Source organism: Mus pahari, chromosome 5, assembly GCF_900095145.1.
Source record: "Mus pahari chromosome 5, PAHARI_EIJ_v1.1, whole genome shotgun sequence".
Lineage (NCBI taxonomy): Eukaryota > Metazoa > Chordata > Mammalia > Rodentia > Muridae > Mus > Mus pahari.
Window position 1 is genome coordinate 156,057,274 of NC_034594.1, and position 71,316 is coordinate 156,128,589.

Consider the following 71,316-nt stretch of genomic DNA (forward strand, 5'->3'; position numbering starts at 1 on the left):
AGTGAGACCCAAAGACTACTACCTTGACTATAGCCAGGCATGATGTCAAACAGACTCACCCTTTCTGTCTTAATGTTATTCAGCCAACAAACATAATGGCTGTCTACTTTCAAACCATTGTACTGGGTTAGGGCTATTACTATCCTACTTTTTTAAAAGACTGATTTATTTTTATTGTTTGTGGATAAGTGAGTTTCTGCATGTATGTAGGCGTACATGTATGCCTGTTGCCCTCAGAAGCCAAAACAGGGGATTGGGGGGGGGGGCGGCGGGTGTTCAGATCCCCTTACAGGTGGGCTGCAAGCTACTGAGGTGGTGCTGGGAACTGAACCTGGGTCTTCTGTAAGAACAGCAGAAATAACTGCTGAGCCATCTCTCCAGCCCCACAACTTTTAGTTCAAGGAGTAAGAAATCAAGGTGACTCACAACAGTGGCAATCACCTGTGAAGGGAGCAACACCCCCGAAAATTCAGAGATCAAAGAAAGGGCCAGTGGTTTCCTAGATGATGGGCAGGGGCTTATGAGTCGCTCCAGATATTTACGAAGAGTATTAAATGAACGGAAAAAAGGAAAGAAAAAGGAAAGGTCAGGTGGAGGTTCATTGTATAAAAGGGAGAGCAGAAGCAAAAGGGAGAGCAGAAGCAAAAGGGAGAGCAGAAGCAGAGGCAGACAGGTCCTGGAGACTTCAGAGTAGACATGACCTGAGCTATGAGCAGAGACGGCAACAAGGTAAGGAGAGAGGAGCCACTGACCAAGGCCTTGGGCCTGGAGACTGACCAAAAGAGGGTCTTAGCTAAATAGCTGCATTATATAAGGAAGGGCAGCTGGGGGAAGGGCAGCCCACACCCTGGGCTGGAGAAGTTTAGGATGGGGGCAGGGTATACCAACCATATCCTGTAACACATAGGGACTGAGGGATGCTGGGAGAACCAGGTGGCCTGGTCTGCTTTGCTTTGATATGTTAAATAGGCACCTCCTCTGGCCATTTGCTCCAGGGTTTGAGATTTCCTGGTAGGAGCCCCCTAAGGGAGCCTTCAGGGGAATAGAGTACTCAGATTTGTGTATACAGCCCTCTGGGGCACAAGTGTGAAGCAGGGTGTGTCTGTGGCAGACCCTAAAGTGGCCAGACTGAAGTGGTGACATGCAGATGAACAAAAAAAAAAAAAAAAAAAAAAAAAAAAGTTCACAGACCCAGGTGCTACGTACAAGCGGTCAGAAGCCTGGCCGAGTGTTCAAGTGAGGTCCAGGAGAAGGGAGCAGACTCTCTCCTCTGTATTCCTGCCCTGATGCCTCGGAGGAAAGGGACAGCAAANAAAAAAAAAAAAAAAAAAAAAAAAAAAAGTTCACAGTCCCAGGAGCTAAGTACAAGAGGTCAGGAGCCTGGCCGAGTGTTCAAGTGAGGTCCAGGAGAAGGGAGCAGACTCTCTCCTCTGTATTCCTGCCCTGATGCCTCGGAGGAAAGGGACAGCAAAGCCACCCACAGAGGAGCGGAGGAAGCCAGGCAAGTCTGAGGCTGGACTGGCATTGACATCATATCCCCTGGCTACTGCAGTGCATGTGACAGTAGGAGAATGTGTGGATAGGAGTTCCCGAAGAGCACACTATGGTAGCATACAGAGCACCGCTGGAAGGTGGGGTCATGCTCTGAGTCTGAGGAGGAAACAGCCTCAGTTGGAGTAAAGGCCTGCTTGGTAATTGTATTCCTTCCTCCACTTATCTCTGTGACAGGAAGATGCTTAGGGGAGGGTGGATTTTAATCAGCTGACAGTTTTGTGACAGGCTCTGTTTGTCAGGGGCATGTTTCACAGGTGAGCCATACTTTGAGAGTATTCAGACACAAGTTCCTCTTCTGTGGTTTCACCCAAGGAAGCCTGGGTCCAGGCTGGGAGTCAAGAAAATCGGGCGTCTACCTGTCGCTACCTGGATGATCCTGGCTTCTTTACTTTTTAACTGTCATTTTCTCCCCTTAACATTTGATGGCATTTCCCCACCCTCTCACTAAACACCATCCCTCCCTTTCAAAGGCTAAGCCCCAGGTCGGATGACCTATCCACTCACTCTCTTGCTTCCCTGTAGTATTTGGTGCTGATAATCGCCTCCTCACTTCTCTTTCACACATCTCTCATCAAGGCACTGCTCATCCCATCCTTCAGTGTGCTGAAGTCCTCCATCTAAAAGAAGACAGAACAAAGGTCCTGCAGGGACTCCTCAGACCTCTCTCTCACCAGAGTTTCTTGAATAAGACCCCTGGCTGCTCTTCCTCTTCATGTACTTACTGCCCTGCCACTCTCTAGCTGCTCTCTGCAGACTCCCTCCCCTGGTACATGCGCTTCTTTGCAGCCTTTAACCAAGGACATCAGTGCATCCCTCTTTCTATTTGGATGTCTGTGCTTGTGTGTGTGTGGACACATCCACGGAGACCAAAGGCTGGTGACAGGTATCTCCTCAAGTCGTTCCTCCATTTTATTATCTAAGAGTTATTAAGCATAAATTAAGGATAGACAATATTGGGCTGCATGTGTTTTCATATACATACACTGAAGCGCTCTAGCAGGCACAAGCATGGAAAACATGGCGCTGGCCGGCCTTGCCCTTTCCCCTAAAGCCAGCCACCAAGGTCTATTCCCATATTTGGATACTTTCTAATGCCAGATTCATTCCTGAGGCTGATCACCAAGGTCCAGCTATTAAATTATTGAAGTCCAGCCATCAAAAGCCCCCCTTTGGCTATCCTAATTCATATACTCAGTCAAGTGTATCACCACATCCTAGCCCATTCCAACGCTGACCTCCCCCCTTTTCCCTCTTAAAAATCATACCGGCGCCGGGCGTGATGGCGTATGCCTTTAATCCCAGTACTTGGGAGGCAGAGGCAGGCAGATTTCTGAGTTCGAGGCCAGCCTGGTCTACAAAGTGAGTTCCAGGACAACCAAGGCTACACAGAGAAACCCTGTCTTGAAAAAAAAAAAAAAATCATACGGGCAAGGTAATTTTCTGCCTGCGTTAGAAATCAGCCACTTGCCTTTTCTTCCCCACTTAGTAATGGCTTTCTGTGAAAATGGGTGCTTGGGTACCATTTGTGCTTAATCTGGGGTCCGGGAGGAAGCACACCACTATGTATGTTTTTTTGTGACAAGGTCTCTCAGTAAACAGTAGCTCACTGTTAGGCCAGGCTAGTTACTGGGGTTTCAAATCCAGGCCCTCATGCTGTATTTACTGCATATCTTCTTTATGGTCTCCTTCCCAATTCTCCATACACCACTTCTTACAGTCTCCACTTCCACAAATGCCTGGAAGAAATGACCAATGTGTTCTTTTCCAGAACTGTTAGTAAAGGTGTGTTCCTGGGTAAGTGATTTCAGTCTTATCAAAGAAACCCTTAATGCATGCTTCATACATGCAGGTATGGAACAGGTATGGAAAAGGCAGTCAAGAGATGCAACCTCTACCAGGAGCCAACCAGACAGTATACCAACCAATTACTGTCAACACTGCGTAGAGTGGGGTAGTATATAGTTGTAATGGCTATTCCTGGTTGTCAACTTGACTATATCTAGAATGAACTACAATCCAGAATTAGAGGGCTCACCTGTGATCCAGATCTTGAGGCTGGAAGACACAAGTTTCTGACTTGGATCTTGGACTGGAGATCTTGAGGCATAGTAGCTATGAAAAGCTTAGGCCCAGGCAAGATAGTACATGCTTTTAATCCCAGGAGACTAAGGCCAGGAGATCTCTGAGTTCAAGGTCAGCCTGGGATAAAACAAGTCCCAGATCCAAGCGTGGTGGTACACACCTTTAATTTGGGCCACACCTTCTGCTGGAGACCTACATAAGGACATTGGAAGAAGGAAGACTTGCTCTTCTTCACAGCTTGCACTTACTAGCCAGCACATCTGTTGGAACCTCCTTCTACAGAAGACCAGCTGAAACAACTAGCCTTGTGGGACTGAGCCACTGCTAGATCCTTGGACTTCCCATTCCCAGCTGACCAATGTTGGGGAGTTGGGCTACAGACTCTAAGTCATCATAAATTTCCTCAATATAGATAGTCATTCTCTGTGACTCTAGAGAACCCTGACTAATACAATAATTAAGCAAATAAATATGATGAGGTGCTTTTTCATTGTGACATCCAACAGACATATTTTATACCTTATTATCTCTTAATTAGGACTGGCTATAGTTTGAGTGGTTAGCCAGATATGGCTAATGGCTTTCTATCCAACAGTGTGGATTTAGCTATAACTAGTCTGGTATGTGGACCGGCAACATCAAGGTCACCATCAAAGGGGCCGGGGGAGCATTTCAACAGTGAGGTGCTTGAGTATCATGTGCAAGGCCCTAGGTTTGATTCCTATTACTGGAAAAAAAATTTTTTAAATCAATATAACTTTGGTTAGAAAATGCAGACTCTCCTGACCTGTATTGAGTCCCCAGTGATCTAGGTGTTGGAGAGACACTGGCCCAAATAATGGGCCAATAGTTTCCAGTGTACCAGAACCCGGGTAGGATGGGGACAAATACTGTATTCATAGCCACGCACACTGCATATCCCCAAGAGACAGCTGGTGAAAACAGGGAGATCAAGAGGCTTTGAAAATGGAAGGAATTCTGCTTTGCAGTTAGCTTTTGTGAACCTTGGTCCCTGCTAGCAGAAGCCAGTCTGTGGGCCTCTTTGTTGAGATTACACAAAGATTCCCCAGCATGCTAATTAACTTGGGGAAGCAGAAGTAAGGCGAACAAACAAAAATAAGATGTCAACAATGATACTGGGATTTAAAGTGGCATTCTTTAATACATGCTATAGAATTCAGAAAGCAATCTGTACTTAACACTGGGAACTCCTGACGTGTTCAAAATTCAGAATGCTTAGGTAATACTTAGATTTGCACTTGAGGAAAAGAAACTATCTCTCTCCTTTCCTTCCCTCGGGCAGAAGGGGCACAGATCAGAGGCTCAGAAACGTATCTGTACTTCTACGTCTGATCTTCAGATCGCCTCAGAATCCCAGGGCCCAATAGCTCACCTGGACTTTCTAATTTCTCCTAGGAAATGGTAGAGAGAAGTGTCTGCCTTCTGCATCAGTCCCAAGTTTAGTAAATGAATCTTCATCATCTTTGAAGGCAGTTTTAAGCTCTTAGAAATAAAAATAATGGTAGTGAACTTAAGTATGTTTTTAATAGGGCAAGGGAGGAATGAAGGCGCAATACAGTCTCATCTCTCAGGCTGTGTTGTGTCACCAAGAGAAAAAGGATAATTGGGTGAAAATCAGTCTCCCCTCTTCTCTCTCTCTCTCCTTCCCTCCCTCCCTCTCAGAGAAAGAGAGAAAAAAAAATTTCTTGGATTGGATCATGCCATAAGGTGGCAAAACACTAAAGAAATCTGTAGGGTTGGGTGGTCAGGCAGCAGGGTGGAGATCCTGGGAAGTCAATGGTAGGTGGAAATCCAGTGGCAGAATTTCCCCTTGGTGAGAGAGATCAGTTCTTTGTCTCAAGCAGACTTTTGGTTTACTGGATTAGGCTCCTTCATGCACGTGGGAGTGGTGGTCTCTTCATTCAAAGTCCGTCAATTCAAATGTTAATCTCATCCCTAAATATCCACCCAGAAATAAAGCTGAGTCACATCTGCTCACACATCTGCCCCTGGCAGGTCTGTTAAGAACACTGTCTGGAAGAAGATGCCACTGGCTCAAACTGAGGAAGAGAAATCTGCATCCTTGTAAGCAGGCTGCTGGGTTTGAACTTCTAGGTTGGGGATAGGCTGTCTCTGATGAGCATGTCTCTAAACATCTGTCAGCATTGATACCCTCGATTTCCCTAGAGGTTTCTGGCCACTTTGGTCTCAGACGTCTGGGTAGATAAGTGTGACTGTCATTTGAATCAGGACACTCCCCGTTAAAAACCCACCTTCCACTACCGGAGCAGACATTCACTGCTGCTGAGTACCATCACACACACTGAGCTTCAGATACAAGGATGCTTAACCACCATCCCTCCCCAGGCCCCGCGATAGTCGGTTTGACTCAGGACAACTCTGAGTTGGGTAACATTTCTTCCACTTGTATCTGCTCCTTGACTTCTGCATTCTCACATATATCCCTTCTAAGCCAGGTATTAAGAAAATTAAAAACTCAAAAACTCAAAAACTCAAAAAAAAAAAAAAAAAAACCAAGTCCAGTGCTAGTCAGCTTCCCGCTGCTGTGACTCGACGCCCCAGAGAAACAGGTTAAAGGAGAAAAGGCTTGTTTGACAGGTGGTTTGACTGTACATTGTTCCTGGACCCGCGGTAAATTATATCCGAAGGTGCTCACCTCTTAGTGGTCAGGAAACAAAGAAGAGAAGTCAAAAGGAACTGGCACAAAAACACTTCTTCTTCTTCTTTTTTTTTTTTAAACTTATTTTATTAGATATTTTCCTCATTTACATTTCAAATGCTATCCCGAATGTCCCCTATACCCTACCCCCACCCTGTTCCCCTGCCCACCCACTCCCACTTCTTGGCCCTGGCGTTCCCCTCTAGAGAACTCTGGGGGTACTGATTAGTTCATATTGTTGTTTCACCTATAGGGTTGCAGACCCCTTCAGTTGCTTGGGTAATTTCTCTAGCTCCTCCATTGGGGTCTCTGTGTTCTATCCTATAGATGACTGTGGGCATCCACTTCTATATTTGCCGGGCATTGGCATAGCCTCACAGAGATAGCTATATCAGTGTCCTTTCAGCAAGATCTTTTAATGGCCCACTCCTAGTAACCTACACACTCCAACAAGACTCCACACCATCAAGTGTCTACTACCTTCAGGCAATACCTTAAACTTCAAAGGAATAAGAGTTAATCTGAATAAGAGGTCAGGACCCCTACGATCCAATCACCTCCTCAAAGCTCCTGGCCCTCCAAGAAGATCAGAAAACAAAAGAAAAGTAGACCATTTTTATATAGAGTTCAAGAATTCAAGGAACCCTGTAGGCTGAGAGCTGAGGACGACATCCACAAAATCACAAAAGACTACACAGCACAGGATACTTGCAGGCAGTTGGTCTTATCTCTGGGTCACTCCCTGGTTCTGCTGTTTTCTGGCTGGATGAGCTTGGGTAGATCACTTTGCTGATCCCACATCTGTCTTCAGCAGAGAGCTACTTGATCTCTGGTGCTAATGTGGAGATTTACATGAGTCCTTGTTTGTAAACAATCACTATGCGGCTCTCAACAGAGAGAACAGAGGAAGTCCCATCTTCTCCACATTCTTTAGAATCAGGTCGGTTGATAGCTTGCTTGTAAGGACAACAGAGCACATTAGGGCACTGGGACATCCGAAGAGCCTGTTATATCTGCAGCCAAGCAAGAGATGTTAAGATTAAATTTGCAAATGTAGAGAAGGCTAGATATCCCAAAGTCAAAGTCTTTTTTAGGGTTGTAGAACACTTATATACACATAATGAACTATCGTGAGGGTAGAACCTGAGATGGTTTGAATGAAATATTTTCCTCATAGGCTCAGACATTTGAATGTTTGGTTCTTAGTTGGTGACTCTGGAGAGGTTTTGGGGATGTGCAGCCTTGACTGAGGAAGCTGGTCACTGGGGTAGGTTTTGAGAGCTTTGTTGTTGTTGTTGTTGTTAATTTATTGATTTATTCACCTTATAACCAATATCAATCCTTCTTCTCCTCCCAGGACTTCCTCACACAAGTCCTCCACTCAACTTCTGGGTGTCACCTCTGCCACGAACACTCAAAACCCTACCTCCTACCCCACCCCCCCAAACCCAGTACACACCAAGTCCCTTCAGACAAGGTGCATCCTCCCTCACTGAGGTCAGACAAAGCAGCCCATTTAGGAGCACAGGATCCATAGGCAGGCAGGCTGGCAGGCAGGCAACAGGCTCAGGGATAGCCTCTACTGTTGTTGGGGGAGCAGCATGAAGACCAAGACCATCTGCTACATATGTGCAGAGGGCCTAGGTCAAGTCAGTGCTCACATTCTGGTTGGTGGTTCGGTCTCTGGGATCCCTCAAGGGTCCATGTTAGTTGACTCTGTTGGTCTTCCTGTAGAGTCCCTGTCCTCTTCAGGTCCCCCAGTTCTTCCCCCAACTCCCCAAGCTCCATCTAATGTTTGGCTGTGGGTCTTTACATCTCTTTCAATTGGCTGTTAGGTAAATCCTCTCAGAGGACAGTTATGCCAGGTTCCTATCTGCAAGCATAACTGAGTATCATTAATAGTGTCAGGGATTGGTTCTTACCCATGGCATGGGTCTCAATTTGAGACAGTCATTGGTTGGGTATCCCTTCAGTCTCTATCTTTGTCACTGCATATCTTGTAGAGAGGACACATTTTGGGTCAAAGGATTTGTGGGTGGGTTGCTCACCGTATCCCTCCACTGAGTCTTGTCTGGCTATAGGAAGTAGCCACTTCAGGATCCATATCCCCCACGGCTAGGAGTCTCAGTTAGAGTCACCCCCATAGCCCTTCTGGGGCCTCTCCCCATCCCAGGTCTCTGGTATGGCCTAGAGATTGTGCCTCCTCCCCCCACCCTCCCTTCTCCCTCTCCTTTGCTCCACTTCCTGTTTGCTCATTTGTGTATTTATGGTTAATATGTGAGCTCTCCACTTTCTATTCCTGCTAAGCCTGTGGCTTGCTTCCATGCCTTTGTTCACCATGATGGACTTTTATTCCTTTGGAACAGTAAACCCAAATGAACCCCACTCTTCTGTAAGTTCCCTTCGTCATGCTGTTTGATCACAGCAGAACCAAGAGAGCTAAATTTCTTTCTTTACTGTGTGTGCATACAAGTTCACAGTGGGTATATTCAGCCCTCATCCCTGAGGGATGTGTGGAGGTCAGGAGCGAACATTTGGGTTATTATTTTTAAAATATGTGTATGGGTGGTGTGTGTGTGTGTGTGTGTGTGTGTGTGTGTGTGTGTATGTGCATGTGTGTATGTATGTATGTATTATGTATGGCATGCCTGGAACCCATGAAGCCCAGAGGGCGGCAGTGGATTCCCCTGGGACTGAAGTTATGATGGTTGTAAGCCACACTGTAGGTCCTGGGAATCAAATCCAGGTTCTCTGGAAGAGCAGCCAGTGTTCTTACTCTTTGGCCTCTGGGATATCATCTTAAATCCTTTCTCTACTTTACCTTTTGAGGTAGGGTCTCTCCCTCTCCCTCCAGCTCGCTGCTTCAGTTAGACACACTAGGAAGTGAGCCTCTGGATTGGCCAGCATTCCTCCTTCAGCACTGCGGTTAGCAAGCTTACACAGTAAGCGCTTTTACCCACTGGGCCATTTCCTCAGCTCTCAATTATGATTCTTAATTTTAAAAAAAAAATATGCGTGTGTCTTTGTGGGAGTATGTGCTCATGAGTAAAGGTGGTCTCGGGGGTCAGAAGAAGGTACCTCAGCATCTGGAACTGCAGCTAAATTTGGTCATGAGCTGCCACGTGTAGGTGCTAGGGACAGAACTCAGGCCCTCTGCAAGAATAGCAAGCGTTCTGTGGCAACTGAGCCATTGCTTCAGTTCTCTCATCTATGCTTTATATAAACCTTGTACATATAACCTGGAGGTGAATTTATGTCTTAGTCAGGGTTTCTGTTCCTGAACAAACATCATGACCAAGAAGCAAGTTGGGGAGGAAAGGGTTTATTCAGCTTTCATTTCCACATTGCTGTTCATCACTGAAAGAAGTCAGGACTGGAACTCAAGCAGGTCAGGGAGCAGGAGCTCATGTAGAAGCCATGGAGGGATGTTCCTTACTGGCTTGCTTCCCCTGGCTTGCTCAGCCTGCTTTCTTATAGAATCCAAGACTACCAGCCCAGAGGTGGTCCCACCCACAAGGGGCCTCTCCCCCTTGATCACTAATTGAGGAAATGCCCCACAGCTGGATCTCATGGGGGCATTTCCCCAACTAAAGCTCCTTTCTCTGTGATAACTCCAGCTGTGTCAAGTTGACACAAAGCTAGCCAGTACAATTTATAAACATTGTTTTTAAGATTTATTTATTTTAGGTATATAAGTACACTGTTACTGTCTTCAGATACACCAGAAGAGGGAATCAGATTCCATTACAGATGGTTGTGAGCCAACATGTGGTTGCTGGGAATTGAACTCAGGACCTCTGGAAGAGCAGTTGGTGAGTGCTCTTTACTGCCAAGCCATCTCCATTTTTAACATACCTGCATTTAGAAATTTCCATTGGTAACATCATATTGGTGCTCAAAATGCATTGAATTTGGGAGCATTTTGCATTTCCAGGTTGAGAATGTTCAACCCCTGTTTAGACCTGAAGTCCCAGGGTGGTTAGCAATGTCACACAACACCTGTTTCCCTTTCCAGTACCCTACCTCAGTAAGATCACCTGCAGCTCTGAGCCTGACCTTGGCAGTGACTTCTAAGGTTGGTTCAGCTTGTTGACGGGGGAAATGTGGACAGTCTTTAGTGTGGCAACACATCATTATCATTAGAAGCCATCAGTTCATGTATGAACTGGCTCATACGTTAGGCATTATCAAGGCCGTTGGGCCTACCAGAATGCTCTTCTGACAAAGAGCAGCAGGTATTTGTGACATCACAAGGCAGTGGCAGTCCACGGGGCAGGAGCAAAGACAGCTTCAGAGAAAGGGGTCTTGCTGCCCAAGTGAAGATGAGGAGACTGGGACTCACCTATCCAGCCATTTACCTCTGGGTGGCCAGTGGAGGTCAGGCTTGAGTTTTGAAGAGATTTCTGGGCCAAGTCCCCATATCAAACATGGTTTGGGCTCATGCCATCTCTATTCTCTGGGCCTCTAATTGCCTTGCAGGCAAATTGATTTCAAAGATACACAAACAATACAGATGGAGCTGTCAGGTTCTATGCCTTACGAAGAAAGATGTCTTTGTGGTCTCTTGAGTAAAACATGCTCCCCTACCCCATCTGTAGATCTACATACCTGTGTGGGCATAGGGGTGTGGTCATACAGAGCCACTGCAGGTCTCTACTCCCAGTCACAAGGCCCCACTTCCTTCTAGTGCAACCTGTCAGATAGCCTAGAGGGACTCTGAAATCCTGGTAGAGTGGTTATCTTCAGCATCCAAGTGGCTTCAGATTAAAGTGGCTGTCGCAGGATCCAGAATGGTGGTGTCCCGCAAAAACGGAGTGAATAAATCATTTTAAGCGCTCTCCTAGTCACATTTGAACTAAAAGAGGAGTGAAATCAATATTAATGACATGCTATGCAACCTAGCATATCCAAAACATAAGCAACCCAGACATAATATCCTTTATATGTTTCACAAGTTTTCAAAATCCAGTGTGTGTTCCAGACTTGATTTGGTTCCAACAAATCACATTTCAGGTCTTAAGAGTCACATGTAAATGGCCACCATTCTACACTACAAATGTTGGCTCCTCATAGGTGGTAGTGAAGATAGATAGATACTCCTGCCTCTAGGGCTACAACTTGCTCCTAACGACAGAGCGCAAGGTCTGATGACTAATTCAGCCTCAGCAGTTAAACACAGAACTTCACTTCCCAGAGTTCTTGAGTCTGAGGAGACAGACTGAGAAGGCCTCTTGTAAGGGCCTGGCCTCTGCTTCCCAGATGCACTGTTACTGTGTAACTGGGAAGAAATGAACACTACGTATACACAGGGCAGAGAGGACAGAATAATTCCATTCCCAGTTCTATCTGCAAATGCCCTGCCCTCATGGCATTACCATCTCAGACAAGTGTCTGTCCCTTAATACTATCACACTGAGGACTTAAGTTCAACATGCGAGTGGACCTTCATGGCCTCTTTCTCCAGGGGCCGCTTCTAGCCCTGGTCTAGACTGGAGAGGGTTGTGAAGTATTTCCCAGGCATATTCCTGGGACTTCATCTCCTCCTTCCTCAATTTCCATTCCTCAGAGCCTTCCCTACTTGCCTATCGAATACCACCTTACCTGGGGATTTAATAATGCCAAATTTCCTTTCCCTGACTTAATCCAGGAGCCTGTCTTGACCTTCAGGGTTATTGAAGACATCACCATTCTGCCACCAAGCACCCGACTTAACTTCTTGAACGTGTCCTGTATCAGTATCTGTCTTCTGTCTCTGATCTTGGCCACAGTTAGCTTTGTTCTTCAGCTCTAACACACAGCACAAGGATCTGGTAGAAACCGTATGCTCCTTACAGGCTGTAGGAACGAAGTTACAGACCAGCATAAGCAAACTACCAGTCCCGAGGGCAGTAAAGATGCTGTATTCTTTCTCTGGAACTAAGCAGCAAGGCGTTCCTGGGAATTCGATTGTGTTCATGGCCCTTTGCTGACTGATCCTGTACATTTAAACTTAAGGGCTAAGTTTTAGAAAGTATTTTTACATCATGACTCCAAATTAGTAATTGAAGTCCCCTCCCTTTGCACACAAGCATTCTGGAATAGCGAGTGGAAAAACCTACCTTTAATCTGACTTCTTTGAATATAGCTATTCAAACTGCTGCCTAATTTAAAAAGCCTCCGGATCTTTAGCATATGTTAATGGTCTGGTAATTACCATGCATATGTTCATGACATGGAAATTATTCAATGCTTTGGGTTTGATTGATGAGTAGTTTTGTCAGTTTTCCCAATTTTTCAGCCTGGATGACAGACTTTTAGTTAACCGAAATACTATAACTTATTAGTCTGAAACTATAATAATCATCTCATTAAATGAGTTACATTTCTTTCTCACATTGCCCGCATCAGGCTTTGTGAGTCACAATTTACAGGTTGTCAGTACCTTTAGACAGAGGCTCCTCCGGTCTAAAGCAAACACAACCTTCCCAAAGCCTTCAATCAATAGAGAACCTCACCCTACTATACCCCAATCACTTCCACATTTTCTGAGCAAGGAAAGGAATTTGCTGTTTACGAATGTGGCTGGACAGACAAGCATCAGACCTAATACCTAGAACTCAAACCGTAAATGGGGACCACAGTATACACACATCCAGTAAATACTCAGGGACATAGATAGGCTGCGACCTATCTATGTAGCTGCAAACCTACACAAGTGCTCTGGGAACTTCTTTTCTGGGCTCCATGGAAAACGCACACAGCCTAACTCCTCCTGACCCTGCTAATCCTCAAAGATCTAAGGACCAAATGGTGTGACCTGGACTCTCGTGTGCAGACATTCAGGTGTGGGTGCTGTGTATTTGGGTGTGTGGACAGAATGGAGCTAAAGAAAATCCTTTTGCAACACCAGTGTGCACTTGTGTAGAAGTGTTCAACTCAAGGGAGATCATGCTAAATTGACAGAGCTAGTCAGTGAAGGTGATGATGGTTGGACACCTTCTGATCCTAGATCAACATCAATGGTAAATGTCTGGGGCCTAAAGCAAACGCCCCCCATCATTAAGGACATCTGAACCTGCCACGGAGCCGATAATGTTTTATTCCACTTCAATTACTTCACATTCTGGTCTTCCTCTCTGAGGGGGTAGGGAGGTATAAAAAGCTCTATTGCTTTAGGATTCTTTAATGCAACTTCATCAGAATTCATCTGGGCTTTTCAACTCCTTTGAATTCCAGGGTCATTCTCCTGCACCTTCCCTGATATTTTTCTGGCAAGGCACTGGCAGGCTTGCTCAGCTTCCCACTTCTCTTCACCGGTGACATGCCCCGACCAGTAGTGACCCCTCTGATGGACAAAGTTCGGGGAACTGGGAGAGCTGGCGTGGGCCCTTCCACGCTCCTCAAGCGCCGCTCATTCTGGCTGCTCAACCCGATCTCTGGCTCCTTCCCGCCGGCGCTTGCTGTTCCAGGCTGGCGTTCCTTGGCTCGCCGAAGGCCCTGCGCCACTGAGGGCCGGGGGCGGCCCAGCATCGGGGGGCGGATGGACTGCGGGCTCCAAAACATCGCGCTGGGGGAGGTGGCCGCGGGAGAAACCGGGACCGCGGTGGGAGGAGGTCGGTGCCGGGCTTGCGGGGCTTGCGGGGCGTTCGGAGGGCCCGGCCACGCCCAGCTCTGCGGGACGGTGCCCACGCTGCCCTTCAACACGGGCCCCCAGTGGCTGCTCGCACAGAGCCAGGCGTCCTCCTCCGTGTAGCTCTCCGGACTGCCGCCTTCGGGATCGGAGTCGGGCTCCAGAGAACAGGCTGGGGACGGCGGAGGAGTGACAGGAGCGCGGAAGTAAGGGAACAAGAGCAGCCGCCGCGCGGGAGAGCAGTAGGGCAGCCGAAGGGGCAGCGACATCTGCGGGCCGGGCCAAGCGGGGTTGCGGGGAGGCCGGCCCTGTGCACGCTCACGTCCCGCGCGGCGCAGTCACAGCCATGGAGGGACCCGGCTTCGAGTCGTCTCCGGCCTGGGGAAAGTTGGACGGACACTCCACCTGGAGTCAAAAGGCGGAATGGAGACCCCGCGAGGCTGATGTCCTCACCAGGGGGCGGGGGAGGGTCAGAAGAACCAGTTTCAGCCGGAGCGATCAGAGCAAGCCATTGACACTTCAGTCCCAGGAAGGGTTAACCGTGTCCTGCCCTCTAGGTTTACATGTAAATAGAGAGCGGCTGCTCCAAGCCGGCCCGGGCTAGCACTTTTAAGTTTTTGATTGGTTGCCAATGACATCACCACCCGCGCGTTCTAACACACCAAAGCCACAAGCGGGTCCGAGCGGGCCTCCCTCCCGAGGCGAGGCCTCGCCCCTTTCTCCGCCCTCCTCAGCTTCTTATTGGTCAGAGACCACTGTGATGTAGCGGGCGGCAGTCTCTGGGTCCTCATTGGCGTATCGCGCCGTCGCTCGGAGGCAGCCCCGCCCCCTCCAAAGCTTACATTTACGCTGTAGCAAAAGAGAAAGTAACTCTGTGTTGCTGCTGGGGATCAATGAAGCTGAGTGAATGGGGGCGCACTGCGCGAGCGCATAGCTGGAGCGGGCGCCAGATGGTAGAGAGCTACTCTTATTGATGAAGTAAGTGGAAGACATCACGGGTCACTCAGAGCCGGAGGGTGGAGGGTTCCGTGTGTGTGTGTGTGTGTGTGTGTGTGTGTGTGTGTGTGTGTGTGTGTGTGTGTGTAAGAGAGAGAGAGAAATAGAGACAGAGAGACAGAGACAGACCCACATCAGGTAAGGAAGATCCTAAGGTTTAGTCTTTTGGCTCTGCCTGCCCTGGGATGAAGGGGGGAAATGAGTTTTGGTTTGGTTAAGATGCTTTATGGCAGTTTTCAAAGCCCAAGGCTTTTCTCATGATGCTCAGTGGTGGCACGGAATAGGGATGCTACGTGCCCCAGGAGTGGGGAAGGAGCATTCTTTAACCACTTGGTTTTTCTTCAGTCCCTGTTAGTGGTGGAAGGGAGATGAGCGAGAAAGGGGGTAGGGGGTTGGTGCTATTTTTGTGGGAGGTTTCCCGGGCCAGACTGGATGGCTTTGGAGCTATCTGCTGCAAGGATGCAGATCTCGGTGCGCTCTGTGCCTGTGTGTGAGCAGCAGCACAGTGTAGAGGTACCGGTCCCAGCCTGTGTCTCTGGAAAGTCGTTCCCGGGTCCTCCTCCTAGGGAATGGGCTACTGATCCTAGATATCCCCTACCAGGTAGCAAAATAGCGAAGACTTTGACTGCATTCATAGGTCCAGCTGGGACACAGTTAACAGTTTCTGGAATAGTACTCGCTCTGAAAAAAAAAATACTACGCAAGGGAGGCAGAGGGAGCGGGAGGGAGGGAGGCAGGCAGGAGGTTGGATCCTTTGCTCCCAGCCAAAGGTGGGTGAGAGAAACCCGAGTCAGTGGGGATATGCCTACACGGGTGGGGACGTGCTCCTGGGTGCGCGTGTGTGGATTTTGCTGGTGACACTTTGGCTCGGTCTCAGAGAACAGTGATGGTCATGAACAGACCGATGATTCTTGATGCTTTTCCAGACAGCTCTTAAAGTTCGTTTAGATGAGTGGCTCTTGGTTGGGGTTTGATTTCGCTAGTAGAGGAGTCAGAATTGCTATGTTATAGGGTGGCCTTGTGCCTACCGGGAGGAGGTGAGTGATCCACTGCAGGCACCCTTGGAGGAGGTAAAGGTAGCCTCTGTCAGCACTACTTCTGAGCTTCCCAATTAGCCTATCTGTGGGAAAGGGACAAGTGAGGTTGCCCTCATGGAATCCATACTGTTTCTAAGAAGCATATCAGTATAGGGTTGAAACATTTTTTACAAAGTTGCCACTCCAGTGGAGATGCAAGTCTGTCTGTATGACCGGATGAAACCATGCTCTATTTTGCTTAGGGGTACAGCACAGAGAGGGGTAAGGATGAGTGGGGTCACAGAGGAATGGGCAGCCTGGGGTAGGGTTCCCAGACCTGACTCCTTGGAGACTTGGTTTTTGGATAGTTATTCATAGCATAAGTGTGTGTGTGTGTGTGTGGGGGGGGTTATGGCTTGATTTGATTTGGAAGAGTCTAATGTGAGCTCTGACTAGGATGACATTGAGCTTTTCAAAGGACCCACCAGAATGGAAAGGAAGATTAGCTCCTCGCCATGGAGGCTGACTTAGGAAGACACATTCCTTCTGATTTGCAGAAAGTTAACATCCAGCCCTCATGTAAATGTAGCTGCCTAGCGTCTCTGTGCATCTCTGTGAGCTCCAACAGTGCTCTTGCTTGTCTCTTTGCCTTGGCTCTGGGGAAAGAAATGAAATACAGTACATGCCAGGGTGGACAGATGCATCCATCACAGGTGAAATAGACTTCTCTGTGCAGGAGAGGAGGTTCAGAATACATCTAAGAGCCTCCCTGTCTACCTTCACTGTTTTTGGTCCTCTGTGCCTTTACCTCCACTAAGGCTGAACTTGGATGCAGGTCCACGAAAGGAGGTCTCTTACCATTTCTAACATCACAACTAATTTTAACCTTTGACTTAGCATCAGAATGGATGGGGCCCCTCAGGTATGCATCCTCTCTGAACAGATCAAAGTGAATTTTAGCCTTTGATAGTATCATGACCAAGGGCACCTAGAGGGACTTTGACTTTGCTCAGAGACATGCAGAGGTCTTCCCAGGGGATTGGATGAGACTGGCTTTGGGGTCATGTGACTTTATTTTTTTTCTTTCTTCCCCTTCTTTCCAGACTCTTGACTTCTTCTTGAATTGCCAGTTTTCAGCCTCCTCATGCCTCCATCTCCTTTAGACGACAGGGTAGTAGTGGCACTGTCTAGGCCTGTCCGACCTCAGGATCTCAACCTTTGTTTAGACTCTAGCTACCTTGGTGCTGCCAGCCCAGGTAGTGGTAGCCACGCTCCTGTCCTTGCCACCGCCGTTGTGACCCTCAAGGCTGCGAATCTGACGTATATGCCCTCATCCAGCGGCTCTGCCCGCTCCCTGAATTGCGGATGCAGCAGCACTAGCTGCTGCACTGTGGCAACCTACGACAAGGATCATCAGGCCCAGACTCAAGCCATTGCTGCAGGCACTGCCACTACCGCCATAGGAACCTCGACCACCTGCCCTGCTAACCAGATGGTCAACAACAATGAAAACACAGGCTCTGTGTTAAGTCCATCGGGTGGGGTGGGCAGCCCCGTGTCAGGGACTCCCAAGCAGCTAGCCAGCATCAAGATCATCTACCCCAATGACCTGGCGAAGAAGATGACCAAATGCAGCAAGAGTCACCTACCCAGCCAGGGCCCTGTCATCATCGACTGCAGGCCTTTCATGGAGTACAACAAGAGCCACATCCAAGGAGCCGTCCACATTAACTGTGCCGATAAGATCAGCCGGCGAAGGCTGCAGCAGGGCAAGATCACTGTCTTAGACTTGATTTCCTGTAGGGAAGGCAAAGACTCTTTCAAGAGGATCTTTTCCAAAGAAATTATAGTTTATGATGAGAATACCAATGAGCCGAGCCGTGTGACACCGTCCCAGCCACTTCACATAGTCCTCGAGTCCCTGAAGAGAGAAGGCAAAGAACCCCTGGTATTGAAAGGTAATGATTCTCCCTTCGCTCTCCCCCCCACCCCCTACACCCCGACATTCCTTCCTCAAATACTGCCCTGATCATTAGATTCTGAGATTCTCTTACAAGTGGCAGACTTCTCTTAACCCCAAGGCACCATGAACCAAAATAGCCTGTCTTTTTGTCTCTGCTTCCATCCTTTTCTTAATCTTTTAGTATATTCAGAAAGTCTGAGTAGCAATGAATTGATAGAAGATCTGAGTCGCAGCTTTGATCTGGCTGCCACTTTGGGTTGCCTATGACATTTCACTTGAGATGGTTTGCAAAAGGTACTTTGTACAACCAAGATGGTATATCTCAAGCCACACCTTCTCTGGTAGCTCTGTTTCAGTCCATGAGTGGGTTGGAACATTTTTTTGTTGTTGTTGTTGTTGGTTTGTTGTTGTTGTTGTTGTTTTTTTTAAATCTCTCAAGGCCTGACAAATGTCAATGGACCAGAGGAAGCTGCATCTACAGGTTGCCAGTACTTTGTGGGAGAAACATTTGCTGTTTCTCACCTGATTGTCTTGATGTTCTTATTGCTTATAGTCATCTTCAACAGAGGCACACATCTTTTATCTTAAAGCCTTATTGAAAGTGTGAATTCTCCAAATGCGTCCATTCCTCTGAGGAAGCTCCAGGGGATAGAGATACGAACTGCCTTACAACCATTCTTCCTGGTATCACCTGCCAACAGTTAGCTTCTGTTTCTTCCCTAGGAGTCATACATCACTTTCCCCTAGTGTAGAATAACTGATGACCGCCCCCCCCCACCACCAAAGGAAGAGCTGACCCAGGCTTCTCTGAGCTTCTAACATACAGTGTTGCCCTGACCATGTGCATGGTCCACTTGCTCATCTTTGTCCTTTTGGGCTCTGAGCATTACCCTTCTGATAATATCTATCTGGTCATGGTGGAGAGTGATAACTATCTTCGTTTCGAATTTTGAGCCATTGTGTGTGTGGGGGGGAGGGGGGGTTGGGTTGGGTTGAGGTGGGTGGGGTGGAGTGTCCCAACTCCAGCACTAAAGAACTGATTATCAGTGGTGCTGGGTTCCTTTGGACACTTTTCCCATTTAACTCGGGACAGACTGCTTAGGGAAGCAAGCTAGGATTTGTCTTAGTGGGATAGCTCTGACCATTGTCCTTGCTCTTAGCAATGTGGCTCAACCATCCTTTGCTGTGTAATGCCCCTTCCCATGCTAATCCTTCGCCGTCTTTGTGGACAACTATCACAAGGAGGCAGCTCTCTTTGGGGCATGTGGGTTCACAGTTCTAGAAGCTCTGGGCACTGTCCTGGCAGTGGCAGTAAGTTTTCTCCGAGTCACAAATATGTCAGGGTTCTGTTGTGTAGCGGTGTTCTTCTGAAGTTTTGTTTGGTTGACTTTTAGAACCACCCCCTCGTCCCCCCTCCCCCCTTCCACTGTGGCTTTAGCCCGCTGCTCTTCTCTTGGCCCCGTCTTGTCTTGTCTTTCTTTTTACAGATGAGAAAACACCATCTACAAATCCCCACACCTGTAACCAATAGCTTTGCAGGAATCTTTTTCACCTCCTGAAGATGGGATAGGTTTGGTAAAAATCAACCCTTTTAGTCCGTGTCATCTAAGAAGAGTAAGCAGACAGCTTAGTTTATGATGGCTCTAAACTCGAACACAGGGCTGATGAGGATGTGTAGATCCTACCCTCGCTCTTGCTATGGAGCGTGGTGGGTTGAGGGTTGGCCCATCAATTGCTGAGAAATGTCTCTCTTGGGCAGTGCTGAGGAAGAAGAAAGGATTCCTGTACCCTTCTCCCATAGATACATCTGAGGATCCCTGCAGCCTGGGTTTGCTCATCGGAGTCAGTGTAAAGACTGCCTCAGTGGGGCGGGGCTGCTGACCTCACCACCAGGCGCCCTGGGCAGCTGCGCTGAGGGCTCATCATTTCGGATTGGTTCGACCGTGGCGGCCGGCTGGGAAGACGCTCTGGTGGTAGAGGTTGGGTTATTTGTAGTTTTGGGGGGAATTTTCCTTCAACTATCTTGGACTTTGGTTGAAAATATATAGTTCAGGAGTAAAAGGTCCGGTCGTCTACTTTGTTGTCATTGTTAAGTTGGTACCTTTGGGAGGAATGGCCTAAAGTCAGGATCAAGTTAGGGAAGAGCTGAAGGAGATGGGACATGGAGTTCCCCCGTTATCCTCTTCTCTGATCAAACCAGAGGTTAATGTCAGAGCGCCTTTGAGGTAGACTGTGAGGTACTTTTCTCTCAACAAGTATGGTGTGCAGCTTCTCCTAGGTTCTTGAGTGGACCAAGCACACCACACTAGTCTGGCTTCTCTTCTGAGGTTTATTTTAGGACTCACCTTGTTGTTGGTGAGCTGAGATTGTATTTCAGCTAGTGGGGGAGTGGTACCATTTTGGAATGAGTGAATTTTGTAGGGAGCCTGTGTCTACTGGGGTGGGGGTAGGTGGTTTGACTATATGGTTGCGAGTCCCCAGGCCTTCTTGGTTTATTTTCAGAGATTTTTTTTTTTTTTTTTCAAAGATGCCTGATCCGTCTGAGGCCCTGGTTCATGTTTGTAAACACTGGTTGCTACCCTCCTGTTCCAACTTTTATGTCCCTCAGTTTCAATGCCATGGTCTCCATTTTTGGAGCTGCCTGTCGGGCCCGGTGGCGGCTGGGTTGCCATTTTAGTTAAGCAGTGTCAGGTTGGGACGAAACTGATAGGAGGCACAGAAGCCCCTGGGATTAAGTTACTGTTCTAATTTATAGTCCCCGCCCCGCTGTGACCTAGGTCTGAGACTGTGTAGTCTCTGGCTCATTCTTACCCACTGAAGGATATATAGCACCAGACCCTTGCTTCTGGTCAACCTCATCTGAGTGATCCAAATGAATATATCTTTAGAGATTCAGTCTGTGAAAGGATTGTAACCTTTTCCAACCAATGTTGGTTGTTTTGATCAACTGTAACTTGATTTTCAACCTCGAGGCTTGACAGTCCTTGACCTTCTAAAATGAGAGGTGCTGTTCTGTTGTCACAGCCGTCCTTTTTAACATTGCTAGGGTCAAGGAAATTATTTGTCCTTTATATATGTGGGAAGGGCATGTCTCCTACTATTTCATAGTAGCCATGAAATTTTATGATCAAAATTTTCAAAGTGAACACCTTTATTACCAACCAGGTTAAGCATGTGTTTCCCCTATTGGTCTTCCATTCCTTGTTTTTGAACTATTCTATGTCTTATGCTATAGTCTCCTGTTTAGAGTTAGTGCTATATATTTGATTGAGCTGGGAGTATTTTACAGAGTGATGTTGACATTTTTTTCCCCAGCTAAATATGTTGTGTTATATACCTGCCCAGGAGTGTTTCCCAAATGTGGAATGCCACTGTTGTCAGTGACTGGGTCGTGAGTCTCAGGAGTGGCTTCCCTCACCTCCCTGGAGACCCCTTTCAGGGCCTGTCTCTGCCTGCGCAGTTGGTATGTCAGAGTCCAGGCCTGTCCTTGCTGCATGCTCTCACATGCAATGGTAAACTGTCGGCTCTGCGTTTCCTCTGTTCTGCTCTATACCAGAGGCTTTTTGAAGGGTTTGTGGTGGGTAGGGGTAAGGATGAAAGACTGTCAGAGAAGTAGCTTTAAAGGGTTAATGCAGAGAGGAGAAGTCAGGCAAGGGAGTGAGATTTACACTAACCCCCCCCCCCCCGCTCTCCACTGTGCATTTTTATATTAGAAATACTTTCTATTAAAAATATGCAAACACAGTTGAACTATTTTCAATGTAAAGATGGCATGCATATAAAAATATGTAAGTTCATGTTATATATACCCACCCAAAGCTCCCAGACCTTCCTCTTAACTCCTGAATAAACAGCAAATTTGGTCTAACAGTTTTCTTTAGTCAAAATTGATTCTGAAATATTCATTAGTAAGCAAGACTGAGTCCCACGACTGCGAATGGCTACGCCAAGAAACTGGAGACCCTGGAGACCCTGGAAACTAGAGTCCCCTTAGTCGGCTTTCTTCTGGGGGACTAATATATCCCTCCTTGCTTCGTCTGCTCTTGTAAGACACATCTACGTTGCAAACTTATTTTATTCTTGTAACTATAATTCCGAATGCCTGATTAATACTGAAGGCTGCATGCCAAACATTAGATCTATAAGAAAAAGTAGAGAAATGTAGGGAGAACCTCGGCTCAGTGGGCCTGAGGACACTAGGTTCCTCCATTCAGTGTCCTTGGGCAGGTTGCTTGAGCCTTTAGTTCTCTGACTTCCTCACTGGTCAGAAGAAGGCACGGCCCTGGTGTTGTGCTTGGGGTGTTCACTCAGGAATTCAATAAGCGGAGGCTTGCAGAGTGTTGAGCAGAGCGCCCTCTCCACGGAGCTCAGCAATATCTCTGTGCATTGAAATGTGTCAGTCAAAAGGTAGTTTGTCCTCTTCTCTCCCAGGGGTACAACAACCTAGGTCTAGCTGTGTGCCTCTGTGTGTGTGTGTGTGTGTGTGTGTGTGTGTGTGTGTTGCTAGGGCCTAAAAATAACTTGGTGACTGTTACCTAATTTAAGTAGCATACAGTTAGTTGTGCCAAGTAATTGCAAAAACATGTTGGGTCAAGGGGCTGAGTAATTTGGGTATACCCTGGAATTATTCATTTGTAGGGGAGCTTAGGAAAATGGGATGATAAATCTGTCCAGCTAATGTCCTGGATAGAATAACGAAAGTCTAAAACTTTTCAACTTTGTCTTCTCTGGCCTCGCTTCGATTTTGATTTATTTTTGGAAGGAGGATTGTAGTCTGACTATAAAAGGGTAGGTGCAAGGAGGAGGGGTGTGGGCTGCCTCAACCCTGAGTGCCAGAGCAGAGCTGGGGTGTGAAGGAAGAAGAGGAGCTGATGCTTGCTTGTTTGAGTGGGCCCTGAATGCTCCCCCGAAGGACTACAGACTTGCCTGCCCTCCAAGTGAAAGACAAATGGACTTGAGCCCACCCCTTTCCCACCCCTATCCTTACCTCTCTGCTCCTCATAGGCAGCTTTCCCCATGACACTACAGCGAATATGGAGAGTAGGTACATAAAGCATGGTCCATCCAGCTACGTCAGCCCCCAAAGGCTTTGAGCTGCTTCATCGCTTAAACAGAGGGAAAGGGCAAATTGGTCTGAACCCAGGACTCTGGATCATTACCAGGTCAGATCTATGAGCCAACCTGGGTTGAACTGAACTGGGATCAGCCACCTGGGTTGTCAAAAGATGAGTTCAGGAAACTCTTGGCAGTGTGGTGGGTAGTAGTAGTCATCGATTGCAAACCGAGAGACTGACAGGAAAGCAGTCCTCCTCGTTACATTTCTAAAGCACGTTTCTCTGGGAGGCATGAGCCGGGAGAAGGGCGACTGGGTGTGTTTCTCTGCTTAGTCTGTTTGTGCCAACCCACCAGGTGAGATCACCAGGGCAGAAGAGGGCCCTGGGCAGAGACCCTCAGAGGCCAGGGAGGCCTCTGTAGCAGGCCGTGTTTCCTCATATCTTCTCGGCTGTGATCAGCAGTCGTCTCCATTCTCCAAGATCCCTGGAGAGCAGTTTGGGCGTAAATTATGGCCACACGACAGTGCTTAGGCAACTTTATCCACTTTGGTACCAAATAACTAATTACACACTAAAGATCTTCTGTTTGTTTGTCCTGAGATGGGAGTGACTGTGGAGTTCAGGCTAGCCTGAAACTTGCAATGGTCATCTTTCCTCTGCTCCCAAATTATGGCCATGTGCTACCCCGTCCAGCTTAAGGACAGAAATTCTGATCCTCAGAACGGTCTTCTAGTCAATTCTGGAAAGCTGTTGATTCTTTGCTGTCACTAGTGGATGATTGACAGTCTCTGGTGCTCAGGTTCCTTCCTCTGCCCTCCCCCCCCCCACCACCAAAAAGATTTTGATTCATTTGGTCTGAGGTACAACCTGCACACATGCCAAGATTTTGAAAAGCTCCCCACATGATTCTCCTGCACAGTGAAATTGGAAAACCATTGATCTAGTTCAAGCTCGTTATGCAGTTATGGAAATGAGGCCTGGAGAGGTTTATGACTAATCCAAGGTCACATGCGTGATTAATTTCAGAGCCTTGGTCCTTTGTGCTAAAATAGGTCTTGCTGGGTCTGTAGACTGATGTATGTGTGATACATTATTACCACATAGCATCCCACGTATAGGCTAAGACATGAAATAAAATAATACACTTAGTCATTTTGAATACTACTACCTTTCTGGTTTTTAAGTTTCCATCCAGAACAACAACAAAAAAGACTTAAGTCAAAGGATTTTGGAAACCAGTCCTTGATGGTTGAAATTTTACCTAGGTCCTGGAACATGGGCCAACTATTAGCATCGATTTAATCCCATTTTCTTAGGAACCAAATATTTTAAGGGAGAGTTAAAAAGTAATGCCAAGGTACATCCAAATAAAGGGTTGGGGAAGGGTTATCTAGATGTAAAGTGCTTGCTCAGCAGGTGCAAGGGCCTAGGTCTGATCCCCAGAGCCACAAGCAAAAAAAAAAAAAAAAAAAAAAAGGACAGTTCAGCATCTCAGATGCTAACAGCTCGTTGGCAGGTGGCATCATGGAGTATAAACTGGTGGGTAGAGCGGTTAGACCGTAGGTCACATAACTGCTAATAGTCCCGTCTGTGTGTGAAGCACTGTGTGAGTCTGGAGACTGTTCCTTCAGTGTTTGGAATCTAAATGTAAGGAAGAAAGCATCCAGGGGCCTTAGACTGTACATCTGTACATGCCTGTGTTTGAGCACGTGCCTTCTTCATCCCCCCCACTCCCACCCCCCACCTTGTTTAGAGAATGGTTTATCTTCAGGAGATCTTATTCTGCTAAGTGTCTTTGTGCTGTTTTCTCTGCTTTCTCTTTCAAGAATGTTTCTAGCTTTCTCTACGTCCACGAAGGCCTACGGGATTTGTTTCCAGGGCTGCAGCCTGCAAAGGAACGATGTGTCGTTTTGAATGGAAAGGGAAATATTACATGTTCTTTCTGCTTCTGCAGTTGTGCCAGACACCCCCCCTCCCCCCCATGTAGCAGAGTGGAACGTTGTCATTTGAGCCTCAACTGTTTGGACATGCTTGTGATAGGAACACGACCTGTGTCCCTTGTGAGAAAATGGGCACACGAAGTAAACATACCAGTCAAACGGTGTTTCAGAGACTAGGTTTGGGCCTGTTTCGTTTAATCTTTTATTTTTATTATTTTTTAAAACATTTTAAAGGCCATTCTGAGGTATGAGGCTAGGATGAAAATGGTTCTCATTGGTTCCAAAGCCTTTGCTCTTTCCCGTGTATGATGAAGTTTCTCTTTGTGCTGTTACTGTGAGAAGATGCTCCAGCCAGAAGCCAGGAAGGGTCTCTTTGGACTCACAGTTTAAAGGGAAGATGTGGTGGCTAGAGCCTGAGGCAGCAGGTTCCATGGAGTCTGCAGCCAGGAGGCAGAGAGAGATGGGTGGTCAAGTTCAGCTTGCTTTCTCTGTTTTCTCCTGGGGCCCAACCCCACAACCCCACAGGAACGGTGACACCCACAGTGGGTCTTTCCAATTTAACCAAGTCAAGTAATCAATCCTTCACCCACATGCCTGGATGCGTATTTCCTGCTGATTTTAGGTCCCTTTGTAATCCCTCTTTGGTAAATTTCCATTGGCTACATTTACCATATACCATATGTGCTACTGATTTAGATTCTGATCTTACTAATTGAGAAAAATTAAAGAGGTGAACAAACAATGAGTGGGCATTTATTTTCAAAGCCTATTGTTGATGGTAGAGCTGCTGCCTTAAACTTTCATTGTAAAGTAGATGAAGGCACATTTTTGCATTCAGCTTTCTAGTGCTTTCTAATCATGATGGGTTTTCTTTTTATCCTGTAGATGTTTTCATCCAGAACCCAAGAACAAAATCTCCATGTTATGTTTGTTTTCAGAATATACTTAAAAGTTAGTAAATCTGTATTCCTCTTTCACCCTTCCACTGGCAAGACCCACATTTTATGTAGCTTAACGAAAAGGAAGGGTGATTTGCCCTAGCCTAGGAAATCCGCTGTGTCCGCTAGAGACTTGCACAGGATAAGGCAGTTCCTTCTCCAGTCTTTGCTGCCCTTCCCACTGCTCTGCTGAAATTCCCAGTGGAAAGCAGGCTAAGGGAAGAAGGTTTTATTCTGGCTTAGGGTTTGATGGGGAAAGCCCATCATGTCGAGGAAGGTCATGGGCTCCCAGACTTTCTCCCTCTTTAACTTGGTGTGGACCCCCCAGCCTATGAGGCGGGACCCTTACAACTTTTTGCAGCATTCTTTTTTTTTTCGAGACAGGGTTTCTCTGTGCAGCTCTGGCTGTCCTGGAACTCACTCTGTAGACTAGGCTGGCCTCAAACTCAGAAATCCTCCTGCCTCTGCCTCCCAAGTGCTGGGATTAAAGGCGTGTGCCACCACCGCCCGGCTTTTGCAGCATTCTTATAGACACATTAGACGCATGACTCCTACTGAGTTTCAATCCAGTCAAGTTGACAAGATGAGAGCCCCTGCCATAAGTCTGTCTCTTGTCAGCTGGGCATCCAAACACATCCCTAGCAAACCATCAGTCCATGTTCTGCCCTGGCAAAGTAGAAGTGCCTTTACCAAGAGAAAGTCGGTGTAGATTCAATACATTATCTGACTTCTTTAATGTTTTATTTTTGACAAAAGCCACCTCACAGCCCCACCCCAGACTTGAATTTCATGGAAAAACAAACCGAGTCCAGCTGTTCTTTGTGTTTTGAGAAAGGCTTTGCTTCTTGTCTTACACGGGGAGTAGAACCCCACTGGGCATCTGTCGCCCTCTCCTACTATCAAGTATGGAGAAGAAACACACCTGATCCAGGGATGGTGTCAGCCCCATGTGTGTCTACCTTGTATCTGAAGTAAGAAGCACTGTGAGGGGCAGGACACTGCTGCCCAGATCAATACCTTCTATTTTATTCATTGCATGGAAGGAATCATCTCACACCCTTTGAATCATGGCCCTGAGCTCCACTACCAACCACTGCACTAAATAGTACCAGATGTTGCTACCGGAAAGAGAGAAGAAGAAAAAGAAATCAGATAGGATGAGAGGCCAGGAGGCATGAGGGTAGGAGGAGGCAGAGGGAGGCATGGGGGTAGGAGGAGGCAGAGGGAGGCGTGGGCAGTCATAACCTGGAGATCAGGTGACAACTGCAGACTCTATCCTCGGGCTTGAGTTCTGGGCCCAAGGGTTCAATTCCAGGCTGTTCTCACTGCTTCCAAATTGAAATGGTAAGACTGGAACAGACTTCATGGAGGACAGTGACTGAAGAAAAAAGGACCATTTTCCATGCTTATAAAGAAATCACTTTTTGCTGGGCGTGGTGGCGCATGCCTTTAATCCCAGCACTCGGGAGGCAGAGGCTGGTGGATTTCTGAGTTCGAGGCCAGCCTGGTCTACAGAGTGAGTTCCAGGACAGCCAGGACTATACAGAGAAACCCTGTCTCGAAAAACAAAAAACAAAAAACAAAAAAAAAAAAAAATCACTTTTTAAAAAAAAAAATGGTAAGATTTTGAAAAGAATGAGTCATACGATTCACTCAATGTGATATTTTAATGCACCATTCCAGTCGTTGACTTCAGAAAAAAAAAAGAAAAAGAAAAAGAGCAGGAAAGCCCAGGGGTGGGATGTGTGCTTGTTGAAGGAGCACTTGGCCAAGCAGCGGAGGACCCAGAAGATGGGCAGACATAAAAACTGATCTTTTGATTTCAAGTCTAAGTACCTTTCAGGATGATCACTTACTATTTAAAGATGGGCCATGGGTCTCCTTGATGAGCGTATTGTGTTGGAGGTGCATCCCACTAAATACAACTTCCCTTCTCCCAATTCCTTGGCTGTCTTCAAGTGAAAATTCAAGTGGTTTTTAAGAAGAGTGTCCTGCTCTGTCCTTAAAGCTGACTTTGCAAGTGATCTTAACCCGGGTTGTATCTCAGACTCTAGAAACTTTAGCGCATGTATAATGTGTCAGAAGTTTTTGGTTTTCTGACTGTTTTGTTTTTAGCAGTAATTCAATTAGAGAAACCCTTGAAATGGTGATGTTATTTCTGGTATTTAGGAAGCATTTCCATACTGTCGGTGTCTTGTGTCATCAGAATACCGGTGGCATAGATTCAGAGATTCAGGCCCTTGGCCTGGTACATGGTGAACTCGGGCATCTTATGATGGCGCTTCTAGTTAGTATATATTTAAATCTCTGGAACCTTAATAGTATAGAGGTAGAGGCGTTACTTATTAATCTATCCCACTCTCCGTAGTGGGAATTCGATGCAGGAGAAGAAAGGCTGGTGTAAATCTAGGAAGAGTGAGTCAGCAGAAGATGTGGTTGGTCCCTGTGACTCCATCCGTGAGTGCTCACATCTCTGGCTTTTGCTGTCTAGTTAGTGGGGATACACATTTCCCATCCTGCGTGGATGTCTAGTAGGTCTTTGTTTTGCTTTGAGACCCACCCTCGGACTGTTGCCTGGTTGCTGGGGTTTAACCTTTCCTTTCCTGTTCCTTCTGGCCTGTTCTTCCCTTGTGCAGTCCAAGGCTGAGATACTTCGAGGGGTTGGAGGGGGTGGGTAGTTAAGTGACCTCAGGAGCCTGTGGGAGTAGCATGCTCTTAGGCAGGCTCCTGTCTCAGGATCAGGCACCCAGCTTCACATATCGGAAATACAGAAACTCAAATGTCGACTATAAGGTATTATTTATCACCTCACCCCAAACATCTCAGGTCCCCTCTTCTCCCCTTCACTCTCCCTCCCCCACTCCGAGACTTCTTTTTTTCTGCTCTCTCTTTTTGACAGGGTTTCATGTAGCCCAGGTTGGCCTTGAATTCAGTTACTGAGGATGACCTTGTGCTTCTACATCCTGTCTACCGAGGCCCCAGTTATGCACCACCAGACCACACCCTCCTGGGCTGTTTGGTGAATCTATGATTCTGCCTTGCCTTATAGCATTCATCCTTCTCGTTATAAATATACTTCTTCTCTTAGAGGAAGTGGGCGTTGGTCACTCGGAGCCAAGATTCCAGGGTAGATGAATTGGAATTTTGATCTTGTCATTTCACACTTGGTCAAGGGAACTTTGCTGTGCCTCGGTTGCAACATCTGTGAGAATAGAGAGAATGACAATGTTCACGTGGGATGGGGGCGAGGGAAGATAAATTAAATAGTTGCTTATTTAAGCACTATAAATGATGTCTGGCCTGTAAAGGCTGATATTGATTAAAAACTCAACATAATTATAATATAAAATAATTATAGTAATAAGCCGTCTACTTCCTTTTTTTTTTAAAAAAAATGAGGACTATTAAGTAGCATTGTTCCAATCAATGATCCGACATCAGTACTAAAGCAATAGGAAAATCTTCACTGCTTGCCGGGATCTTCTTGTTTCAATGTTTAGAAAAGAATCAGTATTTCAGTGAGATGGACAGATGACTACACAATGGACAGATGACTACACAGGTCCTTTATTTTTTCTGGATTGGTGCTATGCTGGAAAAAAATACGTGCAATTTCTCTTTAAGAAAACTGCAGAAAATTGAGTGCTAGTAAAAGCTGTTAATATACACTTACTGTTAGAACATGAAGAACATTTCACAATGGAAAAAAAAAAAAGATCTACGAACCTTGCCCTGACCACCCTGGTTTCACTTTTACATAGCCTCTTCATCCCTTACCCATATATGTGCATGTTTTGCAGAGTCTCATATAGAAACTCGGGCTGATTTTCACTTTATGCTGCAGGGTCCCTTACTTCCTGCATGGTTATTACAGATTTTCTTCATTGCTGTCATTTGTCTAGTGGCCACATTCTGCTTAACCAATGACCTCTTAATGGACATTACACTTGTATCCAGGATCTTAAACCTGAGCAAGGTGTGGGGGGACCCCCTGCTTCAGAAACATCTCTGTCTTACTCTGACCCCCTTTAGAAGCTGGCCGTCAGACCGTTGGCATTTATCTTTTCTGTTGTCCTAATTCACTTTCACTTTTTAGATCCTGCTGCCAGTCAAAGTCCTCAGCGTTAAGGAAAGTTCCTGTCCTTGACCCACTGCCCCTTGGCTCAGTCCTGTGTGTGTGCATGCTATATGCCATTTGATACACAGACCGTGATCCTGGGTTTGTTCTTTGGGTGGGGCACGAAGAGGCAGTTTGGAAGCCCCAAGCAGCCAGATATTCTATGGAACTAGAAGATTAGCCCAGGCTACAAACAATTCACTCTCTGGATCACTCACAGTATTACATTGTTGATAAAACACATTATTACCTTTGGGGCTTGTGTGTGCATGATGTGTATGTGATGTGTATACACACGTAACAGCACCAGTGTGAGGTCAGAATGCAACCTGTGGGACTCTGTTCTCACTTTCTACCATGTGGGTCTCAGGATCTCAGGTTGTTGAGCTTGGTAGCAAATAACCTTTACCTTCTGAGCTATCTCATTGGCCTTGATAAAACACATGAAAACGTCAGTGCCGACAGAAAAAAGCTAGACTCTATAAGACGCTAAGTATATACATTTATTTCCCCCATGTCCCATTTTTAGGTCCACTAAGGTCCCCAAAGTCTTGCAAACTCAGAAACACAGGACCATGAATATAATCAGAGTGGGAAGAACTCCCATCAGTCCTTTTCTGAAAAGGTAAAATACCCTTTAAATAGGAGTTAATTCTCTAGCAGATAATTAGCTTGTCTTCCTTGATAAAGTACACGTTGGGTTGAACTTATTATAATTAATTTTGCATGTCATATAAAAGTCCACTATGCTTGCGCTTATTCCATGGATCTCTTTATTCTCAGCTAAGGGAGAGCTAGACACCCAGTCTACCGTGGTGAGCTTTCGTGGAACTAGAGAGATGCCCAGATGATGAGTCCTGGCAGGCTCCCCACAAGTAGGGGATGTGACTGTGAAGTACCACCATCAACGGACAATGAGCAATAGACTTGGGCTATATTGCTTGGATCGTGAGATTCCCCTCTAAGATCTTTGTCTCCCCAGCCAACCCCTGAGGTGTGTACCTGTACCTGGCTTTCACATGGTTGCCAAGGAGTGCAAACTCATGTCCTCATGCTTCTGCTTGTACTTAACTACTGGGCTGTCTCCCCAGCCTACTTTCCACATCTTCTGGAACCAGATGCTCTGAGAACCAGATGCTCTAAAGCTATCCAAATCATGACCTTGACATTCATCTCCTAGGGGCCTCTGCTTTCCTGGTTCCCAGTGAACAGCTTTTCCACACTGTGGAGTGGGGTTCCTGGCTGGATGGGACTGACTGGTGGTGGCTGGTGGCTCTGACATTAGCCCTTGAGGTCCATGGACATCATTTTGTGACTCAGCAGGCCCCAGCTCCTTCCTTTCTTCAGCTTTTCTTCCTTACCTTTCCAGAACTCTTCAGAGCTCTTGAACCTTTCGGATCTGGCCACATGGTGTCTTCCAGGGGTCTTTGCCCATCAAAAGCCATTATCTGTGGCTGCTTGGTTTTGTTAAGGATTGCAGTGTGCGCTGATGTGATGTATGTGCTTGGGAACAAAACTCCCGACAGATAATGGGATGGAGTGTTCTTTTCTGGAGAAAAGCGTGGCTATTTCATCTATGGGGGAGACAGCTCATTTTCTGGTGCAATGCAGCTTGTAGAACCATCATTTTCTGTTACTGGTCACTAGCTGTCCGTGTGAACACATGCTTGCACGTACAAACACATGCTCCTTTCTGTTAACATGGCCAGATAGTAATGACTTTGGCATTCAGCAGAGACTTATTGAATGGGGACATCACCTCTACCTGAGCTGTTGTCTCCAGTAGCTGTGCCCTGCCTGATTCTGGTCACTAGAGCTAGTTGAAGCAGCTCTGAATCATACATAATAGATTTCAGAAACCCTTCTTGGGTTGCAGTATGAAAAACTCAGCTGCGTGTTAAAACCACCATTTGGTCAAATATGTGATTAGTGTTAATTTTGGCCTGTTTCCCTTTATGTTGCTCAGGGCAGTGACTAGAAAAATAGTCTTGCCGTGTCATATCCTGCTGACATTTCTATCCAGTGAGGCCAATCTTTGTATAATGATAAGTTATCACTTCTTTCTAAGATGAGAAAATAGAGGCTGAGAGTGGTTCACAGAACCACTCGGAGTCACACCGAAGTCGCCTGAAGTCTAGGCTGACTCCCAGGTCCACAGCGTTTGTGGCTGTGGACCTGTAAATTGATTTTTTCCCCCTGCCCTCTGTCCCTGAGTTGTGGGAGATGATCTCTCACCCTCTGGAATCTACAGAGAGATAAGAGTGCCTGAGCTGCTCCTGCAGAGCCCCTTGGCTCACACCTGAGTTTATGTTAATGAGATGACTCAGGGGACAAGCTGGTCATCTATCAGAAGGGCCAGCCCTGTGACTGGCCCTGAAGCTTGGAATGTAGCCAACCTTCTCAGAAGAGGCAAGCTGGACTGAGGATTAAGTTCAGTCACGGGGCTGATGATGAATCAAGTCCAGTTGCACCTAATGAAACAGGAACACAGAGAACATAGAAGCCTGGCCCCCGAAGCTCAGCAGGCACCCTCCTTGAACACAGGGTCATGCCAACAGGGTAAATAGAGTTATCTTCATTTCACACGACTGAACAGAGAAGTGCACGGCGTGGAATACTCGGGCCTACACTGTACAGCTATCATTTTGCTGGCCCTGGCTTGCATGCTTCATAGTAAAGCCATTAATTAGCACAAACAAAAGTGCTTTCCTGAGTTCAGTGAATCATCCTTGTGGATTCTTGAACCCAGGGTATTATGGGGAAGCAAAGAACTGGTGACGATTTAGTCACAGGTGTCAGAGGCCTGAGAGACACTGCACTTACAACTGGCAGTGAGGCCAACGGTGTTGGGGACTGTGGCTTTCCGTAAGAGTCAATCTTGGAGTCTCTGTTGTCAGAGCTGCATTGCAGTATTCTGAGATGAAAGCACCCAGTGTCTGCTTGAAGGCCCTGGTGGTGAGAGAACACCGCAGCACTTGGTAAGATAACAAGACTTGTTTCCCTAACCCCATTTCCTTGGAGACAAGAGGCAGCTTTCACTCTACTCTAGTCTTACAAAATGACGTGGCCTTGGGGAGACTGCTTCAGACTGCAAGGCTTCTGTATCAGCAAGAAGACCTGTGATGTTTCTAGGCCCAAGACCTTCTCACCTTTGGAGGTCCCCTCTATTTCAACTCCTAGGTGTCACCTCAGGGATGTGGTGGCCCAGCATGCTGGCCCCTTTCTTCCAAGAAATTCTTGAATACTGATGTTGAGATTTTGTTCCAGTAAGGAAACTGATGTATGGGAAAACCCATAAGTAAGGGATTTGCATTATTTGGTCATTTGTATTGTTAGGATTCATACTTGTGGTGTGTCTTACTGTGTTTCAAAAATGCTGTGTCAAAGCCAACAGCGCCTTTTCTGTGGACACCCCTGTTCGGATATTTTAGCCATGGTCTTGTATGGTTATTTTTGGTCTATTTTGTTTTGCTTTCTCCTTCCTGGCTTAAAATAGACAAGGTCCCCCTGCCCCCACCCCCAATGGTCCTGTTAGCCATTAGTTTTTAGCTATGCTCAGACTAGTCCTGTTCAACAAAACCTTCTTAGGTCACCAGCTCCTAGAACGTGTGACTTCTCTAGGCACGTGATAGGGCCACCCTGGAAAGTAGGTTTCAAAGAAAAGAAAACTGTCATTACTTGGAGGGAGAGGTTCTACAAGAAAAGGGAATGAAACAAAAGAGTATGAAGAGTTGTGAAATCTCCCAAAATCTGTTTAACCTGGTCTGGCCCTGGGCTCTGCACTCTGTCACTAATGCGGGCTTGCTTATTAGAAGTTTAATGGTGGCGATAGTCCAGCCAAATAACTGACAGTAGCTTTCACTGAGGGTGTCAGCACCTCCCTGCCCCCTCGGTGAGGTCGAGCATGGAGTGTCAGCCTCAGTTTCGAAAGGAGACAGAGCAGGTGCTCAGAACTGACTAAAAGCCCCTGAGTTGGGTGCTTTCTTCCCCTGAGGCACTTCCAAATGTTAGCCTTCCTGTGGACTGCAGCGTTCAGAGTTCACCTTTCAAGACACAAGTGTGTGCTACAGCCCCGTGAGAGAGCGAGCGATGTAAGAATCCTTTTCAGGAGAGAGGAAACTCTCACCATGGAAGTCAGAGCTCTTAGGGTATAATCCCGGTGTCGTATTTATTTTTATTTTTTGTGTGTCTGTGTGTGTGCACTTGTGCATGCATGCTATTGGGTGTGTGTGTGGTATGTGTGTGTGTGTGTGTGTGTGTGTTCCTGTGCTTACCTGGTATATCCAGTGAGCCCCTGGGATTCTCCTATTTCTGCCTCCCAGGGCTGGCTGGATTCTTCTGTGGGCATTGGGATCTGAACTCACACTCTCATACTTGCCCAGTAAGCATTTTACCCATTGAGCTGTCTCTCCATTTCTTTGATAATGGGATTTTAAGTGACCTGAAATGTAAGTAACCAGCCTGCCAGTCCAGAGTTAATAAGATAAATAAGAGGGACTCACTCGAGAATGCCTGATTGTAGATCTGGTATTGTGGGGGAGACAGAGCCACTGGGTCAGTGAAGACCCTGTCCAAAATATCTGTGACTGTTGACCCTATTTAGATGGAAGAGCTGCTGCCAGGTCTAAGGGCCAAACCAGACCTTTCTTAGGCATATGCCTGGGACAGAGCTCTCTGTCCAATGGTGAGCACTTCATGAATGCATGCTGACCTGAATTCAGGGCCAGTTTCTCAACCTCTCTCAGCCTGGGTGTCCCTCTTGACCATTTTTCCTCACAACTCTTTTTCATTCACTTCTGTCAATGTTGCTCATAAAGGATGTACAGAGATGGGAGTGTGTGAGAGGAGGAGGGGCCAGGGAGGAGGGAGGGGCTAGAGAGAAGGGAGGGGCTAGAGGCCGCCAAGTGTGATTCTCAACCTCACCTACGGGCCTGCTTGTCTGTTTGTCACGTGTAAGGTCCAGCAACTGGTTCTTTGCCTCTTTCTCAGCCTGGGACCTGCAGAGTTCATCTTTCCTGCACCTGCTTGCATGAGCTGTGACCTGTGGTGTCATCCAGGCGAGTCTCCCGGTGCTCTCAGAACATTCTGGCATTGACACTTTGCTACAGTTTTTCCTAATGTTTCCTCATCCTCATCCCTTCTTTTTCTCTCCAAGTAGATTTATCTTTGCGGACTATTTTTAATCTCCCAAATCCCTAGCATAATGCGGAACAACACATAATTAATGGCCCTTTCTGGCTCATTCCGATGTTCATCTCATCTAAAAATATTTAACGAGCACTTGCTATTCAGAGCAGACGGTACAGCGTGAATGAGTACAATTTCTCTGAATAACTCATTTAGTAGTGGTTCGTTTAATTATTGCATCAACTCTGCTGCCCATTGATGCACTACTTTACCCAGAAGTAAACTAGGATCTAAAGATGCCAAACAACCTTCCGGAGCCTGTACCGCAGAGGCGCGGGGCAGCCTGCCACCAGTACCCTGAGCAGACATGCCCTGCCTCCTAATAGCGCCCTGGCTTTCCTGGGCTCTACTTTTTAGCAATAATAAAAAACAAAGGATGACGTTGATGATTTCAGATAGTGGCAGATGTTCTGAAGATAATAAAATGCAGTGACATACGTGGTCAAGGAGCTGGCTGAGAGATTACTCATAATATCAGGAAGAGCCCTTCTGGGAGACCACAGTCGCTGAGCCTTGCGTGGGTCTCAGAGGAAACCAGTGCTGTCTGCTCTGCTATGGGTAGGATATGGTGGAATGTGGCCCTCAAGTGTCTATGTTTTGGAAAAGATGTTTTCCCCCCCAACATGGCGATGCTGCAAAGTTGCGATACCTCATAGGAGGTCAACTTGGCACTGTCCCTGGTAGAGCATGAGACTGGTTTTGTGGAAACCTGACAGCAGAGTCGTTATAAAAAAATAAAGATAAGAAAAGAAGTGGGCAGCCCAGCCTGGCTGTTACCCTGGTTTTCTGTCCCCCTTATTCCCTATCCCAGCTGTGATGCCACCTGTGATGTGACACAGCCAAGGTGACCTTCACCAAGGTCAGCACCATACTGTTAAGAGTTTTAGTCTCTGAAGCTAGGGAGTAAACAAATCTCCTGTCTTTGTATTCCGCCTCAGTTACTTCATTATGGGGACAGAAACAGATGCCCACACCCACCCTATACAGAATGGTTCTGTGGAGGTTTCTTCTACCCCTTGAATAGTTCCCCAGCTGACAGTAGCAGGATGTCCTAACATTTCACACAATTCCTTGGAAATCATGTAAGATCCCACAGGCCAAAGGCTCAAATGCAGCAGAACTCCCGACTCCTGGTACTGGTTGCAAGTCCCAGGGTGTCATTGTTCTTCTGACCAGCTAGCTGTCAATAAAAGTTCCAGAACTCATTCTCTAGATTGGATTAATTTGCCATGACAGCTCACAGAAATTGGAGAAACATCTAATGAATTTGCTTATTGTAAAGGATATTATAAAGCGTGCACATAAAGAGGCAGACAGCAGAGCCATGTAAGACATGTGGGAGTGGGTATGTAGGTCTTGTATTGTATGTAGGCACGCTGTCCCTCCAGTCGCTTCCACATGGCCAAGCCATCTGGAAACTCACCAAACCTTGTTCTTTTGAGTTTTTATGGAGTTTTCATTAAGTCGGAATGATTGATGAAATTTTTGGCCATAGGTGAGCAATTCACTTTCATCTTCATCTCTAGATCAAGATTGAGGGCTAGAGCTGAAATTCCCTGGTCTCTAACCCTGCTTTCTACTTTCTGGGATCACTTCCATCTGGAAGGTGTTAAGGGCTCCCAGACTGCCACTCACCTCGTTGGCATACAAATAGTCACTCTTATCTCTTTGGAGATTGCCAGGGTCACAGGTGGGGTGTGTGTTGTTTAGTTTCACAGTATAACACTGAGGGAATGACTTGAGAGGGTGGTCAAACCCAGAGAGCCTTGGAATAGATCATTGATGTCTCACACCTCATCAACTGACTGTTCTTGCTGTGACTCACCTCTGCCTGCTTGGTGTTGTAGTAGGGCTTGGTTGAGTTTAAGGAGTGCTCCAGGGGGGTGGGGGTGGGGGAAAGACTAAAAGGATTAACCAATGAGCTTGCTTCCAAGAGGTTGGCAATTAATGTCATAAGCAAGAAGCCAGTCCCTTTAGTGTGGAAAGAAGAGCGACCCTGTGAGTCCCTGCCTTCAGGAGGTCTTCCACGCTGTACCATGTTGGACATGGCCTTCAGGGAATGAGCCCGGCAAGTCCTATGCTTCCAGAGGTGGAGTGCAAACAGGGTCAGGTTTCTGTTCTTCATCTCCTGGGCTGCAGGGATAGTTACTGGAATGGTTCTCCAGTAGCCTTGAGCTCATGTTGATAATCTACAATCCCAGCTCAGACCAGCAGGCTGTGTTGGTTGGACCATAATGCGGTCTACCAGATGAGGACACCCCAGCTTTTGACCTGTTACTATATCCTAGCACTACAACCACCACCTCCAGAGGTTTCCAGACCCTTTCTCCTATCTCTTAGTGTGAGTGGAGACCATGCCAGGTTTCAGTTTGACCTTGCAGAGCTCAGCTATTGTGGGTGATTTGACTTTGGTATGTGGCTGCAGAGGCAGTTCCTGCCTTCCCTTTCTGGCAGCTGATGGTTAATATACGTATCCTTGCTAACTATTCTTGCCAAATACAGACTTATAGCTCTGACTTACAGAAGCTGTTGCTATATACTTTTTATGGACTGAAAACATTAGCTAAAGAAAGCATTCCAAATTGTGACAGGAGCCGTGGAGCCTCTCCTCTCTCCCTGAGTTCCCCAGGCCAAAGCCCTTTGACCTGTAGATCATTCCAAAATCCATGGTTGTAAACGCTATTGTTTGAGTGTGGGGTTTCCTTCAAAACAAGTTGAGTGGCTTATGAATCTGTTCATCACCACAGGATTGGGTCCCAACCCCAGTCTCCATTGTAACCCTCGTCTTTTCCTCCCCTCTTCTGACCATAGATGACTTTTGATGACTTTCTCTGCATGTAATTTCCAGTGGGAATGCTTCACAGTAGAAGAATGTAGTCTCTTGAAGCTTGCCCTTGATGTCTCTAGAGATTTATTGGATTTTACTTAAATCCCATTGGGAGACATATTTTCACTGTGAAGTTGTGATATGTTTAATTTGGGGTCTAAGATAAATGTGGTCCTGGGCTAGAGGGATACATGGATAGTGAAGCAAGTTTTTCTTTTGTGCCATGGGCTGGTTTAATGAGTAGCTTTATCTGTTTGCTTAGCAATGTTTGATTATTTAAGCTTCTTCTGCCCTGAAAGGTAAAGAATATTTGCCCTGCCTTCAGAGAATTAAATGAGCAGCATAGAGTATGTGGCTCACTCTTGGGAAAAATATGGCTTTGTTTAATAGCACCACACTATTAATATTCTTCCTCTTCAGCTTTGCAGCGCCATCTCAGTGTGTCCCCCCCCTTCCCCTCTTGATTAACCAGAGAACTTAGGGTTTCCCAAACACACAAAAAGTCTCCAAGGAAAACAGTTCTTGGCTCAGAAAGATACCTCAGGGTGAGCTTGAGCCAGGTCTTGCCCATAATGAGGTTGAGGGGTTCTTCTGAGAAAGGATAACTTCTGTGAGTGCTGCCAGCGAGTAGAACTGCAGTTCTAGAAGGTTCTATATGCTTGCTTCTTATGGCTTGCCAGGTGGGTTAGGTAGCCTCCCACCCCCACTACCATCTCGACCTTGGACCATGTCTGGCTTGACTATAGGTAATGATATCCTCAGGTTGGCTCTCAGGAGCCTTGTCTTAGGTAGCCTACAAGTTCTGGTGTGACTCTTGAATAGTAGATATTCTAATATACAGACACACATAGGAAGAGAGTTAAACTGAGAAATAAAATGTAAAGCGGTTCTAAATTGGCTTGCTTGGGTTACATATTAGTCAGTTTTCTGTCATGATGACAAAAGACACAGTGCTGGATACTTTATAAAGAAAATATTGATTGTGTTCGTGTTTTTAGAAGTCAGGAGTGTGAGATCCAGTGCCCCTCTCTGTTGGGCCTCTGGTGAGGGCTTTGCTGTGGATAACATTTCAGCTGTGGAAGTATTCGCCAAAGAGATCAGATGTCGAGAGTGGAAGCCAGAGACTCTCAGGGCCTAGACCTGCTCTCAATGGTACCCACGTGGGTCATATAAGAACTGTGCTCACCCCTTCCAAGCCCAGCACCTGTTGACCTTACCATCTCCCACTATGCCCCACCTGTTAAAGGTTCTACCATCTGTCAACATCACCACCCTACAAAGCTCCTAGTATTTGAACTTTTGAGTCCTTGCTCAAAGCACATCCAAACCACAGCATGTTGCTATAACAAAACACCCCAGGCTGGGTAACTTAAGCAACAGGAATTAGCTCTCTCACAGCTAAAGGGCCCAAACTGTAAAACTTGTAAGCTTGGAGAAACCAGAACGTGACTGTCCTTTTACCTTCTCTTACCCGCTCCTTCACCCAACCTATTTCTTGTTGTGTGGATGGCAGGCATGCACATGTCACAATATAATGTCCATGTTAGATTGGGGGAAGGGGTGGAGCAGGAGGCAGAGGCCAGCTGCAGGTGCATGGGAAGGAGCCCGAGGCTGCTCCCCCTTGGAATCACACTGATTTGTGCAAAGCCTAAGCCGGTTCCTGGCACGGGACTCTGAGATCTTACAGTTTGAATCCGGGTCACATAAAAGTCATAAGCCCGAGAAAGCAGGCCCAGAGCGCTTTAATTGTCGTCGTTGTGGAAAGTTACATGACTGTCATCAGCTGTCGCTTCTGGCAGTGCTTTCTGTACTAATGTAAATAAATGAGCTAACAGGTTTAAAGAAGCAGCCTGTATTTACATACTTGTGAAGTAGCCTCAAACAATCTGCCTGTGCTATTCAAACACACACACACACACACACACACACACACACACACACACACACACACGCACGGCTTCCTCAGTGCAGACTGCTCATGAAGGCCTGAAGTCTGCCGGTTACGATGAGTAGCGGAAGCCCCCACCCCACCCCTTCGTGGGGTTTGACCTGAGCCCGCCTTTTTGATGAGAACAGGCTCTCCTCAGCAGGCTGAAGTTTAATCTCCAGCCATTTCTATAGCAGTTCTTTAAGGCATGGATTTGGGAGAGCCCCGGACTTCTTCAGAGGAGGGGAGAGTGAAGTGGAAGGGGCAGAAAGGAATCCCACATCCTCTGATAAAACACTCCAGAGTCACCATGTCTTGGAAGTCTTCCAAAGGAAGCTATATTTTCATTTTTTTTTTTATAAGTCATAAAGTCCTTCTGACTCAGTTCTACATTTTGTAGTTAAATATTTAGGCAAGCATTTTTTGGGTGTGTGTGTATATGTAACTGTATGTGTATATGTATATGTGAAGGTCAAAGGTTGACATTTTGTACATTTTGTGTCAATCACTCCACATTACTGAGACAGGTTCTCTTGCTGAACCTGATGCTCACCAACTTAGCTCTCTGTTTGCTAGCCAGGGAACTCTGGGGACCCTCCTGTCTCTGTCTCCCCAGTGCTGGGATTCAGGGCACCCAACCATGCTTCCTAGGGTCCTAGGGATCCAAACTCAGCTCCTCATGCTTGCAGAGTAAGGACTGTGTAGTGACCGAGCCATCACTCAACACCCCAGGCATGATTGTTTAAAAGCACATTCCTATTGAGGGTACTAATGATGCTATCAAAGACAACAGCTGAAGAATCATGAACAAAACATAAGCAGTTGGCCCCCTAACTGCTCATGGATGAGTCCATTACACCACAGATTTAGAAAGAAGCCTCTTACTAAGGGCACAGGAAATCAGGAGTGAGCAGTTACTGGTTTGGAGTCTCTCAGTGCGTTCATAGTCTGGGATAGCTTCTTTCCTGAAGGCTAGGGTTTGTTGGGTTTGGTTTTGTTTTCAACACACCCCATGATTCAGGCAGAGGAGTGGTAGGCACCAGGAGGGAAGAAGAAATACCCACGCTTAGATGACTGTGCAGACATATCTACTTCCTGTAAGCATATATGGCCTGTCATATTCTTTTGTCCAGCACAAGAATCCAAAGAAAAAATTCAGTGAGTTCCAAATTCAAACAAATTCTGGTATAGACTTACCAGATTTTTCCCCCTTCATCTCTAAATGTTATGAAATCCAACTGAGTCAGATTCATGGACACAAAGAAGAGAAATGACCTTTAGACCGAGGTCCAAAGATAGTTTGTGATGGGTTTTGTTTTTCTTTTTGAAATAGGATTTCATGTAGCTCAGGCTGGCCTTGACCTTTCTATATAACTGAGGCTGGCTTTGAAGTCTTGATCCTCCTACATCTAGGCTCCCCATTGTGAGGGCAAATATTAGGTAAACATGCCTGGCCATACATAGCATTTTTGAAGTGGCATCTACCTAGGATTTGTCACTAAAGTAGACAGGGAGAGAGATGTTTACTTTATGTCTTAGTGTTTGCAAATGGTTTTCATAAACTCAAGCCATAGCTCCATACTTCCCCTGTGACTCCTGTGGCACCATCTCAGGAAGTTCCATGCCCCCTGTAGGAGGTGGCTAGACCCATGTGCAAGGGTCTAAGAGTTCTTCTCCCCAAGAACCGAACTTCCACCAAAGCCATTAATCTGGAAATATAAACATGAAGCGATAAATTCAAAACTAGAATATTCTAGCATTGTTTTAGTTCAAAGTTACACACAGGCATGCATCTGGTTGCTGAAACTTACAGAGTAGTTCTGAGAAAAATTGTTATCATCTATTGGGTATATAGTATATAATAAATGCTTTGTATATGTAAATTGTATATTTTTGTTTACCCTTTCTATAGATTACCATTTCCTTAATGAACTGCATTTCTCACAGAAGTTTTTAATTGTTGGTGTGTGTGTGTGTGTGTGTGTGTGTGTGTGTGTGTGTGTGTGAAGTTCTGTTTCCTAATTTCCTATGTTCATTTGAGACAGAGTCTTATGTGGCCCAGGCAGAACTTGAACTCTGTAACACAGAATAGCTTTGAACTTCTGATCTTCCTGCCTCCACCTTTCAAGTCTTAGGATTATAAGTATGTGCCACTATACCCAGTTTATGTGGTGTTGGGTATTGAACCCAGGGCAGTGTAAGTTCTAGGTAAACCCTCTACCACCTGAGCATCTCCCTACCCCATCATCATCTTATTTCTGGAATTTCTAAAACCGTATATTATACTCTTACATATCATTTCTACACATACACACATACTTCTTCCATATAGTCTGAGCAAGTTTGTCAGGACTGCTTGCCAATCTGAGCTGTCTTCTCCCTTCCTTGGTTCCTCGGAAACAAACAGTCAGACAGAAAGGGCTAGCTAGAAAGAGAGAGAGAGAGAGAGAGAGAGAGAGAGAGAGAGAGAGAGANTTTTTTTGGTTTTTCGAGACGGTTTCTCTGTGTAGCCCTGGCTGTCCTGGAACTCACTTTGTAGACCAAACTGGCCTCGAACTCTGAAATCTGCCTACCTCTGCCTCCTGAGTGCTGGGATTAAAGGCGTGCCCCACCACCGCCCCAGCCTATCCTTTACTCTTGATAGTGCCTGTCTTAGTGTAAGTTAATTTTAATAAAGGCAACATTAGCTGTTCTCTGTTTCATGGGTCAGATCTTTGGCAATACATTCCTATACCAGAAATGTCTGCATTCTCTCCAGCATTGTCTTTTATGAGTTTTCTTGTTTTCCATTCTACACTTAAAACTATGGTTGAATTTGTATAATTTTTGTGAAGAGAACATGCTCTTTGTCAAGATTTATCTTTTGTGTTTTGAATGCAGATGTCCAATGTTTCCAGAACCATTGGTTGAGAGAGAGAGAGAGAGAGAGAGAGAGAGAGAGAGAGAGAGAGAGAGAGAGAGAGGAGAAAGAAGAGATTTCCTAGGAAGATGCAGCCCTCCTGCTTTGCATTCAAACTGGTTTTCAAGTCTAACCCCTTTGTCACCATGTCTTTTCATACACTGGGAATTTCGCAGTGAAGGCAGTCCACACTGGTTTGAAGAAGCCATCAGATGGTATATGTGCTAGAATATTCTTTACCTAGTACTGACCCACAAAACCACTGCACTCAGCCCCTTGCCTCCTTTCCTGTTTGCCTTGACCTTTCCTCCATCCCTTATGTGCTAGAAGACAGCACCTTCACCCTCTTCTCTCTTGCCAATATAGCTTCCCACAGGGCTGGATCCTAAGATAATTTAATTCATGCCTTCTGGTACTGAACTTGAAGTCACTTGTACTGTCAAACGGCCATTCTCATCTATGAGCTATGTGGATAAGTTCATAGGAAATGAAATGTACAAGCCCCTTTGATGGCTGTAGCGGCTGCTCCATGTACTTCTCATAGTATGGTGCTCTGCCCCCATCTCCGGACATGTCGGCCTTAGACACTTGACCTCAGCTAGGTCTTATTCTTTCGCCTTATCTTTGTGCCTACAGAACCTCAGAAGACTGTGTGATATATTATCATTTCCACTGGGGGAGCTACATAATATTTATTATATGCCAATAATTCTGACATTTGTGAGCTATATTATGTATAACGGTGTCTGTGTTGAAGTCTGTGGATGAATATGTCCGAATTACTGATGTGGGAACTGAGTTGCGGGTGTATTAAATAACCCACTGGAGGTGATGCAGACGGTGGGGGCTAGGACCGGACCGGGTTTTACTACAGACTTGCTTCAACCAGTCCCCGATCTTCACTACTGCCAATGCCCTGCCTGCCTGGGAACCCAGGCAGAAAAGCAAGGCCGTCACCAGTCATCCTTATCGCCAACAGCATTCTTGCAGCAAGTAGTAAGAGCGCCCTTTTAGAGTAGGCAGCACCCCCACCCTTCGGTAGATACTAATTCTGTCTGCTGACCGTCTTCTCCTTACACTTCTGGCTAAGGCTCACCTCCGAGCTTAGCATGAAGCCTGTGTCTGCAAGGGCTGTCCTGTAGAACACCCGCGTTTCCTGCTTATGGGTTAGGTATGTGAAGGTTCATTCTTTAGCCCCACAGCCAGAGAATCAGATCCCAGAAGGCACTGCGGCAGCTAGCAAGGACTGGAGCGGAAGTGTGGCTATGGAAAAGGGTTTCCCCACCAAACTGAGGGGCTGGCACTTCCAGAGGTTGCCATTGAACTCATCTGGTCTCTGCAGGTGGCATCCAGACCTTTTTTTTTTTTTTTTTTTTTTTTTGAGGGGGTGGGTGTTTCATGATTGTCATTTAAGCCCATGTACTTAAAGCCAAGAAAACCTGGTTTTGAGAAAAGGTTTGAAAATGTTTATTCTCTGCACTGTTGTACATAGCTCAAATATAGCTGCATAGATAACCACAAACTGTGTGTGCACAGGAAGCCTTCCCAGTTTGGAGTAGTGAGAGAGAGTTGAGGAGAAGGATAAAAACTATTTCACTTTTTAAAAACTCAGTTCCTGGCAAAAGCAGGAATTGCAATCTTCACTGGGAAAGCCAGTCCAGGTGAGAGAAAATCAGATCTGTTGTTCAGATGGGACCTGTTATTTACTTTTAGAAAGAATTGTGTTATTTATACTTTAAAACTTCTCAGGTAAATTGGCTCTTAGCTATTTCATAAATAAAAATTTAAGCTGGGAGTGATGGTATATCCTCAGGGTGGAGCCTGAGGCAGGAGAACTGCCATGAATTTGAGGCCACCTTGATCTACATAGTACCCAGCCAACCAGATCTATAAAGAAATATCCTTTTTCAAGAAAGACCAGTAAAATAAATAAATAAATATTAAACTGTGAAAATTCTAGAATGTTCACTTGCCAAAGTTTTTGTATGACATAAGGCTTTTCTTTTCTGGTTACTAATAAAGTGCTCATCATGTATCCCATATGGTTTCAGAGAACTTAATTTTGTTAACTTTGTTCTTAGAATAGTATTGTGTAGGCACTACTGTTTTCTCTCATTGGTAAGGGGAAACCGAGGAAGAGACACATGAGAAGCCTGCTTAGGATCTCATGGCAAGGGTTTGTCAGGGCAGGCTCAGCCTCCAGCAGCTTCTCCATTACTGGATGGAGTGTAGGTAGGGTCATGGTGCTGATGGCAGGTACAGTGGGTTGGGATGTATGGGATGCCATGTGCTGCATATGTAAACCTTCACACAGGTGTCCTCTACCCCAGCCCCGGGCATAGGCTGTATTATGTATGATTGACAGCAAACAGAACTTTCCTAAGGGAAAGGGATTCACATAGTGCCTTGGAGGCTGAGACCTCACTGGAGGCCGGGCCCATGTGTCTCCACCCGTCATTCTTCTACTCCAACCTCGCCAATGATGTTTTAATGATGCTTTTAGTGTGTGTGTGTGTGTGTGTGTGTGTGTGTGTGTGTGTCTGTGTCTGTGTGTATTTGGCTACTCTGGCTGGCCAGTGAGGTACCAGGAATCTCCCTGTCTTTTCCTCCCCAGTGCAAACATCACAGACATGTACTATTGTCCTTTGCTTTCTCAGGGATACTGGGGATTCAAACCCAGATCCTCGTGCTTGTGAAGTGGGCCCTTTACCGACTAAGCCATCTTCCCACTTCCCACCCCTTTGTAGTATTCTTCTGTAATCAGGCCAAACAAAATTAACCCTCCCCCCATTAGGTAATCGTTTGATAGGGTCTGAAGGGCCAAAAATGACCTCATGAGCTCCACTCTTACCTTCTGCTACTCCCAATCCCATACTCACCCCTAAGAGGAACAAATAACCCCTAGGCAGATCTCTCTGAAATATCCCTGTAAGATACTGCTATCTCATGCTGCCTTCGACTCCATCCAGGAGAGAGTCTCCGTTTCATTGTGACACTGTACATCACTCTTGTGTGAGGACGGATGCCTGGCATGAGCAGACTTAGCTGAAGGCTGTCTCTTCTGACCCTCAGTGAGAACTTCCTTGTCCAGCTGAGATGTTTCAGTCACATGAGGCCTCTCCCCTTTCTCTCCCTACAGACAGTAGTCCACAAGTGTCTTTCTCACATGGCTCAGACATATAATAACACACATCATTTCACATAGGCACACAGCACCCTATGGTAGAATCGTTCAGTGTGTCAGTCTCAGACTCTCTCTGATCCACCCCTCCCCCATGTTTTTTCCCCCATTAGGCAAATGGAAGGCCCCTTGCCACCTGTTAGCATTACGTCATTGGCTCCCCAGAACACAGTTGTACCCAAGGCCTTAAACAAAGTAGTTCTTCTTGTATTGTTTGCATTCAAAGCGCTGATATCATGCCAGCTGATGTCATTGTGTGTCTTTGTGCGAGTGCTATGGCAACTGGGCAGGTGGGGAGCCTCCGGCTGATGTCACTGGGGAAGGAGGGGCAGAGACTGAATTTTAAAAAGCTCTCTGCTGAGTTGTTTTGTGTCTGGGGGTGGGAGGGTGTTTTGGTATGCCTTTTATTTTTTATTTTTTCAAACTAGCTGCTTTAAGACAAATTACAGCTCGAACACACTAAATAAGAACTGAGCCGCCTCCTCCCCCTCCCAGCCTCTTCTTTTGAGTTTAGTTCCTCAGTCCTTCCTCCCATCTTACATGGAAAAAAGGTTGCAAGTGTCTTTTTCCTTCAGAGAGAAGTGAATTCGGTTCCCCTGGCAGGATCAGCATGGGGCTGTTAACTGGGGGCTTTGTGGAGCCCAGCAGATTGCCACACAGCTCCTTCCTGTGGCCTCTGTGGAGTTTGCCACAGTGACAGTGGGTAGTTTTACACTCTACTTGTGAAGTGTTCACTGGTGACGTGTTTTTCCTTGCGTCTTGCATTTTTCTTTGTCGTTGGAAGGCTCCCTTTGGGCTAGCCACCCGGCTATAATGATTTCACCACAGCAGACAACAGCAAGAGTGTAATTACAGAAATGAAGTCAAATGAAGCCAAAGCTCTGACATGCTCTCCTAAAACCATTTTTTGTTGCGTCCCTTGTCTCCTTTTTGACTGGTAGACTGGATACAGGATGACCCTCCCTCCCGAGTGGACTGTGAATTGTTGCCATTCCCTGCTGAAAGTATGACCTGTGTTCTGTTATACAGCTGGCTGTGTGCATCGGTTGGGGACACGCTGTGTTCAGGTCACCTGCTCTAGTGGTCAAAAGTGAGACTGGGGTTTGGAAGGATGTGGTGTCAGTTCAGAAGCTGGTGGACAAGTGAACTTCCTGTCCTGGTAGCAGAGCCTCACTCACTCTGTTCAGGCTTTGTGCTTTCAGCCTTAGGCCTTGGGACACGCAAGACCTCTGTGACTGGGAGGACGTCGCTTCCAGGAACTTCCCAGGGTCTCACCCTTTTCTAGAAGACCCCATGTGTCCCGTGCTCCTTTGGTGACCCCTTCCCAGGTTTCCTAGTGTCTCTCTCATATACGTAGTAGAATTTGAGCTCCACAATCCTTCAGGTTTGTCTGTGTATACATATGTGTAGCATAAGTGACAAACTCCGACCCATGCATTCCCTTAACCGTTCTTTTTGGCATGGCTAGGCTTTTTATTTTTTCCAGAAAGTTTTAAATTAGCTCTTTTTCCTTTAGCATTAAATAGAATCATTTTCTTTGATTTTATAGTTATTCCTTTAGTAGGTACATAACATCCCATGGATGTATTTAATAGTTTTATTTTTGGTATTTACTCAGTCTTTTCTTTCTTTTTTAAAAACTTACTGTTGTTGAGTGTATGTTCGAGGTGTTGTTTGTGTTTGTTTTGTGTGTGAGTGCGGAAGCCAGAGGCCAGCTTTGTGGAGTCAGTTCTCAGCTTCCACCATCAAACAGATGGTGTTGCGTGAACACCCCCACGTATCTGACTGCACAGCTGTGCCCGAGTGAGTTCCGGGAGTGACTCTGTACTTATGCAAGGCCATGTCCGCATGCTAAATTCGGGAAAACTGATGCAGCTTTAACCTCAAACCTTTAAGAGTTTCAAACCCAAGCCTTGGAGTTAGAGCGGAGCCTTGAGCTCGGAGTGTGCGCTATTAGATCCATCAGAGGTCACCGTTAATGGTTTAGTGTACCCACAATCCTCTAAAAGCTAAGTACAGGAAAATGGGCCACTCTCAGATGCCACTCTCCTGGAAGTCAGGATCTACAAATGTCAAGGACAGGACGTGTGTGGAAGAAGTCACTCTTCCAACCCTAACTTACCTTAGCCAAGCCTCCCTCTGTGTTTTCTACCTTTGGGTAGCTGCAGAAATAAGATAAATAGAAATAGCTTGTTCTTGCAGAGTGGCTGGGAGTTGGGAGTATGCTGAACACTTTATCTGTGTTTCTCTCTGTCTCGAACTCACACTCAGAGAAACATGCTTGTGCAACTCAGGTCAATAGTGCAAGCCGGATACTAGCCCGTGTAACCTGACTTTTCCACAAGCCCTGCTAGTAACCGCTCTGCCGCTGAGTGGACTTGTCCTTCTGTAAAGTGAGTCAGTCATAGAGGATACAAGACATGTGTGCACAGTGCCAGGAGACAAACAGAAGTCCTCTGTAGGGCGATATCATCCCTGATTTTCTCAACTCCCAAAGTACGAGTTCTATATAGGCCAGGGACCATATGTCTGTTAGACGCAAATCAGATTTTCAGTTGATGAAATTACGGGGTGCTGTGTGGAGCTTGTTCCCAGGCACCTTGGCCCAGTTTTGCAATAGGGAGCACAGTGCCCTCTGAAGTTGGCTCCAAAACAGACTTCTGGTTCTTGTTTTTGTTTTAGAAGTATTAAAGCACGTGCATAGCCACAGTGACACCCATTTCTATGGGGAAGCTGACATTTTTTACTCCCTTCTGTGGGCTTCACTCATTTGTGATTTCTGTGTTTTCCTTCCAGGGGGACTCAGTAGTTTTAAACAGAACCATGGAAACCTCTGTGACAACTCCCTCCAGCTCCAAGAGTGCCGGGAGGTGGGGGGTGGTGCATCTGCGGCCTCGAGCATGCTACCTCAGTCTGTCCCCACCACCCCTGACATCGAGAACGCAGAGCTGACGCCCATCCTGCCCTTCCTGTTCCTCGGCAATGAGCAGGATGCTCAGGACCTAGACACCATGCAGAGGCTCAACATCGGCTACGTCATCAATGTCACCACACACCTTCCTCTGTACCACTATGAGAAAGGCCTCTTCAACTACAAGAGGCTGCCAGCCACAGACAGCAACAAACAGAACCTGCGGCAGTACTTTGAAGAGGCCTTCGAATTCATTGGTAACTATCTCCCACAGCAGGGCGGGTGGGGAACTTCCTCTTGGTTCTCTCTTCCCCTCTACTTCTGGTTTTGATATAAGGTCCGATGTTTATTCCTATGTTAGGGAAAACAACAACAACAACAAGACAAAACCTACCTAATGCATAGTCCTTCCTGTTAGTCTCAGAACTACCTGGATAGGCATAGTTGAGATAATGAGCTTTCTGTTACCATCATTGAAACACCTGAGAGGTTGTCTTAAAGGGAGGAATTATCTGACTTCTGATCCTGGAGGTTTCAGGTCTTGGTGCTATTGATTCTGGGCCTGGGGTAAGACAGACACGAAGGGAAGGAGTCAAGGTCACCCGGAAAGTTCCTATACTCAGCTTCTCATCAGAAATGTCAAATGTCATCAGTGAGGCCTGTAGAGTACTGGTCTACCTCATGGCCCTTGGCAGCAGTGCTTCACTCCACACCTCCACATCCCTGATCCTCCATGCCATCATCTGGAAGGCAGGATTCCCAAGTAGTTCAAAATAGAGAGCATCAGAAAGTGGCAGGTTTCATATTAAAAGCTTGGGATGCCTGTGAGCACTGAACAACATTTTTGTGACATTTCTAGATTAAAACACATCCCCCAGGAAGTGTCCCCAGAGGAATGCAGGTCAATGATAAGGTAGAGGAAAAGGGAGTAAAGAGACTTGTCCCTTAGTTAAACCACCCACACTGGCTGCTTCCCAGTAGACAAAGAAACAAACAGGATGTAACTATCTCTCTCACCAGTCTGTAGGCAAGCTTGCTTCGAGAGACCCAAGAGTAATGCTTCAGGAAAGTCTCCCTTTGTCAACACTAAATGACCTCCCAAACCAAGGCCTTAGGACATGGTGGACGAGAATGAGTGAGGTGTCCACTGCCATGTTCTGTCTCACCCCATGAAGGCTACTGACTTTATGGTGACTAGGAAGGGAGGGACCAGGACAGCATATAGCCTTGAGTGGCACAGTGTCTGACCTACTTCCTCAGGCAAGCCTCTCTACCTTCTAACATTTTAGAAACCTTTGGAAGCAGTACCACCAGCTGGGGACCAAGCATTTGACACATGAGTCTGTGGGACCATTTCACATTCATATTAAAGCAATAATCATTCTCTTTGTCCAACATCTGTCAACTGGAAGTTCCTATCCTCCATCCTCCCATTAACAAAGATGCAATGGTGGAGGTTGCTACTTAGGTACTGTATGACCAGAAGATTCAAAGGGAGCGTGAAGAACTGCTCAGAACTATTCTTGCTGCCTACTCTATGTCCTCCAAGCCCTGAAGGAAGCACCAAGTAGAGACATGATATCACCTTAATTGTCCCCAAACCTTCACAGAGCAAATTGGTCAGCTTTATTCACCCAGCATAGGGGAAGAAATTTCTATTGGGCACTGTGAGTTATAGTGAGCCACAGTGTGTGGCTTCTTCACTTGAGGTCAAGGCAAAGGAAGCATAGAGAAAGGGCTGGCTCTGAAGAATTTTCTTCAGAAGCAGGCCAAGCTGTGGCAAGTTTCTCCTTTCACTTCATCCTTGAAGGGAAGAATGGAAGGATGGCATGAATTGTCTGTCATCTTCTACCAGAGTGATCTCAGTTCTTAAACACTGAGTGACAAGGACTGATGTTAGTGCCCATGAGAAGAAGGTACATGTTTTCTTTGACAATTTGTCTCCTGCTCAGAGAAGCAGGAAGGATCAAGCCCCTGAAAGAAAATTCTAGCCAAGTAGGCTCTAACCTCAGAAGGAAGCAATCACCAGCTCAGTGCTGAACTTAGCCTTTGTAGCCCTTGTAGCATTGTGGCTAGACTCAGGATGACTAGGACAAGAAGAGCAGGTGGCAGATGTTCAACATCATTTCCAACAGACTCCAGCCTTCATCAGCACAAAGAGGTAGCCCAATGCTCTCCACATTAGCGCCGTAAGTTGTCACAGGTCTCTGTCTCAGGAAGAAAACATCCATGGTTGTTGCAGAAAAAAAAAGTCACAAGTTTAGCACCCACCAGGGTGATGGGGCTTTTTTTTTTCCCCCAAATTGGCAGCTCTGAACTGTCTGTGTTCCTTTCCAGTTTGTCCTTCACAGCTCGGCCGTCCCATAGACACTCTGGCAGGACAGCCAGAGCGGTCTCCGAACTCAGAAGGAAGGGGACCTTTCCATATCAGGAATTCTAGTGTCAGGAAGGAACTGGGGGCTGGGAGGAGGCACAATGGGGAAAGTGTTTGCTGCGCAAGACTGAAGACCTGAGTTTGAATCCCGTGGAACCCATGGAAAGTCAGATGCAAGAGTACATGTCTGTAATGCCTTCTCTCCCGTGACAAGATAGGAGGCAGAGCGCCCCTAGACACTCACAGGACATCTAGCTTGGCATCCACAGCAGCACAGGAAATCCCATCTCAAAGGAGGTAGTAGGCAAGCCCCCACATTGACTTCCACGTGTGTGCTGCGACATGCCTATACCTGTGAAAACAGAGGACCTAGTGTTCTTGATTTCCGGCCAGGACTCTTTCCCGTGTTTACCATGCCTGCCCCACTGATTAGTTCCTAACACTGGGTACAAAGATGCCCTGGGTTCTTTATTCATAAAATCCGAGCCAAGCCTTGTATCCTGAGCAAGAAATGCTTGTCTCCAGGGCGATGAAGTTCTTAGTTACTTGAGGCTGTTATAAAAAAAGAGTCCCACCTGCTTCACTTCAGGTGGAGGAAGTTGGGAATTTGTTTTCCATTTAGTGAGTGGCATGGGATAGGCTTGTGCTAAGAGATTACAGCCATGGTGCTCACATTCCTTCTGGATTATTCAGGCTTACCTCCTCTTTTAGAAGAAAAACAAAACTAATGACAAGCAACATTTATTGAGCCTGCAGAACAACTCAGGGTCACGTGGGTGGGCATGGTTTTGTTCTCTGATTGGATAAACTGAAATTTTATAGTGTGGCTTTCAGGGGGCAAACAACAAGGTTCACAGTATAATAACATTCACCTGAGTTTAATGTAAACTAAGTAGTGTTCAGGTTTAGAGTTTAACAATGCCAGTTTAACCCCAGAATCAAATGACTTCATTTCCAAAGTTCCAGAGGCTGGCGAACTAGTGTCCTTTGCATTATTTAAGCAGGAAAACCGAAGTTCTGGGGTTCAGAGGACTCACAAGGTCACTCAGCTAGTGTGTTAGTGGAACAGACGGTCACACTCATGGTGCACCTCACTCATTCTCATCCACCATGTCCTAAGGCCTTGGTTTGGGAGGTCATTTAGTGTTGACAAAGGGAGACTTTCCTGAAGCATTACTCTTGGGTCTCTCGAAGCAAGCTTGCCTACAGACTGGTGAGAGAGATAGTTACATCCTGTTTGTTTCTTTGTCTACTGGGAAGCAGCCAGTGTGGGTGGTTTAACTAAGGGACAAGTCTCTTTACTCCCTTTTCCTCTACCTTATCATTGACCTGCATTCCTCTGGGGACACTTCCTGGGGGATGTGTTTTAATCTAGAAATGTCACAAAAAAAATGTTGTTCAGTGCTCACAGGCATCCCAAGCTTTTAATATGAAACCTGCCACTTTCTGATGCTCTCTATTTTGAGCTACTTGGGAATCCTGCCTTCCAGATGATGGCCATGGAGGACCAGGGTATGTAAAGGTGAGGAGTGAAACACTGCTGTTAAGGGCCATGAGGTAGACCAGTACTCTACAGGCCTCACTGACATTTGACGTTTCTGATCAGAAGCTGAGTATAGGAACTTTCCAGGTGACCTTGACTCACTCCCTTCTATGAAGTTTTAGTAAAACTCCATGCATTAAATGCTTGCTCTTATAGAGAACAATCTGTAGGATAAAGGCGTGTGTGTGTGTGTGTGTGTGTGTGCCTCTGTGTCTAGCATGTGGATGATACATTGCTAATAGCACTAGTTTTTATGAATCATGTAGTCATATAACCTGGAAAGTGGTATGAACATTGTTAATCAGAAAACCTGTATCACATGCCCATTTCTGTGCTCAGCAAAATCTCCATTCCTTCTTTCCTCCTTTCCTAATAACTTTTTCTTCCCTTTATGCCAGTGTTATGATTTTAGAGAAAATAGAAAAGGAACAAGGTTGTCCTGAAAGAGGTCTGATAACATTTGTGGCAGGCTCAGTAGCTTGTTTCTCCTGAGTGTGTCCTGTTGTAGGTACAGCTCTGTCTCCCCATCTCCCGTGACATGTGCTGTTTCCACAGATGACATCCTTGCTTTATCTTCTCTCTAAATGTAGAGCTGTAGGGGACTGGGAACATGGCTCAACAGTGAAGCTCTAACGACACAAGCATGGGAATGGAGGCTATGATCACCAGAACCCATGTAAAAGCCACAAAGCTATAACAGCTTGCCTGGAATCCCATGGCATGAGGGACTGAAATGGGGTGCCCCAGAGCAAGCTGACCAGATCTCCCGATCCAGCAAGAGATGCTGCATCATGTAACATGGAGGGAGATCAAGTAGACACATGATACTGAACATGGCCTTCCACCAACACATGTGAACATGCATCTGCACTTATGCAAACATGCATCCACACACACACACACACACACACACACACACACCCTTCCCCCTCAAAACAATGAAGGGCAAATGAGATGACTCAGTGAATAAAAAAAAGTGACTTGCTGCCAAGACTGACAACCTGAGTTCAATCTCTACCAACTTATATTGAGGAAAGACAGAACTGACGCTTGCCAGTTGTCTGTTGACCTCCCTATGCACACTGTGGCATGTGTACCACCCCTGATTTTTTTTTCTAATAATTTAAGAAAATGCAAACCAACAGCTCCTGATTCCTGATTGTGGCCAATCCTATAGCTGGAGATTTGAATATGTAGGATCCATCGGTACATCATGCTTTGGAACCATTGGAATCCATTCTCTCTGTGCAAAAGGAACCACTGTTGACTCAGGCACAAGTTAAGTTCCCTCTGTCCCCCTTTCTTACTGCCTGTCTCTGTGTCCCACAGAGGAAGCTCACCAGTGTGGGAAGGGACTTCTCATCCACTGCCAGGCCGGCGTTTCCCGATCCGCCACCATCGTTATTGCCTACTTGATGAAGCACACACGGATGACCATGACTGACGCTTACAAATTCGTCAAAGGCAAACGACCAATTATTTCCCCGAACCTCAACTTCATGGGGCAGTTGCTGGAATTTGAGGAAGACCTAAACAATGGCGTGACACCAAGAATCCTTACACCAAAGCTGATGGGCATGGAGACGGTCGTGTGACCATGGGCAGGCCGGAAAGGGCTGTGCTCTCTCAGGAGACGAACAGGAGGGAAGGTGGATTCTAGCTTGTCTTTCTCTTCTTCTCTTCTCTTCTCTTCTCTTCTCTTCTCTTCTCTTCTCTTCTCTTCTCTTCTCTTCTCTTCTCTTCTCTTCTCTTCTCTTCTTCTTCTCTCTCTNTCTTCTCTTCTCTTCTCTTCTCTTCTCTTCTCTTCTCTTCTCTACTCTTCGCTTATTTTTTTTTTTTTTTTTTTTTTTTTTTTTTTTTTTTTTTTTTTTTAGGTCGGGAGTGTTTGTGAAAGGAAACAAACCTGTCTAAAGACTCTATTTTTCATAAGTGTAAGAAGACTGTAACTGTTGATGTGGATGAGACCCACTTCTCTTAAACTGGTATTGCAGTTAGGTTAAAGAGGTCTTTTTTTTTTTTAAGTCAACAAATAAAAATATTATAAAACTTGTTTCTTCACAGTTTCCCTTGTAAGCTTATTGTAGAGTTTTGACTGTATAGTCTGTGCGGGCTCATAGACCGAAGATACCGCCCTTCAATTACAAAGAACCAAAAGGAAATGGAAAAGACGCTGGACCTGGAATTGACTGGACAACCATGTGGAAAGCAAACCCTGCCAAACCGTGCCCAGTTGTGCTCACTGGTGCGAAGAGAGGGGCTGGCAAGCTCAGTGGTTTCAGCTCGCCTCACACCTTCTCTGGGGAGACAGGCTAGTGTCGATTTTGTGTATTCCATACTCCGGTTATCTTTTCCCCTTCTCTGGGTCTGAGAGAATTTTTTGTTTGTTTGTTTGTTTAGCAGAAGAAAACTGACCATTCTACCATGTGCCTTTGCTGGCACTCGTGCAATAAAAATGGTGTTTGGAGTGTGCAGCTGAGGGGAGCTGGCAACTGAGTGAGGAGTGGCCTTGGAGACAGGCATTCAACAATACCAGTGGCTTCCCCTCCCTCCTTTCTCCTTCTCTCCCCCACTTTCTTCCTCATCCTCCTTTTATTTGTCTTTCTTTTGATTTGATTCTGGTTACAGTGCCATAAACCTTGTTACATATGTATATCAGAATGTAAAAAAAAAAAAAAAAGCAAAAATTTATTTAAAAAATATTTTTTGCAAAAAAACAAAAAATTCCTTGGTGTGTTTTTGTTGATGGTGTAAGAATTTATTTTCATTATATAAATGAACCTCTATTGGGGATGTGTCATTCTTTGCACTTGCCCGCTGGGCCTGTACACATAATATAGTTAGAAACAAAGCACAGGGTTTTCTAAAGAGATGGGGATGAGAGTGTATAGTGGAACCACTCATGGAGGGGGCCTAAGGATCCCAGTGCTCTTCTTCTCCCTCCCATCCTCTTCCTGTGAGACAGTGGACTCATGAATTTGAGCAGCTTCCACAAGACTTGATAATCAAATCACAGCCAAACTGAGGATTTAGAATATACAGTTGTCTCCCTGGTAACTACATGTAAGTATCAGTGACAATCTGCCTTGTATGGTTTTCACAGACCCACCTCAATTGACATGAGATCACATGACACTTTTTAGGGACATTCACCCTATAGTACAAGCTGCAAAAGGTGTACTCTTCCAGTGTTTTCCAAGTCAGTAGAAATCAGCTCTGTGTGCACACGGACTTTGACAGTGCTGGCTATGTAACCCACAGACAGTTGGAAGCGGTGTGGGAGGGATATATAATCCTACAGTTTTGTACATTTTATTAGAGAGTGCAGATCTAGAGGGACTTAGCCAATGGGAACATTTGCAGTGCCCCAAAGTTTGCCTGGTGCGAGGAAGCGCTGAAGAATTCTGGCATGTCTGGCTCCAGTGACTACATTTGACATAAATATTTTTGTGAACATTTGCTTACAAATGTTACACCAGAAATATTTTGACATTGATTTCTTTATTCAAATAGCTTGTCTGCCAAGAGTCATTTAAATTTTTCTTTCATTAGAAAAGTGGAAATTGAGCATAATAGGAACTGAGAGCTAGAGCTGGAATTACTTTAGTCTAATATAGAATATGAAGTAGTCAAAAAGTAAATCTCTTTTTGGCATTTTTGTACTGTCAACAGTTCTTGTTTTGTTTTGTTTTGTTTTGTTTCTGTCAACTAGAGCAGACTGAAAAGAGTCTGATACACAGTGACTTGGGATACCTGGCAGGTTTGTCATTTTCTAAGTCTAAAAGTTGGAGTCCTGTTGGGGTATAAAATTCTCTCTATATGTCTCCCTCCCCTTCCTCTTCTTTCTCTTTGCTCTTTTATCATGTCTTCTGCAAATGGAGGGAAGGACTCAATAGCTACATGGACATGATTTATGTGTTTGGAAGTTTATGAGCTTAGGAGAAGGTCTGTCTTGGGGCAACAGGAATCCTGCCAACCAGCATACCAAGAATTCTGAGAGGGACTCCAGTCTTTTCTCCTAATCTGCTCTGAGTCACTTCACCTTTGTTTCTTCATGAGGAATGTTAATCACTTCATGAACCCACTGGATCAGCAGAGCCAAGGCTCTGGAAAGCAGACTCCCCAGCATTCTGAGCCTCTCACTAGCTGCCTGCAACCTTCAGGATGGAGTTGGGAAATGATTGATTGCATCTTCTGAGACAGCATAGTCTCTATCCACCTCAAGAGTCATTCCTAGGGCCAGTGCTGAAGGAATACAGTGAGTTGGTGGAATGAATCCAGAGTGTATCTAATGATCAGTAGAGTAGGCACCATTGCCTTGGTCTGGATAGAACAACAACTCCAGATTGTCCACATTTATTTCAAGAGCTGACAGATGCTTTTCCAGTATCAATGAGTCTAGACAGCTTAGTTCACAGATGAGCTCCTGCCAGTGACATTTGGACCAAGGTAAATGGAGTGGAGAGTGAGGACAGAAGCTGACAAGAACGTGTATGCAAAATAATAGTGGAAACATTCTTAGGCTGTAGTCATCACATGTTGGCAACAAATGAGAGATGACCCAGAAAAGCTAAAGAGAAAAATCAGGGGGAAATGGGAAAGTAGAGTAACAAGAGAAAGGGTACTAGTGTTGAATTAGGATCCAAATCATCTGAGAATTGAGATGTAGAGAAGCAGTGCCGATTTCTCTGGGTCTTCTGGGGGGTAAACCTGGCGAGCCAAGCAAAGGTCAAACTGTCTTAACTTTCACCTTATTTGAAACCTGTCTCTTGGACATGAACTGTAGAGATAACATGCGGGATTATTTTGAACCTCAAACCTCAGCTGTTCTGGGGCAGGGCTCAGTAGAAGATACGGAAGCACTGGTCCTCCAAAGCATAAGTCCTATCACACTCTGGAACTGTAGTGGCCCCGGTTTTACCCTCCTGCCCTTTGGAGGCAGTAGGGAAGGACAGCTGTACTGCCAGTGGTTCCTGATTTTGATCCCTGGTTACCTTCATCAGTGGTGTGAAATAACCAGGCTTTGGAAACATTGAAAGACTCACTGGCAGAGTATTGCTTCTGTGCGACATGGCCTGAAAACTCTGTGTCAATAAGGCCATGGGAGAGAAAAGCTGGACATGAAATAGAGGGGTGTACAAGGTGCTGAAGGGGGATGCAACCCTGTAGGTGGAACAACAATATGAACTAACCAGTACCTCCTGAGCTCGTGTCTCTAGCTGCATATGTAGTAGAAGATGGCCTAATCGGCCATCATTGGGAAGAGAGGCCCCTTAGTCTTGCAAACTTTATATGACCCAGCACAGGGGAAGGCGGGGGCCAAGTAGTGGGAGTGGGTGGGTAGGGGAACAGGGGCGGGGGGGGGGGGTATAGGGAACTTTCGGGATAGCATTTGAAATGTAAATAAAGAAAATAATAATAATAATAATAATAATTAAAAGAAAAAAAAGAAATAGAAGGGCGTAAAGGTGAAATTATAAAGGTGATGAGCATGTGGCTTGATGGTTGAGAAGGAGACCAGGATAGAGCATAGGAGCTGAGCTCATGGCTCCTGCTAAGTCAAGGTGAGTCACAGGGTCAAGGCAAAGCATGCTCACTCTAGTTCTCCCCATTGCCCTTCTAAAGTGGGATGGCTCCTATTTTTGTTTGTTTGTTTTCCCCCCAACTTGATGCAAATTTCCTCTCAGATTTAGTAACCCAATGTGAGACAGGCAAGGGAATTGTGGGAAAGGCACTTCCTGTCTAGGCTGATTTTGTCGTCTACGTCATCGAGTTTGGAACCTCCATCTCTCACTGTTCATTCTTTTCCTTTGTCCTCAGTAAGCACATCCTTCATCATGGTTCTTTGCCTTCTGAAGGGCCCAGACCTTGACAACTGGGCTTGTATTAGATTGTTTTCCACTCGTTTTGTTATAGCAACAAAGGCAACTACAAAGAAGAACAATCTAAGTGACACTAGCATTCCAAATGGACTTTCCCTTAACCCAGTACCAGCCCAGGTTACTCGGGACAATCACAACCATGTCAGTCTGTATAGTAAAATATGCTTTTGCTTGTTTTTGAAAAGGTTTATTTCCTTTTTAATGTGTGTGTGTGTGTGTGTGTGTGTGTGTGTGTGTGTGTTTGTGTGTGAGTGTTGAGTATGTGCGTGTGAGTTCAGGTACCTTCAGAAGCTAGAAGAATGTGTTGAATGCCATGAAGCTGGAGTTATGGCAGTTATGAGCTGGGAACCAACATGGGTGCTGGGAACCAAACTCCAAGAGTAGGATATCCTTGAGCAGATGAGCAATGTCTCTAGCCTGTGTCTGATTCTTAGTACAAGGCACCCAAGATAGTTATCAGTGTCAACTTCTAGCACAATGGATCCATATTGCATCTTCCAGTAGAGGTGTCTTTACCTTAGAAACTAAAACTTCTACATTCTAGGGTAGAAAGACCAAGCTGTGTAAGTGGATCATTAATGACAATAGCGAGAGACGTTTGTCCTGTTTCTGTCCCTTGATTCCTGCATTTAAGTGTTCTTAGATAAGTGTTGGTGGTTGATCTGGTGCTGCTATGTATTCAAATGATAAATACTGGCCCCGAGATCTGGTTTACACCCCCTCCCAGCTGATCCTAACATACATCAAGTGATGCTATGAAAACCTTGCTCCCCAATTTAAAATACTGGTTCAAGAAAATTGGCTACAGTCAGTTACTGAGGAGAATAGAAAGAGGCAGAGTTTCCATTTCCTGGGGCTAGGGGGTAGCAGGTGGGATCCATGAGGGAAAGGAGCAGGAAAATGAAGACAGAGAAGACAGAAGGTCTCCATTAGATGTGATGGACCAGGACTAGGTGCCTGAGTGAATAGTCCCCTCCCCCACAAAGGACAGATTGCTGGAGCAGATGTAACTCAGGAGGGACTCAAACAGGAAGTATTTTGGGAGAGGTGATGGGGAAGTAGCCAGCCTAGCATTTGAAAAATAGATCAGGGGTAATCCCCCAGTAATTGTGCAAGAACTGATTAAATAAGTCCATAGAACTTTGCGTCAGTTACTGGCAGGCTGGCTGGGTCATATTAATAACTAATAGAGTTTATTAAACTCCATTGACAGAAAGGGAGAAACAACAACATATACTAACTGATGACTCTGACTTTATTGCATCTTACAGGACACTACTCTAGCCCTGTAACATATTTTCACTCGTCCAGCATAGCAATAGACTTGTTAGAACTCTTCTGCATTTCTACTGCTTGAGAGTGATAGATAACATGATAGGACTAATGAACATGAATCTGTTTCCATACAGAATTCACCACGAAAGAAGTTCCTTAAAAGCACAGTGTGGTATGTCATAGTGGTGGATAAGATGTACTCTTTGAGTAGCCAATTGCTGGGTTTGGCAAGGTATTTAGTAGGAAAGACAAACCCATATGAAAAGTCAGTTTCTATGAAATGAGAAGAAACTTGCCTTCTGGGATAGAAGTGGTTTTGTCATCAGATAGCTGAGTAATTTCCCCAGAGGGTGGTTTGCTAGTCCAGGAAATGAGTGCTGCCTCATTTGGAGTTGGTTGGACATGTATTAGTTGCTCTAACCTGACTAGACATTAGTGAGTAGACAGTCATGTGCCTGATTGCATATACACATCCCATGTCGACCAGCATGGGGACTTTGATCAGGAGCTCAATGATCAGTAGAGAAGGGAGGCTGACAGAGGTCCTCAGGATGGGTAGGCTTAACCAGTCTTAAGATACTTCTCTCCTAAAGCCGTGTCTTGGTGGGCAGGCGACAATCCATCCCACTAGGAGAAACTGATCCCTTACATTTGTTTCAAGACTTTCCAATCTGGTTTACTCTGCCATGTTTCTTCAAAGTCTTTAATAAGCTACGAAAACTGCAACTGCTGCCCATAAAGCAATGTAGATGCATATAGTTGCTCCTCTCTCTGTTTAGAAAAAAATCAACACTGAGATGCAATGGTGGAAGTTCTGCCTACTGCAATGTCTTCCTTTTACTTCTTCTGGATCATCACAGAGTAAAGATACAATGATGTAGCCTTTCACTCTGGATGACAAGCTAGTATGCAAGGCTTTCTTTAAACAGGGTTAATTTGTTTTTCAATGATGAGTCCCCAAGAAGTTCCCATGACTCTAGAGATACAGGTTTCAAGACATATTGGAGCAGACAATGGGTCTGTGGGTCAGTGCTTATTGATTGGCTTGGGCTTGAGAGAGTGTATTCCATGCCCATTGACAATGAAATGATATTGTTCATACTCTGAGTAGATACATGCTGGGCTCAATAATGCTTAGCTCATAATGGGAAATTTGGGTTATATTGTAACTTTATGGTTCCATATCAAGCTTCCAGTATCAAACGGCATCTAAAGAAAGGATAGATTTTCTGAAAACAAAACAAAACAAAACAACCAAACAAAAATACTGCCATAATATTGCTCCTGAATTCTAAATATTTATTCTGAAATCTATTCTGTGATTTGCTTCCGGGGAAATGGCTCCATACAGTAATGCTGTCACACAGAGAGACCTTTGTGCCACCAGAATACTGGATCTGGGTGTTAAAACATCTAACATGGTAACCTTGAGCCACAATAGAGACTCCATAGTTTCGGATTTTACTCAAAAATGATAACCTTGCATCACAGTAAATGGATTCATTCTCCTAAATCTAAAAGGGCCCTTATGTTTTCTTCTCTGTGGTAGGAAGTACCACAGATGGTAGAAATTTGTTACTTTGTCCTTAAAGAAGATATATTAGCATACTTATTTTAAAAAGATGTATTTGTTATATTTATATGAGTACACTGTAACTGTTTTCAGACACACCAGAAGAGGGTGTCCGATCCTATTACAGATGGTTGTGAGTCACCATGTGATTGCTGGGAATTGAACTCGGGGCCTCTGAAAGAGCACTCAGCCCTCTTAGCCATCTCTCTAGCCCCCTACTAGCGTTCTTAAAACCACTAGACGTCTATACATTCACTGGTGATAAGCCCCTGAGTGTTTCCGAATGTGTTTCTCAACCTTTTCGTTACTAAGTAGAAGATAGATAGGTAAGAGCCAAGCTAAGCTCATTGAGAAAGAGATGACTCAGGTACCCACGGTCTCTGCCAGATCCCTGCGTTATCTCAGCAGCATATCTACATCAGTTATTTCACCGTGCTCATCAGGCACAGTGAGTGCTGTCATCCATGTGTGGTGTCTGAGGGGATGGATAGACACCTAAGATCCCTGTGTACTCAATTATGACACAGGGATATCAAGTTGAAATGACCCTAAGGTAGGATAGTGATGGTTACAATATTATTCATTCTGAAGGCAAATTGCTTCTAATGGCCTTAACTCATGCTTCAGAAATATTTTGTGTTAGGCAATAATAAGTAATGTAGGGTTAGAAGGATATAGGCTGGCTATCAAGGCTTCTCTAGAGTTGGAGTACAATAGGAGTCATAGACAATATGTAGAGAGATAGGAGTAACTATATGTTTTAAATACAGCCCTCTGGATTTGGTCCATGCTCTATAAATTGCTAGTTCCTGTTCTTTTTAAACAGGTATACAACAGCCATAGCGAGATAAGCATTTGCTTTACCAATAGGTACTTATGGGTTACCAGAGCCATGTTGAGTGGCTCCATTAATCAAAGTTCGTCTGGCACAACATCTGTAACAGAAACCAACAACTGAAAGACATCTTTAAAACCTACTGTCCCTTAAATTTCTTCCTCTTTCTTTCTTTCTTTCTCTTTCTTTCTTTCTTTCTTTCTTTCTTTCTTTCTTTCTTTCTTTCTTTCTTTCTTTCTTTCTTTCTTTCTTTCTTTCTTTCTCTTTTCTTTCTTTTTCTTTTTCTTTTTTTGCATAGGACAAATGATTGCAATAGAGGAGGAACATGTAAGGAATGCCACCTTTGCGTTTTGTCTCAGTTCCTGTCGCTGTCACTAATCTGTCCCATTCTTTAAGAGATCAGCATTGCTCTTGTGTTTGCTACCTTAGTAACTTGTAGCTTCATAACAAACGATATCAAAACCTAGTGGCATGAAAGAATTCAAATGGTTGGGTTTGTTAATTAATTTATTTCAGGTGTGTTCAACAGACAGGTCACTCGAACTATAAACACAATCAGAACTGAGGCAGCTTGTTGGGGCTGGAGAATGTGTTTCCAAGGCCTTGCAAGTGCTTCTCTAACTGACTGGGAATTCAGCCAGGGTTGTCCACTAAATACCTTGGATCCTCTCCTTGAGTATGCTTGGGCTTTCTCATGGTAGCTACTTTCCAAGTGATTGAGATGAAAGCTGCAAAGCTTCTGAAATCGTATAAACACGGATGTCTCAGATCACATCTGCAAAATCCTGTTACTAAATAATTTACAAGCTCAAGTTCAAATTCAAGGAGAAAGCGATTGGATTCCACCTCTTAATAGCAAGAATAGCCCAGGATCTGCAAACATTCTTATCACACTGTAGCCCCCTTTGCACAACCAAATCAGTGTGTGAAAAATAGTTTACAGGAGGCAGGGCTGTTGGAATGACAGTAAGTCAGGCAATGACATCAGCTTCTTCCAAATATTGCTTCAAATAGTGTTGCAATTTAAGGCTAAAGTTGAACTGTTTTTTTTTTCCTCCCCAAACCAAGCCCCGAGGATAAAGATAAAGGTCACAAGGGGAAGGTCACATCTACTGATGACTGCTGTCCTCCTGCTTCTGATGGTATGCCAGCTCTCAGGGCCACACGACTCACAGTCCTGTCCCATCCAAATTATATTTTGACAGTATACTAGATTTTTAAAGTTACTGATCTGAGAGGCAAGTGATACTCCATAATTCATGCCCAAATCCCTGGGCATCATTGTGTCCTTTAGCTTGCTATATTTCAAAGAGAAGCACGTATGCACCCAAAGACAGACAGACAGACAAACAAACAAACAAACAAACAAGGAACGTTATGTGGATCTGTCCTGTCTCTACATATCATGTGATGCCTAAGGATTTGTGAACCAAAATGTAGGTCTGCCATTGGCTTTTGGATTGGTCCCCTGTCACCCCTGGGAGATGACTGTCAGGTGTGCCTTCTGGAGGAGAGGGTGTCTCATTATTTTTATTAACCCCTTGTGTGACAGTTGAAATAAACTTTAATTTTTCTTTGTCTTGTTTTTGTTTTTCTGAAGCAGATGTCAAGGTGGGGTTTTTTAAAGAAGCAGTTGATGAAGTGATCTAATAAAACTGGCAAGGGAGAGTAGAACTGAGGCCAAGATGGAGGGAAAAGTGTGGATAAACAAATTGGAAAGTAAGGCCTTGTTTCTAATGTAGAATGTGAAAGAATTATCCTAGTGAGGATGGGAGCTGTTGGATTTGTTCATCAAGGTTCCCTAAGTAGATAGATGATGGATGTCAATCCCCAGTACTTCCAGTCTTCTTAGAGGGAAGGCACAGAGGTCAGAGGAAGTCCTCAGGGTGTCAGAACCTACCACTTTCAACCCACACTTCATCGTCCTGGGAATCACAAGTGATACAAAAATGAACTGAACGTGAGTGTCTGGGCTATAGGCCTTAAAGCAAGTAGAGTTCCTCTGAGCCCTTCACTTCTGACCACTTTCCCAGTCCCAATGAAAATATGTTCAGCCAAGGATAAGGGGAGGTCTTGTGGGAGGATAAGGATGGGTTGTGTAGGAAACAGATCTTGTCTGCTTGTTTCCTCTCTTCTTCAACTCAAAGACACTGATTCTTCCCAACTGGACTCTGAACCCTTTATTCTTTTATCTCCTGTCCTTTTCACCCTCTCACTTTTCTTTTTTTATTGAAAGAGTTAAACTTGCTGAAAACCCAATGAGCTTCTGAAGAGTCTCCTGTCTCTGGGGTTAGCTTCCTATGCTCCCACCCTAGGCCTCAGACTCTTCAGGTTCTCACTCATCCCACACCCTTTCCCTTCATCTGGCTGGTGTGCTTTCATTAACTTAGATGTCTGTTTGGCATTATTGAAAGGGGGTAAATGGGGAGATGTGCTGAAAAAGAATTCATCAGATAAACCACTTTAGGTTTAGTACTAAACTCAGACTGAAGTTTTGCTCCTGAGGCTGCCGAGCTCCCCACAGGCATGCATATCAGACTGATGATTACTTTAAGAAATGATTAAATTATAATTATTTCCTCCTGACTCAAGTGTGGATGAATGTGAAGTTCAAAGTGAAGCATGAAAACCCCAGTCAATGATCTTTTCTTCATTATCACGTTCATCCTGTGATAGGCAGAGCTTTGCCTCTGGGTAAGTGCCCTCTTAAGCATGCTGGAAGATTAAATACCACACTTTTTTCTTATGAGTTTCTCTTGAATAATAGAAACTCAAGTCATGAATGCCATGTATCATTTACTAAGTCATCTCGCTCTTCTCTGAGTCTTATTTGCCTACATCACATTTTTGGAGGATGAAGTGAGCTAATGAGCTCATATGCGCAAAGTATGTAGCAAGTGACTAATACAGAACTAGGAGTCGGACAAATGTCACTTCTCCAAGTTGAAACTCAGTGAGACACTCATCCAACCTCATAGATACTTCTGACTCATGGGCAGGCCACTGGGCAGAAGTTCAAGTGACTGGTCATCGACAAAGAGAGAAAGACAAAGGCTCAAAGAAAAGAACATGAGGCTTCATCCATAAGAGAACCAAAGTTCAATATATATGAAAATCTTCAGCAACACATTGTTTTTCTTAGTCTGGATGTGACTGCTTCAAGTTCTCATGGGAGTGATTTTCCCCAATGCTTCAGCATTTATCCGTTCAACAACACTTACTTCATCTTTATATTGTTGTGGCCCAATGTATAGCCAGGCTGATCACACTCTTGAGAGAACCCCCACAGAGTACCAAACAGTGTGTTAGACTACATAATTCCGCAGGATGTGCTCTGCCTCATCAGCTCCTTGATGGTCATATTGCTCATCATTTTATTACTATCCAGTAAAAAGAAAGCATCTTTCCTCTATTAGTAAATCTCATCTAAAATAGTTGTCAGCTTACAAAATTCTGGAATATTTAACTGTTAGCTCAATGGAGCTCTGTCAGCTTTCATGGGCCAATGTATTTATGCGTGATTGAATGAAATAGCTATCGTAAGGTTTCTGAGGCTATGGGAGCAGACAGAACTTTATCTTTAACTTGATTCTGTCCTTTCCTGTCCTGGAAGGGAGGGTTGGAAGTAAGATGAAGGACAGTATTAGAACTGAAGCAAAATGATTACAGTTGGGATTGTAAGCTCTGTATTTTAATGGCTTTTTTATTTTAAAAAAACATTTATAACACTTTTATAAATACCCCCTTTAAATTCAGAAGAATTTGTGAAGAAAAAAGAGCAACTACATTAGAATTTTATTCATAAAAATTATACATTAGAAATTTACTCATGAGTATAATTAAGTACATGTGAAGTAAATTTATTGGAAATGGAACTGCTAAAAGACTCAGGAATATTTTAATGATGTATTTTTGACAAAGGATGTCCAAGGGCATGGGTCTTCAAGGGAGCACTAAAAATAGGTGTTAATGGAGTTTCACATAATGGCTAGGGACGCAGGGGACAAAGTCATCAGGCTAATGGAAATCACCAGCCCCCTGCTTTATTCCAATACCCTTTTAAGATGTATCTTAAATGACGTGGCTCTGGGACTCCAATAAAAGACAAAATCTTCTGTTATGACATCTAGTAAGATGGCAGATAGGTAGTGAGGCTCATCCCCTCCCACCCAGAGACAGGATAGAAAGCTACAAACACAGGGGCTCTTCCCCTGAAGGTTTTAAATCACAGAGATTACAATAAAGCTTCAGGGTTGCATTGAGCCCCGCAAACCCATGAGCAAATCTGCACATGTGTTTTAGCATGTTCATCACTGTTGCAGATAGCCCTGGGTCTAATTGTATTTGATGTTAATTCTGTTCTCCTGTGAGGGGCTGCAAACAAGGAATGAGTCAGCACTCAGGTGATTTCCTGTAAACCTTCTTCCCACCTTAATGTATAAATAAAGGCTAGAGCTGGTGATTGGGCAGAAAGAGAGGGGAAGATGGAGCTGAAGGTTCTGGGAGAGAAAGAGAAGAGGAGAGAGGATGACGGAGGACAGAGGAGGAGGTAGAAGCAAAGCAGAGCAGAAGCACATGGCCTGGAGAAACTGCAACTTCTAAGGGGTCTCATAGATGGGGAAGATAGTAGTGTAGCGGTAGATCTACCCAGTCTAGGAGCACAGCTTGTATTCCTATTAATTGAGTTGTGTTTTTATTGACTGGGCTTATTTGGGTTGGAGATTTACTGTAACACACCACAGTAATGGTATCTTCACCTCTCATCAAATTTCCTAATGTCCTCTGAACCAGATGGGTAAGGAACTGCTTGCCCAGAGAGATGCTTTGAGAGAGGAATTTGGTGCTATTCCTGAAAACAGCCCAAATCTCATTTATCCCTGGCATGTTTGGTGTTTGCCTTCTCTTCCAGTTTCAACAAGAGCAGCAGAAAGTATATACAGCCAACTTTGGGGAAAGACCTGGGTTCAGATCTGTTGCCTCTACTTTGCAGTAGTGTGCTTGGGTGCAAGTTGCTGATTTTCTCTACTCTTCTGCTGCCCAGGTTCCCCATGTCTCAACTGATGATAACAGCGGTGAGGGGTGCATCCCTGGTCTGGAGGCACACAGAGCCTCACCAAACTGATCTCTCTTCACATCATCCATCATGCCTTTTCTTTCCCCCAGTCTTTGCCCAGGCTAGTGTAATAGCAGTTTTTATTCACCTGAAGTAATTGTCATCTCCAAAGCTTAATGCCTTCGTCTAACCTAGGCCTAGGCCTGGAAGCTTCTCACCTTCATACAGTCTTATTAGGCCTAGAATGTTTTCAGCCTCTGAGACTTACTGCTAAATAAGCTCACCTCTTCCTTGTTCTTTCTGGTCTCTGTCTGGCGGGTTCAACTCAGCGCTGTTCTGGTTCAAAACTCCTCTGCAACATGACTGATTCAATCTCATTTCTCTGGGATTCTCCTGAGTTGCTCTGCTTGGCCTCAAATTAATTTTGGCAATATATGTTAATCTTCTGGCTCCTTCTCATTCTCTGACTTGTTCTGTCTCCATCTACATCTAGCATATTATCTCTCTTCAACTTGTCTCTGTACCACCATCCCAGTAAAAATAGCTTCCTCTCTCTACACTGCTCTCTTAAGCAGCCTCTCTTTCCTCTCTGATCTCGTGAGTTAGGCATAGTCTATTTCTGTCAAATCTTTCTCTGATTCACCACTTTGTCTGCCACTCAATTAAACATTACTTTCAAACATTGATGCTTCCTTCTACAAACTAACTTTACCTTCATTGTTTGGGATTAAAGGTGTGTACTAAGGGTATGTCTGTATTCCAGCCATGGGGGAATTACAGGGCTAAGGAATGAGCCACACCACAGTGAGAAGTGGGTATTTTCAGTAAATAACACAATCTCAGAGTTCACCTTATGATCAGATAGCCTGCAGCAGGCTAGTCTCTTGCCTGAAAAGAATCCTATATTTGATCCTTCCCTTGACAACTATAGAGCTCTATCCAGCAATCTCAGTTCAGATTCTCTACACCACTGATACTCTGGAAGCCATAAGTCTGTTCAGCTGTTCTATCTGACCTAGTGATGTGCTGATGAAGTTGGCTCAAAGTGATTAAAGAGAGCTGATTGCTAAATATTCTAGAAATTTCTGAGCTAGCAACTGCTAATAACTACGAGTCATACTTGAAATATTTACACTGTGGAAACTGGAAGATGCTACTAGTGGGTACTTTGTGTTTTGAAAAGTGGTTTAACAAGAATCACTGCATCTTATGCATTTTCTATGTTGTGTGCATCACAATGTTAACCATGCAATCCTTCCATTACTTATGTTAGGTTTGCCTCTGCCTTCCTTACTAGCGTTGGGGCAGGGGGGTGTGCAGGAATGTTTTAAGTACTATTCCACCTGAGGTTAACAGTCAGTGAAATTGCCCTTAAAATAGTGTCACCAGAGTCATCCAGTGTCTGCTACCTCTAGGCACTTTTCAGCTGAGAGCTTGTCACCTGGGTGACTGTGGTCGCCTACCCTTGTGATTTGGTAAAATCTCCTCAGCCTCACACTGGCCAATCTTAATAACACTGATATCTGCTCCCAGGAACCCAGCAATGCCTCCCACAGGGCATGCTTTAAACTTTGGATGCTTCTATAGATCACATGAGAACATTGTTAAAGGACAGGCTCTAAGATGTAGACCATGCCTGAGACCATGCCACATTTCTGCCACATTCTCAGGTAGTGTTTGAATTGTTCACAGTTTGAATAGTGGGACTCAGAGAATACACTCACAAAGAGGTATGTGTCGTAGAGACAAGTCAGAGGAACTCCTGATATCTCCCTGGCACATAGGCTCTGGCTATGTACCTAATTTTATCTACCACCTCCTAATTTCTAGAAAGGAAAAAAAAAAAAAGACACTAGGAGAATCTAAAATACATAGCTGACACTTCTCAGTCCTCAGCCCCTCTGGCAACACAAGGAGACAGCTTAAGGAGTACATGGATTGTCAAATCCAGAGCAATGCGATTTGCTTAACTGGGAGTATTTTGTCATAGGACAGAAAATGCTTCCTAATCGCCTAAAGTTCCCATAATTGCGCGGAGTCAAAGGCTGCGCTGATCATCACACATTCCAGTCCTCCTCCTAGCCCACTCCATTCTCTTCCTGTTTTCCTTTTAGTTGTTCTTGTTCAAATATAAGAGATGCAGACACCCAGTATTCCTGCCATGGCCTTAGTGAAAACCAAATCATCCTTTTAATGGGTAGCTGTCAGATCTGTGGCTCGGCTGATCTAGGTCTGTGAATACCAGGATGTTTTCCTAGGACTGATCAACTCTCACTCCTAAATCCCACCTGGCATTCCAGCCCGTGTTGGGCTACAAGGCCAGGGTGCCTTTGGTTCTGCAGGTTGAATGAAATCCCCTTGTTCTTTCTCTCGGGGTGCCAGGCGAGGGTGACAACACAGATGGGGCTGCTAACCATCAAGTCTCCTATATTTAACAGGGCCCTAATTACCCACAGGTCTCGGAGTGAGGAGGGCTGATGAGCAGTTCAAGCTCCCTGCATAGAAATAGCCTCAGAATAGTTGTGGTGTTGTTTCTAATTGCAATGGGTGAGCAGACTGGCTCATTAATCCTCCTCTAGCAGGCGTGCAAAACGGCTGCCCCAGAATAGCCCTGAGCTCAGCCAGCCCACAGCCAGCGTTGGGGCTGCTGCTTTTGTACATATTTGGAGAAGGAAAGATGTCCCCAGGGATGAGAAATGTGTTGGTGGGGGGAGTGGGGAGCAGTCTGTGGATGCTGGACTCTTAGAGAAACACAAGAACACTGTGGGAAATCACAGGGAAGCTCCTGACATCTAGACAGGAGTGGTTTCCAGAAGTTATGGCAGGACAGAAACATGTCCCTCAAATGTCCCCAGCCTGCTCTGGCTTCTCTTCCTTTTCTGTGTGAAAATTTTACTTTCTTTCATTGCTTGGGTTGAGGATCTAATATCAGTCCTTCACACCATAGCAAGAGCACATCCCTTACAGGTTTCCACAGGAGTGGAGCTCTGCAAGTGACAAGGACCCCTCAGTGACTTCGTGAGTGAGCGAAGGTAGCGTCTCCTTCTAGGAGGGAAATGTGGCACGGCAGGTGACAGGCTGTGTGAGCTTGGTTAACAATATCAGATCTCGGATAAGAGACAAGGTCTTTTCTTGGGTTAATAGAAGTACAACACCTTAGCTATGGTCTGGATGGGGCAGCTGAAGGAAAAGACTTTGGGCTGTCAATCTCTGTCTTCAATCAAGTTGCTTAGATATCTCAGAGACCCAAGGAGGTCATGATTAGATTAAGTAACTCACAGCATGTATGAAAGAGGGAAAACCCTTTGACAGAGTTCCCAAGCTACCTTCTACCTTCCTTTGGGAAGGAGTCTTTCAGAGTTCATAAGGTGACAGATGACTAGGTTTTCCTTCACTTCTTCCTCCTCTTCCTCCTCCTCCTTCTCCTCCTCCTCTTCCTCCTCCTCCTTCCTCCCCTCTCTGTGCTTTCCTTCACCACGTGTTCATGAAGATGACCTAGGAACATGCCAAGCTCTATGGGAGATTTACAGTGATATAGAAGTAAAATTTCCCAGAATTCCTAGCTCTAGCAGCTATTCGACTGTCTTGTCTATCCTACTGCTTGCTTCTATGCTAGAGAGACAGTGAGGAAAGTTAAACAAGTTGTGACAAGCTGACAATAGTCATTGCACAAGACATATCCCCATATCCCATTGCTGGAAAGTAGGCACTATCATGCCTGTTTTGGGGGGTGATACATGGAAGCTTTATCAAGTCCATTTCCTCACTGTTGGTGCCATGTGGATAGGGATAGGACACAGAATGGGAAGCTGGGTCTAACTCACCCAAAGCCCCGACTCTTGGATCACACACAGTGTTGAACTTTGTCTTCTGTAAACACCTTCTCTTCCTTTGCTGCCAGGA

General features: G+C 45.4%; 2 protein-coding genes across 3 annotated transcripts; one reads left to right on the forward strand and one right to left on the reverse strand.

Moving 5' to 3' along the window:
* Positions 1-13,380: 13,380 nt before the first annotated feature.
* LOC110321168 (translation initiation factor IF-2-like) lies at positions 13,381-14,406 on the reverse strand. The gene has a single exon (XM_021197265.2). It carries the CDS (start codon positions 14,192-14,194, stop codon positions 13,499-13,501), a length of 696 nt encoding a protein of 231 aa, XP_021052924.1. The 5' UTR covers positions 14,195-14,406; the 3' UTR covers positions 13,381-13,498.
* A 397-nt stretch (positions 14,407-14,803) lies between these two features.
* On the forward strand, positions 14,804-54,506 carry Dusp10 (dual specificity phosphatase 10). 2 transcript variants are annotated; one of them, XM_021198685.2, is made up of 4 exons: positions 14,804-14,903; positions 17,041-17,895; positions 48,767-49,138; positions 54,128-54,506. In XM_021198685.2, the coding sequence occupies exons 2-4, from the start codon at positions 17,082-17,084 to the stop codon at positions 54,391-54,393; spliced, it is 1,452 nt and encodes a 483-aa protein (XP_021054344.1). In that variant the 5' UTR covers positions 14,804-14,903; positions 17,041-17,081; the 3' UTR covers positions 54,394-54,506. The 2 variants fall into 2 exon arrangements, with proteins under 2 accessions (XP_021054344.1, XP_029394725.1); XM_029538865.1 differs by lacking the exon at positions 14,804-14,903 and adding an exon at positions 16,776-16,859.
* The last annotated feature ends 16,810 nt before the right edge of the window (positions 54,507-71,316 follow it).

Excerpts from the sequence above, each read along its gene's own strand:
- LOC110321168 (XM_021197265.2), bottom strand. The coding sequence starts at position 14,194 with ATGTCGCTGCCCCTTCGGCTGCCCTACTGCTCTCCCGCGCGGCGGCTG.
- Dusp10 (XM_021198685.2), top strand. The coding sequence starts at position 17,082 with ATGCCTCCATCTCCTTTAGACGACAGGGTAGTAGTGGCACTGTCTAGG. Across the intron at positions 17,896-48,766 it reads AGAACCCCTGGTATTGAAAG|GGGGACTCAGTAGTTTTAAA; the intron begins GTAATGATTCTC and ends TTTTCCTTCCAG. Across the intron at positions 49,139-54,127 it reads AGAGGCCTTCGAATTCATTG|AGGAAGCTCACCAGTGTGGG; the intron begins GTAACTATCTCC and ends TGTGTCCCACAG.